At 36.8% G+C, this 72,089-nt stretch overlaps 1 long non-coding RNA gene and 1 pseudogene across 1 annotated transcript; one reads left to right on the top strand and one right to left on the bottom strand.

Annotated features, from left to right (window-relative positions):
- Window positions 1-10,780: 10,780 nt before the first annotated feature.
- On the top strand, window positions 10,781-12,229 carry LOC140512127 (histone H4 transcription factor pseudogene; annotated as a pseudogene).
- Window positions 12,230-21,672: 9,443 nt separating this feature from the next.
- On the bottom strand, window positions 21,673-47,607 carry LOC140511793 (uncharacterized). Its single transcript, XR_011969672.1, has 3 exons — window positions 47,358-47,607; window positions 30,596-30,624; window positions 21,673-23,111 (listed from the first exon to the last, which is right to left on the bottom strand). It is a non-coding gene; the product is annotated as an uncharacterized lncRNA (long non-coding RNA).
- Between the last annotated feature and the right edge of the window lie 24,482 nt (window positions 47,608-72,089).

Below are 72,089 nucleotides of genomic sequence, written 5' to 3'. Positions count from 1 at the left end.
AAAAAAAGGTACCCCAATGGCAACAAATCTACCAGATGGTGAGAAGGAACCTGTTGTACCTCATGAAGAATATGGAAATATCCCTGCTAATAGGTGTGAATCACAAAGGACATTTTTGACCTCTATATTCCAAGGTTCATTTTAGCTTTCTATATGCTTTTGAGTAAAATCTGCAGTTGCTGACTTTAGGACAAATCCTCACAGATGGTTTATATCATATTTGTATTGAAATATGTTATACTCCTTTACTTTCACACAGCAACACACTTAAACCCTGCTGAAAGGTGTGGGATAAAGGCATTAGAAAGCTGCTAGAAGCTTAATGCCATAATTATAGCCATTTTTAGGCTTCCATCACCTTTTTTTGGTGATACATTTTCAGCAAGTTTTCATTTTTTTTTATAGTGTTCTCCCCATATCCAGTTTGCTGTCTAACTTCTTTAAGACATTTCTTTTGAACTCCATGTACACTCAAAAGAGTTTCCTCTCTGCTCTGTAGGGCACAATTACTCTTTTTTTTTTTCTTTCATAATATGCTCCCTCCTCATTTGCAAAATATTGACACAGTTCTCATACCATGATATTTATAAGGAGGATCTTCCAAGCTTACATATATTACTTTACTAACTGACAGTACCCCTTAACTCATGCCATTTTCATTCCTATAGTATCCCACCCCTTTCATCTCCCATAGATGGTCAGGAAACTCCAAATTTTTTGTCCTATCAAATCGTGAAGGAAGTAAACAGAATTTCAAAATAATTGAAGGAATAGATAGAATTTTATAAACAGAGTTTTTTCCCAAAAATTTTATGTTACTTGAGAGGTTCAGTCAAGTCCCGATGAACTTAGAGGACTTAGAGGACCAGTAAGAAATGGACTTGAACAAACCATACTCTTAAAAAAATGCTACAAAACGAAACTAATATTGCCAAGACTAGAAGGAAAACAGAAAGATGTGAAACAATCTTTACAGCAAATGTCTCTGATAAAAGCTTTATTTCTCAAATATGTAGAGAACTGAGTCAAATTTACAAAGAATATAGACTATTTCCCAGGTGATAAATGGTCAAAGGATATGAACAGGAAGCTCTGAGATGAAATCAAAGCTACCCATAGGCATATGAAGAAGTGCTCTAAATCACTTTTGATTAGATAAATGCAAATGAAAACAACTCTGAGGTACCACCTTATACCCATCAGATTGGCTAATATGACAGAAAATAAAAATGATAAATGCTGGAGAAATTATGGGAAAATTGGGACACTAATGGATTGTTTGATGGAGTTGTGAAGTGATTCAACCTTTCCAGAGAGCAATTTGGAACTCTGCCCAAAGGGCAACCAAACTATGTATATACTTTGATCCAGTAATACCACTACTAGGTCTGTATCCCAAAGAGATCATAAAAAAGGGAAAAAGGTCCTACATGTTCAAAAATATTTAAAGTAGTCCTTTTTGGTGGTAAAATATTGGAAACTGAGGGAAAGTCTATCAATTGGGTAATGGCTGAAAAAGCCAAGTATATGAATATAATGGAATATTATTGTGCAGTAAGAAATGGTGAACAGGTGCCTTTCAGAAAAAGCCTGGAAAGACTTGTACAAACAGAAACAAATTGAATTGAGCAGAACCAGGAAAACATTGTGCACAGTATCAGCATCATTGTGTGATGATCACTTCTGAAAGATTTAGCTCTTCTCAGAAACACAATGATCCAAGATAAGTACAAAGGACTCACAAAGGAAAATGCTATTCATATCCAGATAAAGAACTGATGGACTCTGAATGCAGCTTGAAACTTTTTTTTAATTACTTTATTCTTTCCATCCCCCTTTTGATCTGTTTCTTCTTTCAAAACTGTATGTAATACAATTTTTTTTTTTTTACGTGAGAGCACACTATAAACTATGTCAAACTGCCTACTATGTTCAGAAGAGGGGAGGGAGAAAAATTTGGAACTCAAACTTTTGTAAAAATGAATGTTAAAGGTCTTCCTCTGAATGTAAGCATTGTTCTTCCTCATCCAAAAGGATAGAAGAAATTACTTGTTCACCAAAAAAAGTAGCCTTCTATAGTCTTATTTTTTTTTCATTTTTTGAGGCATTTCTCAACCAGTTACTTGACTTTTGAGTCCTTTGTCAAAAGGAAGGTATAATCTGGGGACCTGTAAGTTTTCAGTTCCTCCAAGGTGGTACATCAAGGGAAAGGAGCTTATTTCTCTCTTGGCCTGTACTCTGGTCTGGGAGCTACCTTAAGCTTTTCTGCCCAGGATCTTTGAAGCTGTCTTTGGAGTTTGTGGTTTGAGCAGTCTGGGAACCATAGCTGCTGCCAGGGATTCTGTCCCCGAGGACTACTCTGGTTCTGTTCTTGTCAGTGCTGCCTGGCCAAGGCCGAGCTGTACTCTGCATCTGAGACAGGTGCCATAGAGCTTTTCTGTCCAAAATCTGTGAGTCAGTTTCCCTCTCCATAACCGCCTCCAGTTCCACCACACCAGCATGTTCCTCCTCACCCCAGCACCACCACTCAGGGCTAAGATTCAGATCAACTGCTTGATTTCCCCAGGGGCATTAGGCAGAGGGCTCCTTAAATGGAAGCTGTGTTGCAGTGGCTGCTGCAGCCCTGGGGCCAGACCACATTCTCTTCTCACCCAGGTGAAAGTGCTTTCTCACTGACCTTTGAAGTTGTCTTTGGCCTTTGTGGGTTGTGAAATCTGGGAACTACAGCTGCTGTCTGGGATTTGTCCATGGGCCTGCTCCCACTCCATGGCCCAGGCTGTGCTCAGAGAGCCGCACTCTGCTCTGAGCCCAGTGCAATTCCTGTCTGCCTTCCAAGCTGTCTTAGGCTGGAAATCTCTTTCACTCTGTCCTTTTGTGGCTTCTGCTGCTCTACAATTTGTTTAAGGTCATTTTTACAGGTATTTTATGTGCTGTTGGGGAAGAGCTAGAGTGGGTGTGTTTTTCTACTCTGCCACCTTGGCTCTGCCTCCTCCTACCATTTTTTAACTAAAGCTAATTTTCCTAAGGTGGAAGAATGGAGCTGGGACTATGAATCTGGCCTTGGTACTTGATAACTATTTGGAGATGAAATCATCCTTACCTACCTCTGAACAAAGTATCTCAAGAAAGGATAAGATAAGAAGAATTGGGTCAGTCATATATGTCTCACCTCTGGTGAGAAATTCAGGACATTTGTGAAGCTTATTTCTGTGAAACAGAAACACAAAGGGAAAAACAAAAGCCAAGATATGAATCCATGGATATTATGTGTGAAAGATTTATTACTTTCCCTAATCAGGGAACTTTCAGTATGGAAATTTCTTTCTATGGTGCAGATTGTAAATGTATATAATTTGGTAAATTCCTAGGGTCTTGACTGAGGCTGTGACTCTAAGCCAGAACTCTATTCACTATGCTACACTGTCTACCGCACTTACTGCTGTTGCTCAGTCATTTCAGTTGTGTCTGATTCTTCATGATCCCATTTGAGGTTTTCTTGGAAAAGATAATGGAGTGATTTGCCATTTCATTCTCCAGCTCATTTTACAGAGAAGGAAAATGAAGCAAACAGGATTTGCACAGGGTGATATAAGTAAGGGTCTGAGGCCAGATTTGAACAAAGGAAGATGAGTCTTCCTCATTCTAGGTCCAACATTCTATTTATCACATCACCTAGCTGCCTCTTTAGATGCTGTTTTGTAGGGAATTAATAATACTAATGTACTTTTCCTAGTACATTAAGCACTTTATGTATTTTATATCACTTGGGTGTCACAAAAGCCTATCCTATTACCCTAATTTTTCAGATGAAGAAAGTGAGACATGAACCTATTAAATCAATTTCCCAGGGTTACATAGCTAATAAGTGACTGAACTAGAACTTGAATTCAGCTCTTACTGATTCTAAGTGCGGCACTTTGCTGCCTGGTTAACAGAGTGAGTGTATTGTTTGGGTCTTTCCGTATTTGATTGCAGATAACTGCCTTGTTGTTGTTGTTCAGTCATGTCCAACTCTCCTGGAGTTTTCTTGGCAAAGATATAAGAGCAGTTTGGTATTTCTGTCTCCATCTCATTTTACAAATGAGGAACTGAGGCAAATAGGGTGAAGTGACTTGATTTGCTGGGGTCAAACGGCTTGAGTATGAGTCTAGACTTGAATTCATGAAGATATCTTCATGATTTCAAGCCCAGTGCTCTATCCAGAGTTTCTTAAACTTTTTCCACTCAGGATCCCTTTTCACATTACACAGCATTCATTGGACTTGCATGGCCTGGAGGTATGTGCAGTACAAAGTGCATACACTTGGTGCTTTGTGTTCAGGATCCAGGCTACAGTGAAGGTGCAAGATACAACATGGGCAAGCCCTACCAGAAAGAAACACCTCGAATTCATAACACTACTGAATTTTAATTAATATTTTGTTGCTGCACTTTCAGAACCCTGTAGTTGTTGCCAAATCTTTTATGATCCCATATGAGGTTGTGATCCACAGTTTAAGAAGCACTATACTTTGTGCCACCTAGATGCCCATCACTGTGGTACCACATTTATTATCAAAATTATTTTTAAAAAAAATCTATCCTCCAGAAAACTGTGCAAACCCCTTGATTCAGCCATTGCTAGCTCTATATTCCAAAGATATCCTCAAAAGGGAAAAGGATCTATTTGTAAAAAAAAATATTTGTAGCAGCTCTTTTTGTGGTAGCTAAGAATTGGAAATTAAAGGAATGTCCACCAATTAGGGAACAGCTAAACAAGCCGTGGTATTTAATTGTAGTGGAATATTGTGTTATAAGAAACAACAAGCACGATGATTTCCAGAAAGACTTGGAAAAACAGAAACTGATGCATAGTGAAGCGAACAGAGCCAGAAGAATATTGTACACAGTAACAGCAATATTGTTCAATGATGAATTCTGAATGATTTAGCTTTTCTCCTATGATGCAATGATCCAAGACAACCCCAAAGGACTAATAATGAAGCATCCTATCTGCCTCCATAGAAAGAAACAATATTGACTGAATATAGACTGAAGCATGCTATTTAAAAAAAATCCATTCTGGATAATGCTGCTAGAGTAATCTGTCCTTAATAAATTTTCTATCTTGTCACTCTACTACTAATGAACATTTAATACATCACCAATATTTGGAAAATAATGTAAAAATTAAAACTTGTTGGACTGATATTCAATGTCTTTCTTAAGTTGGTGCCAAGCTCTATAGTCATATATTTACCCTACTATATACAAGAGAACGTACTCAGAATTCTATAAACATAAAAATAAATTTAAATTTATTTAACTGAATTTTATCATATAATGAAAATTTTCTAACCCTTTATCTATTTATTCAACGAGCATTTATTTAGTGTCTAAGGGGTACCAGGGATTTCAAAAAGTTCTGGGAATCTAAAGACAATAATAAAAACAATCTTTCTTTTCAAGGAGCATACGTTCCACTGAGAAGAAACAATATATAGAGAAACATCAATACAAAATATGTTCAAAGTGAACAGAAATTTGGGGGTCAAAAGTATGATAAAATAAGGAGATTAAGAAAGGCAGAATGTGGGACCTATCATTTGTGCTAAAATTTGGAGGGGGCTAGGGATTTTATCCCTATGGCATGGTGGAGAGGAGAGAGGACATTTCAGGAATGGGGGACAGTCTGTGTAAAGGCACAGAGAGGAGAGATGGGATTTTATGTATGGGGAAGATCAAATAGACTATTTTTCTTGGGTGTAGAGTGTGAGAAATTATGTAAAAAATTGGAAACAAAAAGCCATGTGTGCATTATTGAATAACAAATAATACTATTAAAATCACTGAATATATTCATATCTATTTCATAGACAAAAAATTTACTTGATGTGAAGTAATAGTCTGATAAAGATTATTCTGGTTGTAGTGTCTGATTCAGTTATCTACAGCTCATTATCAAGAATATAAGCTACTTGTTCCTCAATCTGATAGTATACACACTATCTTGTGTTTAATTAGGATGAGGCATATGTATAATATATGCATGCACACATGTGTGTATATGTGTTGCCAGTTATATTCTTTGGGTCCCTGAAAAAATCAAAACTTGGACTAATCTGGTGTAGTCCATATTCTACTGAGTTTAATCTTCACATCACTCAATTTCCTGCTTCAAGTCTGATATCATTTTAAAGTACTTCCATCTAAATCATCCTTCTTATCTGAGGACACTATTTCACCTTTTCAAGACCCTCCCAATGGCTTCCAATCATTCTCTAAATCAAACTCAATCTCTTTATACTTAACTCCATACTTATAAATTCTGTAGTCCTTGATTTTAGGAAGGCCATAAGGATTCTACCATTAATAATTTTATGCAATTAAAAGATCAAGGGAGGAGTAGTTAGGATAGTGTTGTTCAAAGGCCCAGGCTTATTGTATAATGGTGCTTTATACACTACTGTATAATGTTGCTTTTATTAATTTCTGCTGTCTTCCTCTATTTTTTCATTTGATTTCCTATGCTGGAGTCTATCTCCTATTTCTTCTTCACCTGTTTTTCTCTTTGTAAGGGAAAATATTCATTTATATTATCTGATAGGCTTATCCCAACTTGCTTAATGTATTTTCTATTTTACTTTACTTTTCAGTTTTTAAAACTCAGATTTTTTACAAAGTCACCCCTTAATGACAGAGAAAATATATATTTTATATTTTTACTTAATAAAGGGAAAAGAAATTCACACCTTAGTAGTAGATTATAAGCCCCTTGGGGGGTATTCCATTTTTAATGTACCTCTCATCTAATACAGTGCCTAGCACATAGTAGGTGCTTAATAGATGCTTATTAAATTGACTTCACTAGATAGATTCTCCACAAACATAAAGGACAAATTAAGCAAAAGAAAACAATATACTTAATGTTTATGCTGTGTTTATTTAGGTACTCTGAAGTACAAAGTTGAGAAAATGATCCACATACCTTTTCCCCCTCTTTTTTGGGCAGTTTGGGATGTGAATTATTCAGATAGTCCAAACAGACCAAGATTAACAGAGAATTGTTCAATCTATGTATTCATTCCACAGTGTAAGCTCAGTACATCACACTTGGCATTTGCTATGCAAACATTAGGGCAGGAATTTTGCCTACTGAGTAATTGATCAATGACTTTTATCTCAGTGAAACTAAGAAATGCAAAAGGAAAAGGGAGAAAATAATGGGTAACAATCTATTTTTTTTTAATGAAAATACTTATTCCTGGCTTTGTAACTCATAAATAGCACTGTTGTTTTCATTACTTTAGTATGAATCTATCATCTATCTATCTATCTATCTATCTATCTATCTATCTATCTATCTATCTATCTATCTATCTGTCTGTCTGTCTGTCTGTCTGTCTGTCTGTCTGTCTGTCTATCTGTCTGTCTGTCTGTCTCTTTATCTATCTATCTATTTTCAGTTTATCAAAATTTATGGATGTTTATTCTTTCTCTGTGACTGAATAGTTGCTATGGCTCATTAGTTAACTCTTTCACTGCTTCTGAAATAGAATTCTCATAGTATCAGATAGCTGAATATTGAGGAAAAAAAAACTAATGACATTTCAAGGTATCTATCCACGATATTTTATTAAATGAACTGCAAAGTGTCTTGCACTTTGTGACTCTCTGTTCTTCCGATATAGTCAATCCCCTCCAGACCACTGGTCATAAAAATCTAATTTCATATTTATTTATTTTAAATTGCTCTCTGTAATCTCATCAATTAAATGTCAAGGTGGTAACTAGTATTAACTGTAACAAAGATTTTCTTTTGAAAATGACAAAATTTAGTTTTTATCCACTTAAAACCTGTTTTGAACACATATGTTCCAAACGTTTAGCTTCAACTCTCTTATAACAAGGGTCATTTAAACTTTTCTTTGACCTGAGGATTAAAAAGTAGATCTGAAGACTCCTAAGACCCTATTGTTTAGTGGGTAAATCAGTAGTGCATATAAAGAGTATTCTCCTACTTATATCATTTTTAAAGGTGACCTACAATCTTGGGATCCATTTATTAGCTGATCAGCATAAATTTATTGATCAAGTACTCAAGATGTAACATAGCATAGTGTTGGACTTGTGGTCTGGGTTATCAAGTTTCAAATTACTCCCCTCTGACACTTCTTAGATGTGTGACCTTGGACATTGTTTACTTATAATTTTCTTAATAAAATTTCATCTGCAAGTGAAAGTGAAGCATTTTATGTAAGCATAAAATGAAACTCATTTGCCTTTTTACTGTATTACGTATCCTGCATCTCTCTAAGCTTCCCTTGCACTTTACTTTTAATAGATTTAAACATTCCTTCATAGAAACAGATGAACTCTCCTGCTTGTAAACCCTGTGGAGTTCTCATTTTTCATTTAGCAATTTCTGAAGTTCCTCCATCATTTTCACCAAACTAATCTTGATGTTTGCAAGTGTTTTGGTCAAAACTGTCTTTGGAAGATTCTGAAAATCGCTTGGCAAGCTATGATACCAGACACTCAGGTCCCTTCTTCAGCGGAACTGATAACTATTTGAATTCTAGTGAAGAGAATGCAGCTCTAACAGGCTGGCTACATTGTCTGAATGCCTAAAAGACTATTTTATCTGAAGAACTCTGGTACTGATTTTGAGACATGGGAGACACTGACATAGGAACATCCAGCATAGCATGCCCACATCAAAGTAGGTGCTATTCTCTATAAACAAATAGCAGTAGTTCAAAAGAAACATGAGATAGACAGATCTAGAGCCACTTCCATCCCAGATGTTTAATGGACTATTTGTGTCCAACCTAGATAGAACCTTCGAAGTTCATATTGGTCTGATCAGCCACAGTCAGATATACTGTACTTTGACTCTGACATTGTGATTTCTTTTCCTCTTTGGATATTAAGGACAGTAATAACAACAACAGAGGCAGCACACTGCAGATGCTAATAAACTTTCATTTATTAAGTCCAAAGGACATTTTGATATCATTGGAATAAGCTTCCATGAGATGTAGAAGCTCCTTATCGTGTTTTTCTCTATAGCTTTGTAGCTTACATCATTCAAGTATATTAAGTGTTTATTAAGATATTTTGTTTGGACTTTCCTTAATTTTGGAGTCATACTTAATAATGGATTCTGGGGTAGGTAGAACTCTAAAGAGCTTAAACTATCACCCCCACCAAAAAAATGTGACCTTTAATGTCAATCGTTCTTGATTTAAACAAAGGACCATTTTCAATGTGGATATCACACACTCTAGATTTTTTAAACTATATGTGGAGCCATTTATATAGTTTATATAAGATTGTTTACATAGATGAAAAATACTTTAAAATGGCCATCATGATGATCGGTATATCTGTCATTTGAGAATCAACTTAGTTACTAAAACAAGAGATGGAGAAATTAGTATCTTTTTAGTTACAAGGTGAATAGCTTTGTTTACCTCTCCAGCTACAGGAGATTTCAAATACTGCCAATTCAGTTGTTGCAGAAGGTTTACAATCTTTAATTTGTAAGGGAGCACCCACATGAATGAAATCACAAGCATTTGGTGTGTGCTCAAGCATGAAGACTGCATATAAAATCTCTAGGAGATAAATGCTTAACTCTGTTGTTGAGAATATCTTGTATCCGATTTGCTGACTTCCTATGTACTACTTACATCCTCATACTGCACAGTGGTTAGGATATGGTTTTGACACATGCCCAGAGCGGACACTATAATACTAATGTATTGCTAAGAAAGTAGTGTTTAAATTTATAAATGTGGTATAGTACCAACTTGGTAATTTCATACAATGGAAAGCTGAGATGATAATCTCTTATATTTGGAATGAACTAACATCTTTTATTTTTAGGCTATATGAAAGCAAAGAACATGTAAATATTGTAATTACTATGAGTAGGCATGACAGAAAAAAAGCCAGTTTTTCCTGGTCCATATCAGAGGGTTTCATTATTATTTAATCTTTACTAATTGCTTTCATTACTAATTCATCTTCCACTCTCCTTTCAGATGAGCCATAAAATGTTTTGAAGGTTTTGATAATGTGATGTGTTTATAGTGTACCTGCAGAGGAAGGAAAATGAGCTATGTAGAGTCCCTTTGGACCTTAAAAATATTCCCTCTATCCTGTACCATAAGAGAGAAAAATTAAAATGAAATAATTATTCCAGGTACAAGTCCATTTAAGATTACACCATGATTATATGAGTTTGATTTGTTCCAATATGGAAAAATTTTGTTACTATCTATTTCATCAGCTTTCTTTTTTTTTTATTATTTTTTAATGTTTAACATTCACTGCCATACAATTGAGATTTTATCCCCCCCACACCTACCCCCCACTACCCCCCTCTCTCCCCACGACTGCATACAATTCTGTATAGGTTCTACATATACTTTCCTATTGAGTATATTTTCACTATAGTCATGCTATGTAGTCAGACTAAAATAAATGAAAGAAATCATATAACAAATCAAAACATGATACACAAACACATACACATACACAAACATGATCTGCTACATTTTGTGAATGACTTCCATATTTCTTTCTCTGAGTGTGGAAGGCATTTTGCCTTGAGAACCACCTTTGGGATTTTTTTTTTTTTATAAGAAGTTTTTGCGTTATTACAAAATTCCAAGTCTACCAGAAAAAACTCTCGCACACTGTCATCAGCTTTCACAGTAAAAATATTCCAGCACCTCTCTACCTCCCCCTCCCTGGGAGGGAAACTTGGGAGCAGAGGGAATGTGTGGCAATCATGCCACCCCCTACAAAGGTCCCCTAAAGGGAGACCCTGGTACTGCCCTGTGGGTGGGGATCCTGTACCTTTTTGGTCTCAGCAGTGGAGTTCTGTGAACACATTACACAGTGTCTCCAGCAGCATATTCGAGGCCCTGAGGAAGAAGATGAGGATGAGGTAGACCTACTTGCTGAAGAGTCCTCCTGTGTGTGGCAAGAATGTGGCTTTTGTTCCCCAGACAGCGTGACACACCTGGTCCTTCACGTCTATTTCCACAATTACCACACCAAGCTTACACAGTGGGGGCTCCAGCCTCTGCAAGGCCAAGCTGGAGTCAGCCAATGCCTGTTGGACCTCCAAAGTTGAAACATGCTCCCCGACGTTCCTGACCACTTCTTGTGCTAGTGGGAGCACTGTGAGATCTCCTTTAACAATGGAGAGTTGTTTGACCAGCATGTGGAGGCCCATATCCTGTGTTGCAAATACAAGTCAGCCAGCAAGCAGAACCATGTGGTACCATGTGCCTGGAAAGATTGCAACTGTACCTTAAAAGATCTTGTCAACTGAGAGAGCATCTTCGAAGTCACACCCAGGAGAGGGTGGTGGCCTGCCCCACCTGGGGGGTGTTTGCCAAGAACACCAAGTTCTTTGACCATATCCAGGACCAGACTTCAGTAGACCAATGACGATTCCAGTGTTCCTATTTCTCCAAGAGGTTTGCCATAGAGCCACTATGGCAGAACTACCTGGGCAAACACATAAATCACAAGTGCCCTTTGTGCAACAAGACCTGCCCGCTGCCCTCCTCCCTTCGAACTCCATTCCCTTCCGACCCAGCGAAGACCAGCCCTTTAAATGGGATTACTGTAACAGCAGTTGTAAGAACCTGACTGACATCCCGAAGTATCTAGACACTCCTGGCAAGGAACCTGCCCATCGCTGTGAGTTTGAAAGCTGCTGCTTCAAAGTCCGAGCCAAGATACAAGTGTCACATCTGTGACTCGGGCCAACAGCCTGGCCGCCACCTTCGAAAGAAGCATCCCTTCGCGTGTCCCTCAAGGGCCATCCCTGCTTCTGATACAAAGAGCCCGAGGATGGCTACACGCGCTTGCAGATGGTTCACTGTGAGAGGGCAGACAGAGCAGCCAGAGAAGGGAGGGAAGGGGGCGGGACAGGTCCAGGATCACTGACTGAGCGTGGCCCGCAAGGCATCATCCTGGAACCTGGGTCTGAGGAGGGGAGGAGAAAGATGAGGAGGTAGAGCTGGAGGAAAGTGAGGGGGTAGCACCTTCAGCTTCCGTTGCCCAGGACTGTCCCAGCCCTGTCATTCACGTGCTGAACAGGACCAGACTCTTGTGTCCTGCACCCCGCTCCTGGAGTTCAGCTGATGAGCCCCGAGAGGGAGCCCCTGACATGATTCCTCGGATGGCTAAGACAGCTGGGGAGTCGGGAATCCTAATTGAGTGAAGGATTGAAAGTTCCAGGCCCTTCAGGGCCCAGCTGAAACGTTGTTTTCTCATTCTGGATTTGGGATTGGCTCTTGTGTTGTTTTGGTTTATTTTTGCTCTCCTGTCATACTGTCTGCCATGTCCTACTCTAGAAACATGTAGAGGGATCTTCTGAACTGCCCTGGGTAACAACTGAGGGGCAGCACAGTGTGTGTGTGTGTGTGTGTGTGTGTGTGTGTGTGTGTGTGTCTGTGTGTGTGTGTCTGTGTCTGTGTCTGTGTGTCTGTGTGTCTGTGTGTCTGTGTCTGTGTCTAAGTCTGTGTGTGAGTGTGGTGGCGAGAGAAGTCTCTTAGTCCAAGGGCCAAACCTGAGAAGAAGGGGTCTCCAGGGAGTCGGAGGAGAAGGCTATTCTTGGAATACTCTGGGACTTCAACGTTCGAGTTCCTCTAAGGACAGGCAACATCTCTTTCAACTATGACTGCAGAACAATCTGTGGTTTAAAGCAATCTCACCAGGAAGCCCGCCCATGAACAGTGTGGTAGCAGTTCTGGAAGTCTTTCTAGGATTTGGGTCCTTGTTGGGGTGGGGTGTTTGGGAATGGAGGGATATCACAGACTAAAACTCCAACAAGACTGTTGAACACAGTGTTCTTTAAGGGACACCAAATCATCCTCATTTTCTGGGACTGTCTAGAGACTGTACATCACTCCCGTTCTTGGGAGGCCACTTCCCGTTCTTGGTCTCCAAAGACCTTTACTGTTTCAATTAGCTCCCATCCCCAATCGGAGGCTTTTTCCGGTCTCTGGGTCCTTCCCCCATTCCCATGTGTGGCTTACCCACAGTGACAAGATTGGGAGAGGCATCGATGAGGAGTGCTGAATATCAGTATGATCATATGATGGCTTTTCTAATTGGCAATAAACACATTATGCACCCCCCTCCCCCAAATATTCCAAAACTAAAGCATTAGATTTATAGAGACTGGATTGTTTGGTGCTTTCTCAGTAATTGCATACAATTTAGTTTATGTCCTCATTGAGTTCCTGTACAAACTTCAGATTTTGGTTGTATTTTCCTCTCATCTCAATATGTCAGAGAGGCATTAGTGGGAAAGAAAGAAGATGGATAGCTTCAAGGATTTGAGTACAAATTCTTATAATTCATGTGATCTTGGGATGTCAAAAACTTATTCTGTGCACATTTGCTCATTCAGACATGTAGCACTGTGTGAGAGTTGAAGTCCTCTCAAGCAATTGGAATGTGGGGAGAAAGTTAGTCCTTTACTTTGGGAACTATGGGTCTCATGATTCAAAGTACTAGTGAAGGGTAAAATCTATTGTTGCTCCTCGGTGTTGTGATTTTGTGTTTTGCGTTATTTTCTTGGTCTCTTCCATTTTTGTTTTTACCATGATGCAGGAACTCCCCTACCACTCAATTTCTTCAAGTCCACCTGCCACCTTAGTGATTTGGAGGCTCTGCCTCTTTGCTGCTTTTACTGTTTTCCAATATATAGCTGCCATCTGTTTCCTGCTACTGCTACTGCTGCTACTGGACATCCTGTCATTACTGCTGTGGTTGATGTGGTTACTCTTTCATCAAGTAAGTGACACTGTTCTTCTACAATGAGACTGGTCAAGCCAATGTGTCTTGGAGCAAGTCAACCCATTTGGGGCTCTATTTTTTTCAGCCTTATATCCTCATCAGCAAACATAAATAAGACTATTCAAATAGCTATAAAGACCTCCTAATATGCCCTTCTTAAGCCTTTCCTATAATCCTTACACCCAGATACATTAGGGTAGCCTATATTTAACTGTATAAAGTTGGCAATATTTCTTCCGTTGAGTTCAGTGCCCACTGCCTTATTGCTGTTTACCAACTTCTAAACGCAATCTCTAGATTACCCTAACCATTTTCTTTCTCTGTTCCTGCTCCCACATTATAAAATGTTTCTGGAAGAAGTCACAGAACAACTGTGTCCTGACTGGATTCACTTTATATTTCTTATCTAATTTAACTGGGCCCTCACTGGTACACAGCAAGGTTTTATTCACCCCTGAAAGGCTCTATCTTCAACTCCCCATGTTTTCTGTTCAAAATATATTCTTTAATCCTCAAGACACCTAGTCTATTACCTCTCTTTCAAGATATTTTATCTCACAATTCACTGTTTTTTCCTTTTTGTTATAAATATGTCTGGTGAAACAAAAAAAAATTCCCATACTGTCCATGTACGTACCACGCATATACACACTACACATTATGATATGTGAATGTAATGGAATGTTATTGTGCTGTAAGAAATGACAAAAAGAATGATTTCAGAGAAACTTGGGAAGACATACAAACTGATGCAGAATAAAGAGAAGAATTTAAATAACATTGTAAAGACATACAACTTTGAAAGGCTGAAGGACTCTGATGAACGCAATCATCAGCTATGATTCCAGAGGACCAGTGATAAAACAAGATACCTGCTTGGTCATGATAGACTAATATTTCTGTCTTTTTCTCTTCCTCCCCCCCCCCCCATCTACCTACCTATCCAATATATGCCAATCCACAGTCCTGCAGTCCTGTCACTGAACCTATTTTCCTGCAGCCTTTCAAAACTTGTAATTTTTCTTTTTCTAAAATTTGCTAATCTATGAGTACAAATTGGAAGCTTAGACTTGCTTTAATTTACACTTATCTAATTATTGATGCTTTAGAATACATGTTATTTTAAAGATATTATATATCATATGTCATGTATATAAACATATATAGTTGTTGATACTTTAGATTTCTTCCTTAGAAAACTGCCTATTCATATGTTATGATTATTTATCAATTGTGAAATCAAGCATACATTTTGATCAGTTTCTTAAATACCTGGGAAATGAGATATTTATCAAAGAAACTTGTTGCTTAGATTTTTTTCCCCTAGTTACCTGCTTTCCTTTTATTTTTTGCTTTATTAGTTTTATTTGTGCACTTTAAAATTTCCATGTATGCCTAAAGTGTCTATTTTACGTTCTAGTTCACTGATCATAGTTTAAGAATATTACTTGAAAACTCCCTCTTAATTTTGATTCTACAATTTAAATAGCCTCACTATCATATCTCTCATCCTTTGTTCTCACATCCCTTGTTCCAGTCTCAGAAGAATACTCTTTTCCTTTCTTTCAACCCTCTTTTTATGTTCTTGATGCCATGTCAATTGCCCATTCTATGAAGTTGATCCGTCTTTCATATCACCCTTTTCTTGTTTTTAAAAAATATTTCCTTAATTAATAGGCTAAATTCTATCACTGACAAATATGCCTAGATCTCCTCCACCCTTAAGAAAAATCTTCATCTGATGCTTGCAGTCCAATGTCTCTTCTTCCTTTTACAGTTATCCTCCTGGAAAAAGTTGTTTTTACTCATTGTCTCTGTTTTCTTATTTTCTAGTAACTTCATAACCAATTTTAATCTTGGTCCTGTTCCCATATCTTGACTTACCTTGCTCTTTTCTATATTACTACCCTCTCTAAATGTATTTGAATTTACATACATACATACACACACATTGTATTTTCTTATTTTTAAGAATATGCTATATCTGTCCCTCCTCACCCTAGACACATAGAGTGTAAGCTCCTTGAGGTCTATAACATTTTTTTTGTTTGTTTTTGTATCCCCAGTACATAATAAAGTACCTGACACATAGAAGGGGCTTGATTAATGCTTATTGAACCAAATAAATCTAAACTGAACACCTGCCACTCCCCACTGTATCTGATTTGGTCATATACATATTCAGTTTTCTTTTGACAACTTCATTTTTCAGTTTAAAGTCATCTTAATCAGACTTTTATTTGTCTCCAGAAAATATGTAATTTACTAGCTCTGCATAAGCAGTTTCAATGCATTTTAACTTATGAAAGATTGTAATATAAGCTAAAACAAATAAAATATTATTTATAATCATCTTCAGCATAAACAAGAAATGCAGTAAAAAAGCGTCCTGATAAGCTTTAAATAAGCTGTCCTTGATTTATCTTTGTATCTCAGCATTTACAAGTCAATTCAACAACATTATTAAGTGCCTGTTATGTATAAGGAACTATTTTAGGGTCATAAAGACTTTTGCATTTGGAATAATCCCTGCTCTCAAGGCGTTTGCATTCTACTGGGGAGTATGGGGGTTCCAACAGTGACAGAGGATCATAGGGTCACAAATTTCAAGCTAAAATTGACCTTCTCTGAGTATGCTTCAGTGGGTCAATGTCCTTTGAAAGGTGCAAAGCTTATAAATGGATGAAATAACCTAATGAGATCTGTCCAGATAGGACTATCACTTCTATCATTCTGAATATTTGTTTACAGAATGTGTAAATTTCTTAGCCTGCCATTGAAAGCCCTTCACAATCTGGTAGTAACTGATCTCTCCACTCCTGTTTAATATTCCTCTTCTTTATATACTTTATAATCATCAGGCCCGATTATCGCTGTTTCTTAAATTCCACATGCCATATCTTGGCTCTGTACATTTGAAGAAAGCATCCCCCATGTCTTGAATATGCTTCCACTTTTTCCTCTACCTTCCCAGGGTCTTTTGTTGTTTCAAGGCTCAATTCAACTGTTACCTCCTGCATGAAACTTTCCCTGATTCACTCAGTTATTAGTTGAGGGAAACTTTTACTTCTATAGTCTTAGAGCTTTGTTCTGTTTCTACTTAGCACTTCATTTACTCCTTTTTCTCTATTGAACCTATCTTTCTTAATTTTGTATTGAATATAATAGCACTTAATACATTTTTTGAATTAATTTGAATTGGAGGAGGGTCTTCCATATCAAATTAAGGCATTTATATTTTATTCTGTAGATAATAGAGAGCCACTAAAGGTTAAGTAAGGGAGTTAAATAATCACATATGAATATGCAATGGATACATTCGTGTAACCATTAATGGAAAGATAAAACAAAGAGGGAGACAAGTTAATACGTTATCATTGTAATTGGACAAGTCACAACGAACTATGGTGGGGGCTGAGTTGAAGAGAGGATGAATCCGAGAGATATTGTGGAATAAGAATTGATTCTATTTAGCAAGCAAATAGCTGTGGCAAATGTGTGCTAGATTTAAAAATGAAGATTGTCAATTGTCATTTCCTAAACAAGTTCAAAGATTTTTTAAAAATATATGCAAAAAGAAACTTAAAATACCAATATTTTCAATGAATATTGTATACAATAGTGGAAAGAACAGCTGGTTTTGAATTCTGTCTTAGCCACCTGTTGATTTATGACCTTCAGCCAGTCACTTAAGCTCTCTAGACTTCAATTTCATTATCTGTCAAGTGAAAGGGTTGGACTGGATAATCTCTGATGTTCTTTCCAACTCTAAGCGCTATGACTTAGGATCTACACTAAGAAAATCTTTCTAACAGTTAATATAGTCCAAAGGGAAATGAATCCTTTAAGGAATTAATAAGTTCTTTTTCACTGATGTTCTTCAAGTAGAAGATACATATTGATGTTACAGAGGTGGTTCTTGATAAAAAAAAAAAGTGGGTTAAAGAAGATTAACCTTCAGTTGTATCCCAATTATGCATCTATGAATTGTCATCTAATATGATCAGAAGGAAGCAACCATGCAGTGGATGACAGCAATCAGTCCCCCCTTTCTAGTATTTCTCTTGCCTTAATATTAGACCAAGACTCATGTACATGGAATCTTTTGTCGTTGTAAAGACTTAGAACCCAACAATACATATCTTGCAAACTCTCTTTCAAGGAGTTTCATTCTACTATTTGAAAATTTTAATTTAATTAAAGAAAAACTTAATAAATACTTATTTTCTCTCCCCCAACCTTCCTACGTCTTGTCCTAAGGGGAAAAAAAAGAAAATGAAAACCTTTGTAACAAATCTGCATAGTCAGGCAAAACAAGATCACATACTGGCCATGTTCAAATGCAGAGTGAAGTGAGGAGAACCAGTATTATAATTTATACTGTAACGTTATCTTGATGAATAACTTTGAAATACAATAATTCTGAGCAACACAATGAGCATTCTGCTTTTGAGAGAACAGAGAGTTTCTGTTTTCCCTTAAATACATTTAAAATCAATAAAATAAAAATAAATCATTGAATTGGGATGCTTTAGTATAGCTACTACCACATCTGTTGTACTTACACTTGAGGGTATACAGATGAGGTAGAGGCAGCTCCCTTTACTTTTTGCTCAGGCAAAATATGTAGTTAGATGCACAGACTAGAGATCTTGACCACCAGTTTTCATAAACTGGATACATATTGCTGATTGATAACGAACTGGGCTCAGAAATGAATAGAAGGGGCACCTCTCTCCACCTATGTCATTGTCTTTTACCCTAATCTCAAGGGTCAGAAATATCATCACTTTACTGAGTCATCTTAAACTGTTTCCAAGGGTGTCACAAAATTATCAAAAAAGAATTAGTTGTCCTCCACTTATTTATCTAAAAATAAATATATCCCATATTATTCTTTGTGGAAAAGTTGTTACAAAAGCAAACAGTTAGAAAACACTAAAATTCCTACTATGATGGGAAGGATTACTGAAGAAACTCGAGCTCAAAAAAATACATATATATATATATATATATATATGTGTGTGTGTGTGTGTGTATGTATACACATATATGTATATACATATAGGTCACATAAATATATAGCTTAAATAAATAATAAAAATAAAATATTAAATATCTGCTACCATCCGATTCTATGTATATACCTATTAGAGAAAGCTGTAGAGAAAAAAGTCTTTTGCAGCTTGTCTCCGTTGTTAAAGGAATAGTTAAAACCAGCACCTTCAGTTCAAGTTTTCTCTTCCACTTTGCTCTTTTTCACACATTTGATTTGTGTTTTCATCTAATAAATTTAAAAGTATCAAAAGGAAATGACATCTTCCGTGATTAATAATACATTTAATACACGAATCTCTCTCGGATATGTAATATAAATTAGTTCTCCCCTCCCTCCCAATCTTTCTTTGAGACTATGACTTTGATACTTAAATGAATCTGATCTCACTAACATAGATACGTTTTCCAAAGCTACAGATGATAAAACAGGCCCAACTACTGTTTCTTTGTTTCTCTTGTTCTTAAATACCTATAAATCATCCAGAGAGGACTCAATCATTGTTCTTTGGGGGCTCTTTAGTCAGATCACTTTGGTATCTATGGAGTATACAGGCCATCGTAATCCTTTACTCTTGTTATCTGACCAGAGCACCTTTTCTTCTAGTCATACATCTCATTAATAATATTTTTGACATTGTTTTGCCTGTGAATCACATAATAAAGTGCAACCTACCCATTCCCACTGCATACTTTTTAATTATATTTTGAGTGACCTGTTCCCTTAATTATGTAAAAACCATGTTCCTTCATGATTTACAGTCATAAAACATCACTGGAAACCTCTCTCTCCCTCTCCATATATATGTATATGTGTGTATATATATATATACATATATATGTATATATACATACACATATACACATAGATGCACACATATATATGTATTTATGTACTTACATGTGTACATATGTGTGTATATTTGATGAAGGAAAGATTAAATAATTTCCCCAAGATTACAGTGTTAATATATATTATAAAAGGGATTTGAATCTGGGTCTTTCACACTTCAGGACTCTGTTCACTACCTTAAAGTTTTTCTAAATGGCCCAAATATTCTTGTCTTATAGACATTTTATTAAGCCATATTTCACTGTTAAAAAAATCTAAAAAAAAATTAAAGACCAAAGCTTCAAATGAAATAATATATAAAAAAGATACCATATAGACAATGAATTATTATTAAAAACAGTGGTAACAACTTCCTAATCCCAAAATTCTAACTTTAGGGTGTCTATCAAAAGCTGGAAGGATAGCCTTTCTCTGTGAATCATGTATTTGTAATTTTTTTCCCTGCACTGTGAGTGCATTTCTATCCCATTTCTTCATACTCTCTTGATATGTCCCTGTTCCTTTTCCTGAGTGCTTGTATGTTAGTTTCTTACTGTGTGGGCAAATGATTTGACAGAACACCAGTACCAAAGATGCAGAACCAGGAAGACATTCAGACCTGTGTCTCAGGACTTCATAGGTGGGTATTTCATCTTCTGTCACCACTCAGTGACAATGGATTCACTGCTCGGGGTATGAACTGTACTTTTCTTTATCAATGCTAGATGGTGGAAAGCTTGGTTTCAATGATTTTCTGTCACCCCATGAGAGTGATAGGGTCTGTGATCAAAAGCGTAATAACAGAATCAGGGTTTCCTCAATAATGCTTTGAGTGGATAGGAAGGGACCACATTGTTCTCTATCCACAGCTTGAAAGATTAGCCTTCAGGGTGAGCACGAGTTTGAAATAACGAGCCTCTGCTGATGGAGGGGTCATTTCTTTCACATAATGTTTGGCCACCACCAAGTTAGAGTTTGCCTATCACCTGCCCATTGGTCTTAACTGATTAAGGAGAGATCTAGTTGAGTGATCCTGAACAAGAAAAATATAAAATATCTCTTGTCCTGACCCTATCACCTGAAGAATTTTTATTGCATGTGTTTTTTTTTTTTTAAATGGAAAAGGGTTCAGGAATAGAGATGCCCATGAGAGTGACAGCTGGGGCAAGACCCTAATGGAGTTCAGCATGAAACTAAAATGACTTTATTATACGGTGTTATAGCTGGAATAAGCAGTAGTGAACATCAACACTGGAATGGCTTACTAATATTCTTATTGTACACAGTTTCATGCAGGAAGAACTTAACTGCATTTTTAAAGTCAAACCTGGTCTTCAGTCAACCCTGTTATTTTCAGACCCTATACTTTTCCAAAAAGGGCTAAGAATGACTAGGTTAAATGATGTCTAGGGAAGGGTTTTTTTCTCATTTTCTTGATGATCTCTTTGTAATGGAGAATATAAACTCAGTAACGATCAAAAACCTCAAAATTGTGTCAGAATTAACACAGCATTGGGTCATTGTATTATATCGGAACACATCAATTTAAATGACTTCTTTTTTTTTGTCGTTTTCTAGATTTCCTAGGTCTCTATTTGAGTGAGGCGTACACACCATTCACATGTCTTAGCACATCTGAAAGCATGCTGAGGGGATTCACTCATATTTAAAGAACTATAACATTTAACAATTGTTCACATTAGTGGGGACCTTGACAGGGCTCTGAAGTGAAATTATTTGTGGAATGAATCTCACAGGATTTTCACAACAACCTGTCCCTGTTCATTTCAGCTATGTTCACCCATTCTTAGGAGGATTTTGTTCATCTGCTGAATGTAAGATCCATACATCATAGGTTAGATTGTTGAGGTTGAAGTTCAGTGTTCGGGGTCAGAGCCCGAACCCCTGGATCCCCCTGACCCACAGGCTTCTACTCTGTGGGCCCTGAAGGAAGGAGACTGGAGACAAGATGATCCAGGCAACAACAACCCTTTATTCAGCTGAGGGTTAGGGTTTATAAAGGCTGATCCACCAATCACATACATGCTGAGCTCATCCCATTACTTCACCATCTCATGACTGTTCCACATCCTTACACCCGCAGTAAGGAAGAAAGCTTATCTTGTTCCTGCAGCTAGTTCCTGGGTTCCCAGGCTCACTTGTAACTTTACTGTACAGGACATTGGTATCTGCAGGAACATCAGGTTCCAGGGTCACACAGAGCTTCTGCCAGGGTGCGCATCAGCACCGTTCCCACGGGAACAGGCTTTGCCTCTGACTTGCACCCCCTGGGACCCTCTGGGCCCCTTACAACTCCCCCTTTTTGTTTTTGCAGCTCTGAGGTACCATACAAGCAATTCCAGGGGAGCCACAGTTGTGATCCAAGTCCGTAGTTCTATACAGGTGAAGTCTGGTATCTGTCCCATCACAATCACTACTATATACTGCTCTGCACCTCTGCCCACATTCTCGCTAACCCTCCTACATATAGTACATATAGCTAATTAGCAGGCCTAAGGCCATAGCAGATGTAAAGAAACAAGCAATCACAACACAGCTAATACATAGTTTTTGTCACATCTAACAGCCAGATGTTGCACCATCTCTTTCTACAGAGAATGTATACTCTTGAGTTTGATACCAAGTATGATTTACCTTAGCAGGGAACATAGCATATGTGGGTTGCTGTATAATCATAGCAAAGGGGTCTGATTGAGAATTGATACATCGAGATAAAGTACAATACATATCATCCTTAATACCTCATGGTGGTGTGTCTGGTCTTGAAGGAGTGGTGGCCTAATAAGTGAGGATCCTGTTCCAATCACAATAGCAATATATACATCTGAGTAACAATATACATACGTCTGACATCTGAGTGACAATATAAATACAACTGAGTCTAGGTTACACGTGACTGGTCAGTGAACAGTAATACGTAACTGGCACATGAATCCTATAGGTTCAGCTGACTACTACAGGAGGAAGGGAGATAACGGCTGCTGCTGGGGCAGACTGTGTCCTTGAGGGAGAAACTGCCTGAGATGGTATTTAGGGGCTAGAGAGAAACATATTTGGGAAAAGTGATTTCAGTATTAGGGTCCGAGGACATACGTTCAACTGTATACAATGCGAATTCAGTCTTAGGGCCCAAGTACATCTGGCCAAACTGAGGGCCCACTACGGCCAAACTGAGGGCCCACGTCACTCCCCCTTTTTGTTTTTTGACGAAGAGAAGAACCCAGATCTACGGCGTAAGGGACGAAGGTCTCAGCGTCTGCAGCTGGCATCCTGATGAGAGGGGACGGAGAGCCGTCCCAGGCACACAAGGTCCAGACAGTGGAGAGGTCACAGCAGTCCAGAGGGTGACGAGCCACGGACGGTAGGTCACATAGAGCCAGAACAGTCATCTCTAAAGTAGAAGACATGAAACCTGGAGGAGACAAAGCTGGCAAGGAGGTGAAGCAAGCAAAGGCCAAAATCGACCAGAAGGGGTTAAAAATGGTAGTTACATCATTCCTCTGAACAGACATCCCCACACTTTCCCGACATGCTTAAACCCCCTGATACTGGCACAAAAGTACCCGAAGCAATGATCAGGGTATATGAAGGGCCTTGATGACCCCACACACCCCACCTTCCCGTCTGCTTTCCCTAGTGTCAATCAAACCTGTTATGCGTCCGAAGCTGTTGGACCCACCATCCAGACTGCTTTACCTTCCATAACCTTCCTACCACAGACAGGTAGCACACAAGGCATAGCGTCACTACCAGAGCTGTAGGGCCATACACAAAAGAGACCCCTAACTCGAACTGCACAACTGAAGAGACGTCCAGCAATGTTGCACAGGCTTGTTTATGTCCATGCTGGAAGAAAACTCGTAGAAATGAAGTGGAGAATACATTCACACATGGATTTCAACCTTTGCGTGTCAAAATAGCAAGATCTTTTCTGCTGCAGCACATCTTCCAGAAATCTGTCCGGTGCCTTTACAACAGTGTCACTTGAAGACAAAACCGTTTACAATGATAGTGAAAGCGAAAGTAACATTCCTCAAATGAACCAAAGCCGTAATCATCACAGAATGCCCAGGGAAAATGCGCAGGGGAATTTCGTGTTGGTAACAGTATAAGACTGATTACAGAAAAATGGTACTTCTTTTAAAATGCTTCTACACAATGAGGACATCTTAGGGTGAAAGGAATGTACATAAATGTTTGATCATACCAAGTTCAGGTAAAATAATATCAGTGTTCCGATAAAACTAATATTGGTGTTCCCAGTACAAAAGGGCTCACATATGTTGCTGGTCACTTGCTATATTCAGAGAAATTTGCTATAGAAGGAAAAGCAGGGACATGTGGCATACCAAATAAGACAGGGTAAAACATCCCTGACTCTGTTTGAATTGGGTAACAGTGCAATACTCCAAACCATGCAGTATCTATTCCATAGCCAGACTCAGGAATAGTCAGGTGAGAAACATTCCTTTTTCCAGGACACAAGGGAAAAACTGACCAGGAGGATCCCATCCTAGAGTGAGTCTAGAATTGTCCCCTCGGTGTTTCCTATCCAGATACAAACTTCACCTGTTAACAGTGCAGGATCACAGTCCTTCTGAGTAACTTGTGGCAATTCTCTCAGATACTGATTTAATGCAAGCAACGATACCCAAATTCAAACTCAAACTTAAAATGAAACTAGCTATAGTCCCAAATGCCTTTACCTTAAACAGCAAGTTTCACTGCTCACAGCTCAGAACCAGACACAGTTCTTTCTATACTCATGGAGTTGCAATAAGCAATGAAGATTAACAGGACTCACATACATATGAGATTTCATTTAAAAGCCTTCCTTCTCAAATTTAAAACTTGTCCTGATATAAAGGTCAATTATTAAAAATCTTTTCTGTCTATTACAACTATTGAGCAAGTCACATTCATTGTTTATGAATTATATAAGCTAAACAAATTTCTTTCTTGGGACTGATGACCTTGTCCACATGAAAGAGGCCTTGGCAGTTTTACAAAATAAAAGGAATTGGCATGGATCCCATGCTTGCCAAACCCCAAACATACAGGAGGACTGTTCTGAATGGGCAGAACCAGTCTAAATAAAATTTTTACTCCATTCTTTTCTTTCTATACGCAGTAATCAATTAACAATTTTAGGTTTAGCATTACAACAGCAACTTCAAAACGTAGGTAACACTCTTACAACTTTCAAAAATGATACACAAATTATTTTAGCTGTAACTTCTGTAACAGTCAAGGGGGAAAATACCTGGTTTCTCTAAAGGGCAATCACAGCACTATAAGACAAGGGTACAGGACAGGTAAAGTTTACAATAACATAACTTGAAAATTCAGAGTTAAATTGCCTTTTGTAACACAATTTCTGGAATACCATGATCACTAACTGTACAATACAAGACAGTGTTATTACAATTGAGAAACACAATAGTAACCCAAACAGTGAACTGTAGGTACCGTTATTTACATTTCCAATATACACTCATAAGTGACTAGCAAGCACTGCCTTCTCCTCAGGCTTGATCAGTGGGACACTATACCCCTGACCCATGGTTCCCGTTTAACTGCGAGGCGCTGCTACCCAGCGACTTCTTCCCGCTTCCTGCGAGGCTCTCTCTGCGCTGTTAATCAGCGACTTCTTCCCACTACGCGCGTGGGGATCTCTGCGCCGGCTGACGGCGACTTCTTCCCGCTGCGCGCGCGGGGCTCACTGCGCTGTCTAACAGCGTCTTCTTCCCGCTCCCAGCGGGGCTCCCCCGTCTCCCCACTGCCCGCAGTGAGGGACTCGCGCTGGCTGTCCAGCGACTTCTTCCCGCGGTTAGCGGGGATCTCTGCGCTGCCTGGCAGCGACTTCTTCCCGCGGTCAGCGGGGATCTCTGCGCTGATGAACAGCGACTTCTTCCCGCTCCCAGCGGGGCTCACCTTACTCGCTTACGGGCGTTTGGTCCTTCCCCCCAACTATGGGGGGCCTGTGGTCCCTGTGCTTACCCCAGTCCCCAAAACTTTGTGAATCTGCCCTGTCTGAATTATCCAATGAGAAGCGACATCATACACTTAAAACAATTACAGCAAAGAAACTTTTTCTCTTTTTGGTGAGACATGAGATGAGTAAAACACTAGTTAGGTTGCCTCCATAGGGTGAGGGGAAAAAGTTCCCCAATTTCTGGTCTGTCTCCCCACCTTCACAACCTGGCCAGGGTTAAAAGGTAGAAAGAGAGAGAGAATTTTACCAACAACTTTTCAAGGTACTACCCAAGTTATTCTAGTGGGCTTAGATAGCAGCCCCTACTAAAACTGTACATACATTGTTTCTTGGTACATGTTTCTGACCTGACCCGAACTGACTTTAGCAGTCACATAAACTACACAAGAGGAGTTCCTCTCTTTCTCTCTCCCATTCTCTTCCCTGATGCTGCAGCCATCAGAGAGAGAGAAACAGAGGGGGAGGAAAAGAGATAACTGCATTCCAACCAGCACAAGGGCATCGGCGGTATTAACACACAAACACATGCACACAAATTACAGAAAGACAGAACACAGACACAGACACTATGTACAACCTAGGTATGTGGCTTTCTTTCTTTCACTGTGGCCACTCGGTACCATTGTCTGAGGCGTTGAGTCTCCTTGTTGGGCTTGGCTCTCCATGCTGTCAGGTTTGTCCCTCCTTCAGGTCCTGGGCTAGAGTATTGTTGTGGCAGGGCTCCTCGGCATTCTGAGGGCCAATGACCCTTTCTTCTACGCTTTGGGCATGGTGTTTTAGGCCTCACTCCTGGCCTGCTCCTACAGTCTTGTTTAAAATGACCTGTTTTTCCACAGCTATAACATTTCTGTCCTTGATACTGTCTCTTTACCTGTTCCTTCACATGAGCTGCGAATGTTACCGAACCTACATCTTCACACCTTTGCATCATCTCTTCCACTCCTGCAGTTCTGGGCAATCCTGTCATAGCCATTCTGCCATCTGTATAAGTTCCTGTTCGTTTTTTCTGTAGCTTTGGATATAACCTCTCTGGACTAAGCTCTCTACCTGTTTTATCTATAAGCAGGGTTACTCACAGTCTGTAACTTTCTTCTTCTTGTCCCAGTCAGCCGAGTGCACGTCTCTCCCAAGCTCCACAGAACCACCGGGGCACTGACTGGAGCATGCAGGTGGCATCACTCTCGTGCGATTCCGAGCCCACGCCTTGCAGGGGGACCTCGGTTTCCCTTCCAGTCCCTGTTCGGGCGCCAATTGTTCGGGGTCAGAGCCCGAACCCCTGGATCCCCCTGACCCACAGGCTTCTACTCTGTGGGCCCTGAAGGAAGGAGACTGGAGACAAGATGATCCAGGCAACAACAACCCTTTATTCAGCTGAGGGTTAGGGTTTATAAAGGCTGATCCACCAATCACATACATGCTGAGCTCATCCCATTACTTCACCATCTCATGACTGTTCCACATCCTTACACCCGCAGTAAGGAAGAAAGCTTATCTTGTTCCTGCAGCTAGTTCCTGGGTTCCCAGGCTCACTTGTAACTTTACTGTACAGGACATTGGTATCTGCAGGAACATCAGGTTCCAGGGTCACACAGAGCTTCTGCCAGGGTGCGCATCAGCACCGTTCCCACGGGAACAGGCTTTGCCTCTGACTTGCACCCCCTGGGACCCTCTGGGCCCCTTACAGTTCAGCTCAATTCAATTCAATAATCGTTTTTAATTACTGTGCAAGGTGCATGCTAGGTGCTAAAAGAATGAATGAGAAACCATATATTAAGCATTTACTACATGCCAAATACTGTGCTATGTAGTTTGAATACAAAGACAAAAATTCACAGACAGTCTTCATCCTCAAGGAGCTCACATTCTAATGAGAGAAACAAAATAAAAAGGGCAATGGTGGCCAAATAGGGGCACTTTGATCTTAAAGAAAATAAGGATTGTCAATAGGGTCCAATGGGAGTAAAGTCTAAATGCTAATTTTTCATTAGCAGTACCTTGGTATCATAATTTTGAAGATAAATAAGTCCATTTATTTTCCTTTTTAAAGTACTTTAAAAATATATCCATGTTAGTTGCCATATATCAGTCTGGACTCTTTCTTTTTATTTTAAAAATGAATGCATTTAGTATCTTATTTTTTCATTAAATTTGCTAATTTTCTTTCTTTGGGTATGGAAATCTGTCAATTGATTGATGTATGTACCAAATCACTGCAGTATTTTGAAAAGAATGCTGTAAAAGAAGTGAAAACTAGGAGTTTCACTTCTGCCTTAGATAGTATCTGTATGAGTATGGTAAGGCCAAGTAGTCTTTGAGAACCAGAGTTAGATCTGTTTATGATATGAAACCTCCATCTTGATAGAAGAAGTTTTAATTCATGGACTGCCTGCTTTACAGGGGCAATAAGAGTGCAGAAGGATCTCAAAATGATGCTATATGAGAAGTGGTCAAAGGAATTACATGAAGAGGAGAATGGAGGAGGGGAAAGACGGTGATGATGTTCTTGTAAGCCCTTGAAAGGTTGTAATGGGGAAGACTAAATAGGTATGTTTCCTTGACCTGATAACAGAAATATGAAAAATATGTGGAAGTTGATAAAAAAGAGATTAAGTTGTGATATGAAGCCAATATTTAAAAAAAAATAGAAATATCCCAAAGTGCAATGGACTGTCTTGGGAGGAAAGGAAAAAATTCCAAAGTTCTCTAGAATGATCTTGACTTGAATATCCTCTACGAAAATCAGTGGAAGGGTATGTCAGAACAAGGCTATTTACATTGGTGAATTGCAAGTTCTAATTTTGCTACAAAAATGTCTTTTTTTATATTAAGCACTGTAACCTCAAGTTTTGAATTAGTAAGATATGAATATTAAGGTACATTGGAAAAATTAATAATGCTAAAATGAAAAGTCGTCTTTTTCTACACACCAAATGTGATTCACACATTTTCACCACCCCAAAAATGAACTACTCAAATGGAAAGACTATTTTTACACATTTCTGATCCAGAAGACATGCTGTTTTATTAATTAGTGTACAAGGAATTGTTAGGTTAGATGATTATGTTCAATTATGTATAATGAATGTAATTAATATAGTTGCTGTTTTAGGTTCTGGAGTTAATAGTGCCATTAAAGGCTGTTGTTTTTGTCGTGGTACTTGTTATTGTTATAATAGAATGGTGAACCTCAAAATAACAGTGAAGATAAAAGTTGGATGCTCTTTCTTTTTTATTTTGACCCATTTTTAATAGTAGTTCCTGGACTCAAACATATTCTGTCATGGTAACTAGCACATCATAATATGTCAGATTAACTTAACCTCCTGAAAACTTAGCTTATTTATCCAGTTACAGAAAGTGCAATCTTCCAGTAGCATTATTAAAAACAAAAACAATAATTTTAAATGTGGGGACACATACATTTTTGCTGATTTGAATAAAAAGAACTTATCCCTATACTTCCCACTTATCAAGTGTTCTTTAAAACTATTGGGTGTCATTTTGTGAATGTGATTTTCACAGAATTAGCTATCAACATTTATGAATCACAAGATATTGTATTTAGCTGACTTTTATTTAGAGCTTTAAGCTTTGCAAAGCATTTTATATTTACCTTACTTGAGTCTCAACACACAACTGTGAGAAATGTATTGTTTGTTTTTATTGTTGTTGTGGCCATTGTTTCACTTTTACAGATGAAGAACTGGGCACTCACTAAGGTTAAGTGACTTGACCAGGGTCACAGAACAAGTGTCTATGACAGTGTTCTAGCTTAGGTCTTCCTGATACTCAGTCCAGTGGTATCCACCATGCAAGGTTTGGAGTAATTTGGTAATATTTCAGGATTGCTTCAGTTGATACAAGATCTCTTCATTAGAGTTATTTCTTCAAGGGGACAGATCATAATTTGACTATGCCTTCTCATCTTATAAGACTTTTGCTCAAATCCTCCCACAAATTCTCATAAAATGTTTACACAAAATGTCTGGGGACAAATTATAGATTTCCTAATATTGCATGGTGCCAATCATTGATTATCCCTTCCTCTTACGATTAATCCACTTTCTTTTTTCATCGCACATCTCACTGATGAATTTGGTGATGGAGATATGATGATCATATCTTATATTTGAATCTTTTCTATGATTTTTTTTAGGTTTACTTATTTTAAAGGTAAATGCATAAGTGAAGTAAAATGCTTTCTTTTCATCTTTATACAAATTTGAATAGTAATAATAATTACAGCAAGAAGACACCATATTTACATGATGCATCACATGTATCACAATGCTTCCCTCAGGACAACCCTATGAAATCTGCAGTATATGCAACTACTATCTCCAGTTTCTGGATGAGAATACAGCACAAGTAAAATCTTCTAAAAACACCATTTCTGGAATTATTTATATCAGATTAAATGGAATTTTAAGAATTTATTTAAAAAATCTGGAGACAGAGAGCTTTCCAAAGATACACTTAACATATTTGAAATGAACATGATTTGAAGGAATCTTTCCATTTAATATTTTTTAAAATATGGAAATGAAGTCATTTTTAGCAACATGGAATTTCCATTGCCCTTTGGTTTCTTTTATTTAGCCACTCAAGAAAAAAGTGGTTCTTATTCTCTCTCACAAGTTTTACTAAATAACTATGTGCCATATTCTAATCTAAGATTGGCTAATTAGATAATCTAAGCATAGACAACCTAAGCATTCAAGTTATCTCTCCCAGGTTGAATAAGGCAGCAAAACTGAGAAGATTCTAAGTTTGGAAGAATATCACTCATCTTGATAAATGAATCACTTTGTTTTATATAATGTTAATAGCTTTGTACTTGAAATTTCAGCAACTATATGAGTATTTGTAGGGGTACTTACAATAAGCAACATGGCTCACAGCTTCTCTCCTGAAATGTATAATAGATTTTAATGTTCTAGTGTTCCAAGGCAGGCATAAATATACAATTAATAAATTAAACATAGTATGAAATAATGTTGGCTAGCCCTCTCAGCTACACATACACACATACACACACACACGTCTACAAAAATAGCAAAATGCCTCCATTTTCCATCCCCACATAATTTCCACAGATCAAAGGTACTTCTTTACACCTGCAAAAACCCTTCCTTATCTTTAAGTGTCACTCAATACTATTGAGATAGTGTTATGTTAGGGATAGCTCAGTGGACTGGGAGATGGGAATACTTGGATTTATATCTCACTTCAAATAGTTTCTCATCATGTGACCTTGAGCAAGTTGCTTAACTTCTCTTGAACCTCAGTTTCCTCTTCTGCAAAACTGGAATAATGATTGCACCTACCTTGGAGGGTTATTTGGAATACCTAATGAGGAAGTTTATTGTAAAGTTTTTTGCAAACTTTAAAATAATATTTAAGTATTAGCTCTTAGCAGAATCAATTGCAGCCCAGTGGGTGGCCTTTAAGATAGGAAGGCCCCAGTTCAAGTAGCACCTCTCTTGCACAATGGCTGTGTGATTCAGGGCTAGTCACTTTGTTCTCCCATAATCAAGGCAACTCAGAATTATTCATTCAAGGAAGGTGCAAACCTGCATTGGCAAAGGGAATTTCCTTATATGTATTTCCTATAGCAGTAAAATAATAGGTCTATTCCAAATGTTATTTCATATATCATATACCTTGTTTTCTTCTATTTTTCCTTTTTTTCTGTTTCTTTCTCCTCCTCTTCCTCCTCTTCTTCCTCCTCCTTCTTGTTATTTTTCTGTTTTTTGTTCTTCTTCCTTTGCCACTTGGCTCTTCTTGTTCCTGTTTCCTGCATTGCTTCAGGTCTGTCTTTTGCCCTTGCACATAGTCGTTGGCCCCTGTTCAGTTTCTACAAACTGGAAGATTCCACTTTATTTCTTAACTAGACACTGTCTGCAGCATCCTTAGGCCTCTGTTTGTCTCCATTTGCTGAGCTGAGCTGCAAAATAGATGCACTGATTTATCTTTGCATTTTTCCAATCTGGATTATGTTCAGTACTCTTTTTACGTCTTTGTTGGAGTAGTTATGGAAAAGAGTGAAATTTCAATGTGTCCGACTGTGACTGATCAGACCAATATGAGCTCGGAATGCTCTACCACAGGTTGGGCACTGTTGATCAGTCCCAACAGTCCCTGTTGATCTTTGGGGTGGATATCCCAAATTTGCATATCCTTCATTTACTTTATGCTATCTCAATTCTGCTTTACTTAAAGAGCACAGTACCCTTTCTAATGTGGGCACATCATGCTGAGCAGTCCTGTGCCAGTGTCTCCCATGTTGCATAGTCAAATCCAAGGTTGTTGAGAGAGACCTTGAGAGTGTCCTTCTTCTGGCCACCATGTGATTGCCTGCACCATGCGAATTCTCCATAAAATAGTCTTTTTGGCAAACATACATTTTCCATTCAAACAATGTGGCTAGTCCACCTGAGTTACTCTGTCTGAAGCATAGTTTGAATACCTGGCAGTTCACCTCGAGCAAGGAGTTCAGTGTCTGGTTCCTTATCCTGCCAGGTGACTTTCAGAATATTTCTAAGACAGTTCCAATGGAAACGATTCGGTTTCCTGGCATGGCACTAGTAGACTGTACATGTTTCACGGGCATACAACAATGAGGTCAGCACAACGGCTTTGTAGAACTTCAGTTTGGTATTCAGTCTAACACCTCTTCTCTCCCAAATTTCTCTTCAGAGCCTCCCAAACACTGAGCTAGCTCTGGCAACAAGTGCATCAACCTCATTGTCAATGAGTACATCCCTGGAAAGTACACTACCAAAGTAGTTGAACTTATTCACAGCATTCAAAACTTCTCCATTTGTTGTATTACATGGTTCCACATATGGATGGTGTGGTGGTGGCTGATGGAGCACCTGTGTTTTCTTGGTGTTGATTATTAGTCCAAAATTAGCATAGGCAGCAGAGAGTTGATCCATACTTCATTGAATCTTAACTTCAGAGGCTGCATCTAGTGTACAATCATCTACAAACAGAAAATCATACACCAATATTCCCTCCACTTTGGTCTTGGCTCGTAACCTTTTTAAATTGAAGAACTTACCATCAGTATAGTAGTTGACCTTGATGCCGTGCTCATCCTTATTGAAAGCATTTGTCAACATGTCTGAAAACATCATGTTAAAAAGCATAGGAGCAAACACACAGCCCTGTTTCACTCCATTGGTGACTGGGGAGGCACAAGAGTATTGTCCATTATCTAGAACCCGAGCAAACATGCCATCATGAAATTGATGTACAATACTGATGAACTTCTCTGGGCAGCCAAATTTTGACATAATTTTCCATAAGCCCTCACAACTAACAGTGTCAAAGGCCTTGGTCACATCTACAAATGTGTGCAGACTTTTGTTCTGCTCCTGGCATTTCTCCTGGAGTTGTTGGGCAGTAAACACCATATTGACAGTTCTTTGGCCCTTTCTGAAGCCACATTATCTCTCAGGTATTGGACCATCTTCTAGGGGAAGCATCATCATATTAAACAGGACTCTAGCAAGAATTTTGCCAGCAATAACTAAGAGAGAGATGCCCCTGTGATTATCACAGGACAATGTATTCCCTTTGCCTTTATAGAGATTGACAATGGAGGCATTCTTAAACTCCTGGAGGGTAATCTCCTCTTGCTATATAACCTGGAAAATTTTAGTCAGCTTTTGTATGAGCAATGGGCCCCCTACCTTGAAAATCTCAGCTGGAATAAAATCTGCACCAGGTGCTTTGCCACGTAAAAGTAGCCCAATGGCCCTCAAAACCTCTTCTTCAGTTGCAAGTTCAGCTAAGGAGGGATTGACTTCAACCTGAGGTAAATGGTTAGTGGCCTCAATATTGACTGATAATGGTCTGTTGAGAATACTATGGATATGTTCAGCCCATCTCTCTAGGATCATGTCCCCATCACTCATCAATGTGGCTCCATCAGCACTGAGTAGTTGTGATGCACCATAGGTTTTTGGTCCATAAATAGCTTTTAGGAAATCATAAAAGCACTTTGGATTGTTACTATCAGCATAAAACTGAATTTCATCTACCTTCTTACTGAGCCAGGAATCCTGCATCTCTCTAACCTTTGCTTGTACTTTGCTTTTGATGGAACTAAATGCTGCCTTCTTAGAGGTGGATGAACCATCCTGTTGGTAAATCCTGTGGAGTTCTTGTTTTTCATTTAGCAGCTTTTGAATTTCCCCATCATTTTCATCAAACCAGTCTTGGTGTTTGCGAGTGTTCTGACCCAGATGAGCAAATGCAGTGCTGTACGCCAAATCTCTGAGAGCTGCCCACTCCTTTTCTGCTGCTCTGTTGCCAACTGTGTGGTGGCTCAACTTTCCCTCCAAGTCAGAAACAAACTGTTTAAGCTCAGAGAAGAGCTCTAATTTGTTGACATTAATTCTTCTGGTAGTCATTTTGCCTTGGGGGCACTATATTTGATGAATGATAAAGATAAAAATAAGACCAATCTGCAATTCTAGTCAAAGAAAAGTCTAACTTCATTTCTTCTTGAAAGCCTAACTTTAATTATTCTTGAAGGAGTGAATTAAATAAAGAAAACTTCTTGTTCAAATGAAGAAAAGGTTGCAATTAGACTAAAGTCACAGAAATGACAGTATTTCTTAGCTTTCAGCATCATGCTGTCTGTTTCTTTGCTAAAGCTCAATCAGCTGGCACTGATAACATGGCAAGTCAAACACTGAAACTGTTCAGTGTAACCATTTACTGGTCCTGAAGTTGGAAGTGTAATTTTCCCCCAGGACAAAATGTTTATTATCTCAAGAGTTGCTTTGCCGTCTGTATTAAAAAATTCTTAACAGTTTTTTTGGATTGTGATTTCTAGGTTTTGTTTTTGTTTTTGTTTTTTGTTCATCTTCTTCTACATTTATGATCTTTGTGTTACCTCTGAAATGCCCGTCTGAGGGGTCAGGTGCTTTGGCTTGTGTTGAATTGGATTATTTGAACATTAATGCCTTTTGTTTTTCTTCTGTCATTCCTCTCCCTTCCCTTACTTATTTTTGTATTTCATGGTCCAAATCTATTGTTCTTTCTCTCTCTCTCCCTCTCTCTCTTTCTCTCTTTCCCTCTCTCTCTTTCTCTCTCTCTCTTCCCCCCCTCTCTTTCTCCCTCTCTTTCTTTCTCTCTCTCTCTCTCTCTCCCCTCTCCCCCCCTCCACAGCTTCTAAATCTTTGGAGAAAATCTCTATTATTTATTCATATTTTTCTACTCTAGTAATTTCATTTAAAAATTATGTGTTCAACACTCTCATTTTTGAACTACATTAATTCCTAATTTCTTGATTATGAATTTTAATAATAATGATAGCTTGCATTTGCAAAGGGTTTAAAGGTTTGCAAAGCACTCTTTCTTTGTTTCTCTCTCTCTCTTTGTATATATATATATATGTGTGTGTGTGTGTGTGTGTGTGTGTGTGTGTGTGTGTGTGTGTGATCTCATTTTAATATTTGTATTGATCATTCTGGAGATCTTTATTATTATTCCATGATCTCGGAGGAGTCCACAAAATTCTATCTTTCCTCGGGGTCCATTGCTTTCCTTTTCTTCATGCAGTTCCTTGTTTTGTTTTTTTGTACTTGAGGCTTTACTTATCCGAACTTTTATTGGTTAGACCTCTTTTGGCTCATCTGCCTATGAATTTAGCTTTCAGTGAAATCCTTTTTATTAGATGTTTCTGTCTTTTTCTCATATTCCCTATCACTGTCACTCACTCTTTGAGTCTTCCCTAGCTGGTAGCGGTTTACAGTGAGCGGAGGGGTTACTGGTGGCCACAACCTCTTTCCCAGTAGGAGATTTGGGGTTCACCTAGACTTGGTTTCTCCACTGTGTATTTTCCTGGAGGAGAATAAGGGCCTGAAGTGGTTTCCCTGGCCTCTTTCTATCTGCCCAAATGCCCTATTCTTTCCCATTTTTTGTCCTGAGCATAGCTATGAGAACTAGCCCATTTAAGTTCTCATTCTACTTTCAACATCTGGGTTATATTTTTATAAGAACATTTTACAGATAATGAAACTGAACCTCAGAGAGAAGTGATTTTGCTACAACTAGAATTCAAACCTACGTCATCTACCTCTAAATGGAGTGTTCTTTTTATTATACACTGTTACTTTCTCTTCAGAGTTCAAAAATCAATCAGTCAATTAACAAGTATTTATTAGTAATTTACTATGTCCCAGACATTGTGCTGAGCACTTGGAATAAAGTGCAAAAAATGAAATAACCTATGGAGTTGTAAAGAGCTATTTTTCAAGCAAGAATAAAACTTCTCGGCAACAAATTCCTAAGAAAGGTGCGTGTGTGTGTGTGTGTGTGTGTGTGTGTGTGTGTGTGTGTGTGTGTGTATGTGTGTATGTGCATGTGTAGATAAATTATAGAATGTGTCAGTTTCAAATAAATAAAACTGTAGCTTTATAATAACTCAATTATATGTTCTCCTAATTTAATGCCGTTTGTGGTAAATTCCATATCACTTCAGTGTAACTCTACCCCCACCCAGAGAATGTCCTTGGGCTTTGAAGTGTCATGTACTACTAGAGGCTAGCCTTAATCACTGAATAGGTGTAGCCTCAGACCTAATTAAGACCTCAGTTTAGAAAGGCTAAGGTCTCCCCTTGCATACGGAGCTATCTCTACTCATTCTGATCTACCTCTTGCCACTGGATCCAGATGTCTTGGGAGGAGAAAATGAAGCCAAGGACTTTGCACAGCTGTGTCTCACTTGCAATTCAATTGTAAGACAAGGCATCATCTCCTGATGTCCTTGGTTCTCCTTGAGAAGGACAGAGAACAACAACATTGTTGGTTGAACATTGAGTCAGAGGAACAACGATTGGGAAGAAAGGATTACCTGTTTTAGGTGTGGGCTATCTATATTCTATTGATATAGATAGAAAATTAGCTAGCTTTTATCGAGTGCTCACAACTCTCAAGGGAAAATGCTATTATTTTACAGATTATGCGATCATTTTACAGATTAGAAAATGGAGGAGAGATGTCAAGCACCATGGTGATGATGCACAGAAGTATATTGGAGCCAGCTAAAGAGAGGTGAATGTTAAACTTATAGCTTGTGCATTTATATCTTGGTCAACACTACTAATCAGGGCTTAATTTATTATTTTATTGATTGTCTAGTTTTAAGAAAGTGATGGAGAAAATATTATAATGCAGATTAAATTTAAAAGTGTCTTGAATTTTCATAGAGTCAGTTTTTAAACATAAACCAGCACATTTCTGTAATATAGGGTTTTGGGAAATAAGCTAGAGAGAGGTCTCTGAGAGAGATGCTGGCCTTAGTGGCAAGGACATACAGCTCAAAAACCAGAATTAAGACTAAAGGCAAAGGCTAGATTGGCTTGAATTAAAATCTGTGTTCCAAAGAGTTTAGCTTGGGAGGAAGAATTTATTTCTCTGAAAGAAAACCATTTTTTTTTGTTTATTTGTCCAGACCCTGAGAAACTTACAGACTATTTCTTGTAGGGAGAAACAAATTAGGAAAGCTTTTTTTTTTTTTTTTTTCACACAGACTTTTGCTTCTCTCAAGGTCCTTATCTGATGACTGGGCATATTTATAAAAGAGCTATCTCAGGGAAAGTCTCAAAGCTTTTAACTAAAAGAGTAGTAATAGAATTTATTCCTGCTGTGAAGAAGAGACAGGACCCTAGCTGTGGAATCTACCTGGGATTAGAAGCCATAAACAGACAGAGGAGCTCCTTAACTACATAAACTAGTTACACTTGGCAATTACTATTACTGACCATAGGAACAGTGAAATGATCCTGAATAGCAGTCATGCCAGAGCAGCAGGAATATGTCAGACTCTGACTCTCAGACTACACAGCTGACAAAGAATGCACACTACGTGACACTAGTAAGGGAGTAGGCCTAGAATTGTGAGCATGATGATCTCACCAGAATACCTTGGGTAGCCTACTGTGTTGATATTGTGAATTTTCCCTTTATACTTATGGACTACTCACATGTATATCTTATATTTCTTTTCCACATATGTTCTCCAGTCACTTATGTTTACTATGTGGATGTACTTCTAAACACACACTGTGGCCACAAGTATTTTCTATGCATTTGCTTACTTTACACATTTCCTGTTTATAGCCTTTCTTTCTAGTAGTGGTGTTTATATTTATGACAGAGTGTGCCCAAGGTTTATGAGGGAAGTAATTTGCTTTTTTTCTCAATAATGCTTTGTTAAATATCTTTGTTTTGGATTTTGTCTCTTGACTGTCTTTAAAAAAGAGATTAACACATTGAGGGGGCTTATGAACTAAAGTTTGAAATGGATATGATCTGATGGCCTATCTTCTTCCTAGGATCACCATATCTGGGCACTGTGTGAATTGGAGGTGCTCCCAGATTCCAATCCTCAACAAACTGAAAAAGTCAATTGTTCAAACATTTGTGAAGACCTAAATGTGTGTACTCAGACTATAGGAGGTAGGTACACATTTTAGATTAGATCATCTCTGTCTATTAGGGGCCTAAAGACTAGCAATTTGATATATACATAGAACTATGATTCAATATAATATACCTGAGAGAAGAAAAAAGCAAGTGCTGAGAGTGGAAAATAATTATCAACTAAGTGAATAAAGGAAACTTTCTTGAAGTTGCTAGTGTTTGATATGTACTTCAGAAAATAAGAATTCAGTATGAGAGAAGGCTTTATAGATACGGAGAAGAGAAAAAGCAAAGGTCCAGATTGAACACACAAAAGTATTAGTTAATTGAAAGATGTGACTAGCCAAAACTGAATTTTGACCAGGGTCAACTGAGATGAAAGATTGGGCACACAAGCCAAGGTCAGTTTCTTTAAGAACATGGTCACTCAGAAAACAGTGGCTCATTCTTTCCTGACAAAAAGGCTTGAGGAAAAAGTTTCTACAGAACAGAGGTATGAATGTAGCAGGACCCTCAAGTGGTAGCAGATAAGGAAAATTTACTAAAATGTGGGACACAGGGATAAGGTAACAAAGGGAAAGGGATGGCTTAATTAGATGGTTGCTTCATGTTTTCCTGGTGCAAGTTATGGCTGTGATTCAGTGTAAGCCTTAAGGATATAAAGCCAAAATACTTCCCCCCCAAAAAAAGAATTCCTTTCACTCAAAAATTTCCACTGAGGATATACATATGCAAAGATAATAAATTCACCATAATTTGAGGAAATAGAAAACTCTACTACCTAGGAAAATATGATAGGAAAGTGTAGGTCCATGGGTACAAGAACCAGCGAAAAGTACATCTTGGTTGGATCATAGATTACAAAACAGGCAACTAGACAGGAGAGGGAACCAAACACAGAATCAGAACCACCAAGTTTAGATTCTGCCTCAGACCTTTATTGCCTGTTAAACTGGGGGTGGGGCAACTCACAACTTCTTTTGACCTCAGTTGCCTCATATGTAAAATGAGGCAGATAGAATCAATAGCTTCAAAAGAAGTCCCTTTCAATTCTAATTCTCTGAGCCTATAATCCAGTGTTGGAGTGCTACAAGTCTGAAAGTGAAACTCACTTGTAGAAGGCTATGAGCACAGGGGCAAAGGAGCCTGAACTTTTCTTTTTAGACCATAGAGACCTACTGATCAGATCTATACATAAACAAGATAAAACTGGCAAGGATGTGAAGGATTGATAGGAACCAGGAAAGAATGAAAGCAAGGTGACTTTTTAGGAGTCTAGATAACAGTCTATATAGGTGATGATGAGGGCTTGCACTAAAGTGGGTGGCAACTGTGAAAACAGAGGGGAATGTACATGACAGAATAAACAAACACGGAATATATAGAACTTGTACTTCACGGAATAGAAAAGGTAAAAGGACAGTTAAAGATACCGTCAAAGATTCAAACACTGGAGACTAAATTTACCACTGAAAAAATGTTAGATCAGTAGAAGGGACAGATTAAAAGACAAATATAAATACACTTAATTTTGAACATGTTCTGTTTGAAGTTCTAGTGGAGTATCCAAATAGGAATGTCATATTAGTAGTTCAAGATACGGGTCTGGAACCTAGAGAGAGAGTGGTCAGGGTTGGATATGTGGATTTGGGAGGCAACTGAAAGGAGGTGACGTTTTGCTTAAAATGATTGGGAGAAACTATATTGCCAATGAAACAATATAAAGCAGTTGTTCTTAATATTGGTTTTTGTGTCATGAATCTCTTTGGCAAACTGGTGAAGCCGATAGACTTTGCAGAATAATTGTTCTAAGTGCATAATATATAATACATTAATTACAAGGAAATCAATTATATTTAAATTAAAAACATAATTTTTCTAAGTCTTACAAACCCCCTATCTATCTATGGTCTGGAGATTAAGAACTCCTAGTATAGTGGGAGAGAAAAAAAAGGGGTCAAAGTTAGAACTTTAGCAAAAAGCTGGGAATTTTATAGACCTTTATGTGCTATAGAAATGAGAACTTTGAATATATCACTTTTGCAGAAATGGAATGTGAATAATAAAACTACTAAGCAGAATTAGAACCAAAGCTAAATAGTTAGAAAAATAAAATAATCTCCTTTATCTGTGTTATTCATTTTCTAAAGGTCTGGTAGTATAATCTCAGATGTTTAATGAATTCCTATGCTTTTTGGATAGGGTGATGGGAACATCTTCCTCTCTCCCAAACCATCAAAGCATCTTCTTCTCTCACTGTATGTCATATTAATTCCACTATCCTCTGTACCTTCAGTTGCTATGAGACCTAATAGTTGGTGAATCAATGATCTCTAATCCTAAGACTACAGTTAATTTTCATGATGGTGAACATGCGTAAAATAGAAATTCTTTCTAATGCTCTTTTTAATAAACATCCTCAGAAAATATAACTATTTGATGACGTTATCAGTGTATGCAGTTGTTGGATAGAGATGATTTAACCTATTGTTTAGCTTACTTTATGAAAAAAACTCCCACATCACAATGGTGTTCTACTGTGTTTCTCTTAGAGAAACAATGCTCTAAAAAGAATATTAATTTTAAATTAAATCAAATAATAGTCTACTCTGTGTGGGAAATTGAGTTAACATTATTAGGTAATAAACTAAAAAAAAGATTTTTATAAGAAAATATTAGTTACTCCAAGTTGAAAAAGCTCAGTAAGAGATTGCACAGGAGAAATAGTTTGAAATATTTTAAAATTTATGTTTTTAGCCTGTGGTAAATGACAGAAAATCCAGACCAGAATATGTTGGATTTCTTCCACTAGAAAAAAGAATAAAGTAAACTATGAGGGAATTCATGGACAGAAAGTGAAAACCTGTTTTCTCTTGATGATAACATATTATCCAGTCTTACTTTGGTTAATTTTACTTTCCAGACATTAGTTTCTAATTTTACTTTCTTGTTGCTTTTTAGTTAAATTTACTTTCTAGTTAAGCAAGCAATGAAAAAATATGCTCCTAAGAGTCTTCTATTGTTTGAAATCATCAAATAAATATGAAGGGCATTGCTTTTGGGTGGACGTAAAATTTTCGGCTTCCTAAATTTTATTGTAAATAAGCAGAGTTATAACTGGTTTGCGGCAACAGGGCTTGGTCCTAAGATACCAAACTTTAGAGGGTGCAAAAATTTAATGCATTCATTCCTTCAGTTCCAAAATTTGTATTGTTTCTTCTTTTATTTCCACATCAGGGATTAAAAGTTGATTCAGGGGACCTTTTGTATTGCCTGCCCTCATTGCCAAAACTGATAGTTGTGATTCTTTAATTGAACTAGAAATATGATTTTTTTGGATCTAGGCATTATTCACTGACCGTGAAGATCATGATAATATTTGGAACAATCATATCATGTTCTCTGCTCAGAGGAAAATGTAATACAGGATAGAGTTAAGGCATATAGGCTCATATGATTTTAGAGATACAGAGATCTTACAGAACATCTAATCCAGCACTCTTGTTTTAGGTGATGCTCGAGTAAGATCAGACAGGAGGCAAGTGGCCAACCCGGTATCTGACGCCTGTTTGAATCCAGTCCTTGTGATTCAAATCTTGAGTTCTTTCTACCTTAGCATATAGACAAAAAATCAGAACAACCTACTTTGTGGTGTATTTGGTGCCTAGATTTCTGACACTTCAAATACAGCAAAGCAATTCTCAGTCAATGCAACCTATTCCTTCCTATGATAACTTCTCTCATTCACTAGAAGAAGGAAGTTATTTTCTTTTAACCTTCATGAGATGAGAAAGGTCAGATAACATAAAATTACAACACTTCAATATCCTGTATTCCATGTTCACATATCACAAACAAATATCTAGTTGCTAAGATGGTGACTGAAGATGATACCTCATCGGAGGCTCACCCAACACAGTTCTTTCTGCTTTTGTGCATTTGTGTTTTTTCTTCCAAAAACAATCTATGGTTAAGTTACTTCCAGCATTTTTACTGTGTAGAACCAAAAAACTGATGTGTTTGACTTTTCCCCTGTGATATTCTCTGATGGTATCTGATGTTGAGATTGTATTGAAACCTCTGCTTATTATGTGTAGGCCAAAAGGGTTAAGGGAGGAACAAGAAAAGTTAAATGGTAGGAAAGAATTTCTTGATGACACTGAAGTACAAAAGGGTCAGTCCTATTTATAAATGAGAATTAGTATTAGCTCACTGCACATTTACAATTCAAACGACAAGAAGAGACTTTTAAGAGGTGATTTACTATTCTCAGGCCAGCACTCATGCCAAGAGAGCTAAAGAAACTCCACTAGCTGAGCTAGTAAAAGTATTTAATATACTCATCTAAGATCTCCACAAGAGTGGCTTTTTGGCTGCAACAATAAGGCCTGCAGCTATCTGCTTTCTCTACTGTCACCAGCAGATATCACTGAAGTCAATTAGAATTACTACAGAGGATTTCAGGCAATGACATATGCATCTTTTTTGTTCTTGCATAGGCAGCTACCCAAAGGTCACTAATCCATGACCAGAGGGAGGAAGATTTGGCAGTGATGTGACTTGTACATTGACTGAACAGCTATAATAATCTGTTCAAATGCCTTTCTGGGTAACATCACACTGATTCCTCAGCAAAATAAAGTGGGATACTTTTCACTCTCTTTATTGGTACATATCACCACTATGGAAAACAATCATATCAATTAAGCAGTGCTAAATTGCTTTAAAAACAAAATTGCATGGAGGTGAGGATGTGGGAATAGAAGGGGGAGGCTGATCTAAATAAAGATATGTACATTACAAACTTTGTACAAAATGAAAACCTAATGGTAAAATTCCTGACTTTTTTCTTTTAAAAAATGTCATACAAGATATCATATAGATATTTAATGTAAATAGTAACTATGACATTTTTAAAACCTCTGCATGGGATAAAACTTTTTTCGATGGAAATTGGTCAAACTCCTTTTATTTTTCTTTCCAAAGTTTTACAAATTAAAACAATAAAGATTCCATCAAATTATACATTTCTATACCTTTCACTCAGTTGTGTGTCCATAAGGATAAGATTATATAGAAAACTGTTCACAGAAAATTTCCCCTTTCTACTAATATCTTCATAAAGCATACTCTTTGATGTGTATAGATGTAATTTCAAATAAAACTTTTGTAGATAGAATGGTGGGAAAAGGCATGAAGGACTATAAATGGTATTCTTTTTTTACATCACTACCCCTTTTTTTTCTGAAAAAAAAATATTGTTATGAATCATCCATCCTTTCCATTTGCCCAACCAATAAACATTTGGAAAACTAATTTTTGAGGAAAATTGTATCACCTCAAACATGTTCTGCTATCCTATTAGTCATTACTCTTCAAGATTTTCTTCACAAATGTAATTGTTATTTTCCTCATGTAAAACACAAGGTACAACTGGTAAAATCTGACTATTATTAAAAAACTAAACAGTTCCATTTTATATCTTTCTTATATTTAATTTTATTTCTTTTATGTCTTTTGAATTAGAAAAAAATAATTTGATGTGAAAAAAATAGAATGATGAACAGGTCAAATGAACTTCCTTAGAAGGTAGCAGGTTCCCCTTACTCAGACAATTTTATCCATATATTGGATGACCATTTGTTGGGCAAGATACTGAGTGAATTTCTTTTCAGGTACAAATTTCATTCAATGATATTTTGACCCTTTTAAATTTGAAATTATTTGATTCAATAATTTATAAAAGAAGTATTATTTCACTTAGTTGTGTCTCTTTTCAAGATCTCTTCAGGCTAGTTTTTAACCTCAATTTATTTATTTAATTGTTTTCAGGAGTTCATACTCATTATAATCTTCATTCATCATCCATAGTAAAGTTTTGTAAAGAACTCATGGGCTCAGTTTCATTCTTGTTGCCATAACAGATGTCAAATATATGTTGGTCAAATATAATTGAATTGAGTTTGGGAGCATGTTGTAGCCTATGTGCATTCGCATAAATTTGTATTTTCATTACACCTCAGATAATTTGTAACTGTGCTTTTCCTGAGATTGGATTTTTTTGCTTTTGTCTTTGTATCCTTAATATCTGGTTCAGTGCCTGACACAGAGCATCAGTCAAGTAATAAATCAACAAGAATTTATTAAACATTTACTATGTTCCTGTGATAGGTACTGTGATAAGCATTGGGTGTATACAAAAGAGAAACTGAAATTCGCAATACCTTCAAGGGGTTTACATTCTCACATAATTGAGAAAGTATCTATATAACAGACCATTCAAGACAAATACAGAGTAAATAGAAGGTTACCTTAGAGCAGAGTACACTAGCAGGTTGGGGCTGGCATGGAAAACATTCTGCAGGAGGTAGCAATCAAACTGTATCTTAAAAGATGTAAGGGATTCTTAATATTAGCAGTAAGGAAGGAGAATGTTGTTGGCCTAGGAAATACTCATGTGAGTGCAAAATGATTTTTAAAAATTATATCTAATTGAAGGATTAAAGGAGGCGTAATTCAAATCAATTATATTAAAAAATATATTTATCAAGTGACTACCAAGTGTAACATATTTCACTAATCGGTAGGAATAAAAATAAAATACGATCTCTGCCCTAAAGCACTTATAACTAATAGGAAGAGGGAGTGATATACTGTATATACAAATAATTGTTATATAAAGTAGAATATGATGGAGGCAAGTAAGGAGGAAGAAAAAAGTTTCTGATAGTGAAATTTGAGAAAATTTCCTGGACACCCAAAATGAAGATAAATTTGTCATATATTAGCCAGTAAACTTTTACTAAGTTCTTACTGTGTGATAAATACTATTCTAATGATTGGAAATACCATAAAAAGCAAAAACAATCTCTACCTTTAAAGAACTTACTACATTACTTGCATCCTTCCAGTGATGCATTTTCATTTTTATAAGAGATGTCAGCGTGTTATAGGAACCACTCCCAAGATGTCTAAAATGAAAAGGGAGAAATCTCCTGGGTATTGGGCAGACTTTCAAAAAAATAATTTCAAAAGTATATTGGAAAAAAAACTGCAGGGGGAAGAAATATAAAAATGTGATTTTTTTCACAGGTAGAAAGAAATACTGATGATATCACATATCTAACAAAATATCAAATAATATTAGTAGAAATATATGCATATAAACTATGTAGTATATGAACATATTGATGCTTTCACTTATTTACTCATTGGACAAGTATTCATTAAACACTTCCTATGTGCTACTCCTGGGCATATGAAGACAAAACGGGAATTAGTTCATTCCTTCAAGAAGCTTTTATTCCATTAGGGGAAAATATACAGATTAGTAGATACAAAACACATACAGAGTAAACTGAATGCAGTTTCTGCAGTTGGGGACACCAACACTTGACAGGAACCAGGATAGTTCTTGTTTGCATAGGTGGTAATACTTAAGATGAGTCTTGAATGAAACAAAGGATTCTTCTGGGGAAGAGTTAGGACTGGGGCAGTTAAATGGTATAGTGGATAAAGTGCTAGGCCCTGGAGGCAGGAAGACTTTTCCTGAGTTCAAATTTGACCTCAGACATTTGTTAACTGTGATCCTAGATAAGACATTTAAACCTGTTTGTTTTAGTTCTTCATCTGTAAAATGAGCTGGAGAAGAAAATGCCAAACACTCTAGTATCTTTGCCAATAAACCTCAGATGGGGTCATAGAGAATCAAACGTGACTGAAATGACTCCACAGCAAGAAAAACAAGATGGACTGATTACATGGAATACCAATAATATTATGTTTTGTTGGTCATACTTCATTCAAATCTTTAAATTTTAATTTATATGTATAGTTATTTCATATCGTAAACAGAACACCCACTCTAATACTTGATTATAATACCCAGGCAAACAGGGTTGCTTGGAGACTAAATCATCAGAGAATGGTGCTGCCATTTTTGAAAGGATTTCGGGGGGCCTTGGTGACAGACAGAATCTCCCTAACTAGTTGGGAAGAGCCTTAATTCCAGCACTTTGGTCACTTGATGATGAGTTCTTTAGATATGAAATAATGAAATCCATGAAACAAAGAAAAATTGTCAAGTAGATCTCAGTCCTTTGTGGTCTTCAGTGGGAGGGATGGAGGGGCAGGAAAGGGGGTAGCATATTTTAAGAATCACACTTTTTAGATCATCTCAGAACATTAACTTGGCTATTCATATTTGTAATATGAACTCTTTGTTCGGTGACTATAGGGTGAGGGATTTAAGATTATCATTATTGAAATTCTTGAAATAAAGGAAATTTAAAAATATAAGTAAGTCATAGGTAGATTGAAAGATAGCTGGTGGTTCTGCCTTAGAGGGATGAATGAAGGAGTTAGTTTTGTTTTTGTTTCAGTCACTAGCAATATCATTTTCATAGGGCTTTTGGTTGTATTGTATATTGTATTACAATGATCATAAGATATATTTGTAAAATGTCCATCTTGAAAGTAATAATAGCTACCATTTATATTATGCTTTTAGGTTTTATAAAATGTTTCAAAAATATTCTCTTACTTTATCCTCACAACACCTTGAGAGGTAGGTGCTATTATTATCTCACTCTTACAGATGGGGAAATGTAATGCAGACAAAAATTAAGTATCTTGACCAGGGTCACACAGCTAGTGATTGTTTATTTTCTGAGTTAAAGCTGCCTGGCATTCTATCTACTGGACCACCTAGCTGGAACAACATATTTTGCTAAATAAATAGCACCTCCCTCAGAGGAGGTACAAAGAACAAAGGAGATAGTATATGTGAGGCAGTTTATGAGTCTTAGAGCATAATATAGATTCTAGGTATCATTACTATTCTATTTGATATCAGGTTAAATCATTGGCTCACTAGAAATATAGAAGAGAGGTTGAACTTAATAGCTGTTACAGTTCTAATACTATTCTGACAAGTGGGTTCTAGCCTCTGCATCAGCATCCAAAGTAATAGGGAAAACCACAGCTTCCTACATCAGTTCATTTCATGTTTTGGAAAGCTCTAACTGCTAGTGTGTCACTTCTTCATATTAAATTGGAAACTGACTCCCATAATTTCTACTCAGTGACCTCTGGAGTCAAGCAGAATATAAGTGAGCCTCAAGTTACCTTAATCAGACATCATCACCAAACCCAATCATCAAATACTAAACTCTCTTATAAGGAAGTTAGGATCTTTACCTGAGTGTCTCCAGTTCAAGCTGCCTGCTCCTTGCTTCTCATCATCGTCACCTGGTCTTAATCTCCAGGCAGCATGAATGGGCCCAGATGATCTGATTCCTCTCTCTGTCTCTCTCTGTCTCTCCTCTGTTCCTTTGACATTAACTCCAACATTCTTTTGCATAATATTCTATATTCATGGAAATATTGTTGTAGTAATGAAAAGGCACATTCACCTCTGAGTCAAGGAGGTCAAATTTCAAGTCCTCACTCTGCCACTAACAATCTAGATCACTGTGGAGAAGTCGTTCAACCTGTCTGGGATGCCATTCTCTTACCTGTCAAATGAAGTTGGAATAAATGGTCTCAGGTATCTAAACAATGATGGTAAGTGGAGGATGCTTGATTCTCTGGCTACAGAAATATATATTATGCCTCCCCAAGTCAAAGCATTAAGACTTCAGAAGGGGGAGGTGGAGTGAGGATAGAGTATCATGCATCCAGCCTTCCTCCTTTTTTCCTCCTTAAGGTTGGGAAAAACTGAATTGGAGCTGATATTTAGAGCCATGTCAAATCCATGCTATTTCCTTTCTATTTTGAGTTGTGCCATTTGACACACTGAAATAGAAAACTGTGATAGCACTAAAAAAAGGACTTGTCTGAAAAAAAATTGGAAATATATCCCAAAGCTTAAAGAAAGAAAAAAAGAGGCCACATTAATGGAAAGATTTGCATTGAAGTCTTCTCCCACACTAAGAATCTTGCACGGATAAGACTCTAATAAATGGAATGTTTTGAAGTAGAGAAAGTAATTTTCTAGGAAGAAATAGTTCTATTCCATTTTTCATAAATAAAAATGCATTTATTTGGTGGGGAGAGAGACTTTTGATAACTGTGACTCATTAAATACAGCATATCAAGTTTTCTATTGACCCTTATTTTGAATATCTTCATTGACATTTTTCTCAAAATCTGTTTTCATTTATTTAAAAATATTTTTCTTGTGGAATTTTGTTTATCCTTAACCCTACCTCTATTAAACTTTCCTTTTTAACCAACCAAAAAAAATCAACAAACAAATACACAAACATTTGAGAACAAACAACTATCAAACAAATCTTTTTGAAAATGTCAATAAATGGAAAAAGGGAAACCAAATTAAGATGAGTAGGTAGTGGCAGCAGCCCAACTGAACTCTACCAACATTCACCTCCAAACATCTTTAAAGTAATATGTCAAATTGAATTCTGGAGCAACATAACAAACAAAATGTTGAGGTAAGACATGTTTCTAGTCTAAGACAACTTAGGAGGTCAGCAGGAAAGGTCTATGACACCAGGGTTGGGACCAGACCAGAGTGCATGCAGCAGCAACACTAGTAGTGGCCTTGCATGTGGCTATCACAGCAACAGCAGCAGCCTGGGGAGCTCTTAACCCAGAGATAGTAGGGAGCTGGACAACTGAAGAAAAAGAGGTTACAGAGGACCCTGAGCTGGCACCAGGCATAGGAACAGGAGGTTTTAGACAACTCTGTTGCCCTCATACATTTCTGGGTCATATTCCAGGGCAGAGAGGAGTTCTGTGTTCATTGACAAAGGAGCAAGGGTTCTGATCTCAAATACAGGGCACAGAGGAACAGTAGTAAGTACAACTGCAAGGGATTAGGGACTCTTTCTGGGTGACAATGTGCATACCAGCATAACAGTTTTCATTCTTCTCTATGGATGACACCACCTTGGAAACACCAAAAACTTGCAGAACACTAGAACTAGTTCTGAAAACAGAAGCATAAAAAAACTTGGACAGTTTTTACTTATTTACTTACTTACTTACTAACTACACAGTGCTTACTTACCCCCAGGTAAACAGACCAAATTTAACATAAAATTCAAAGTCAAGAAAAACCTTAAAAAAGTGAGGAAATGAAAACAACAACCACCTGACATTATAAAGTTATCATGGCAGCAGGGAACATCAAGACATAAACTCAGAAGAAGACAACAATGTTAAAATGTATATAAGAAAAACTCAAAGAAAAACATTCAAATCGAACTCAAGCCCAACAAGAATTCCTGAAAGAGTTAAAGAAAGAGATGAATGTTAGAGGAAAAATGGGAAAAAGAAATGAGAGTGATATGAGAAAATTATGCAAAGAGAATTAAAAGCTTAGAAAAAAGAGGCAAAAATACTGAAGAAAATAATACTTTTAAAGACAGAATAGGCCAAATATTAAAAGAGTCACAAAAATCTGCTGTAGAGAAAAATTCCTTAAAAAGCAGAATTGGCCAAATTAAAAAAAGAGTTACAAGAGCTCACTGAACCAAATAAGTTCTTAAAAATTATAATTGGGTGAGTGAAAGCTAGCAACTCCATGAAACATCAAGAAACAATGAAAAAAAGTGAAATATCTAATCAGAAAAATAATTGAAATGCAAAACAGATTGAGGAGAGATAATTTTAAGTATTGTGCTCCCAAAATCATCATCAAAAAAGAACTTAGAAAAGATATTTTAAGAAGTTATAAAGGAAAACTGTCCTAATATTTTAGAACTAGAGAGTGAAATAGAAATTGAAAGAATTCACATATCAACTCCTGAAAGAGATCTCAAAGTGAAAACTCCCAGTAATATTAATTGCCAAATTCAAGAGCTTCCATATCAAAAAGAAAATATTTCAAGAAGCCAGAAGGAAACCATTCAAATATTGTGGAACTACAATCAAGATCACATAAGATTAAGTTACTCTTATATTAAAAGAATGTAGGGCTTGAAATAAGATATTCCAGAAAGCAAAGGACCTACCCAGTGAAACTGAGTATAATTGTTTTGGGAGAAAGTGGGTATCTAGAGAAGCAGAGGATTTTTAAACATTTCTTATGAAAAGACCAAAGCTGAAAAGAACATTTGACATTAAAACTTAAGTCTCAAGAGAAGCAAAATCAGTTAAACATGAAAGAGAAATTATGAGAGACCTAATGGAGATGAGCTGTTTATAATCCTGCATGGGAAGACGGTGCATGTAACTCTTGAGAACTTTATCATTATTAGGGCTGTTAAAAGGAGTTTACATAGGGAGAGGGCATGGGTGAAGGTTGATTATGTTGGAATGATCTCTAAAAGAAATTAAAGGATGAGAAAGAAGGATGCGCTGAGAGAAGGGTGAAGGGAGGTGATTGAAAGGGAAAAATTATCTCTCATTAAGAGTTGTCTAAAGAGGAGCTTTCACAATGGAGGAAAAATTGGGGAGCAACACGTGAACCTCATTCTCATTGGATTTAGTTGAAAGAGGGAAGAATATACATCTACACTCAGTTGATGTAGAAATTTATCATGCCCAGCAAGGAGGAAGGAGAATGGCATAAAAGAAAAGAGAGAGGTGATAAAAGAATGAATGGAAGAGAAGCCTTAGTCAGAAGCAAAAATACTTTTTCAAAAGGACAGGTTAAAAAGAAAAAGAGAAGCAACAGGAGAAAATGGAATGAAGGGAAATACACTGCTATTAGTCATAACTGGGAAGGTGAATAGGATGAATTCACTCATAAAACATAAGCAAACAGCAAAATGGATTAGAAACTAGAATCCCACAGTATGTTGTTTACAAGAAAACTGCTTGGGCATAAAGACACAAACAGAGTTAAAATAAGGGACCTGGAGCAGAATCTACTATGCATCAGCTGAGTTAAAAAAAGGGCAGGGGTACCAACAATAATGAATGAAAGCAAGAATGAAAGCAGAGCTACATTTAACTAAAAGAGATAATCAGTGAAAGTATATTTTGCTGGAAAGTACCAAAGACTGAGAAATAATAAAAAAAAATTTATAACAAGTTTATGTTTCAGAAGCCTTATTTCTCAAATATACAGGGAACTAAGTCAGATTTATAAAAATAAGCACCATTTCCCACTTGATAACTGGTCAGAGGATATGAACAGGCAGTTTTCAGAAGAAATAAATCAAAGTTGTCTATTGGCTGTTGTCCTTTGTTCTCAAAGAGGACCAAAATGACATCCCTATGATACAGTCAAGTTTCAGTGTGTCCGACTGTGGCTTTCAGACCAATATGAACTCAGAATGGTCTACCATAGATTGGGCAGAGATAGTCCGAGAGAATATTTGGTGTGGGTACTCTAAATTTGCACATGCTAAGTTTCCTTTGAGCTGTTTCAATTCTACTTTGCTCGTAGAGCACAGCACCTTTTCTGGTGTAGGTATGCCGTGCTGAGCAGTCCTGTGGCAGTCTCCCATGTCACACAATGAATTTCACAGTTCTTGAGAGAAACATTGAGAGTGTCCTTGTATTGATCACATTCCCTGTGTGAGTTCTCCATAAAATAGTCTTTTTGGCAAGTAAGTTTTGCATTCGAACAACTTGGCCAGCCCATTGGAGTTGCACTCTCTGAAACATTGTTTGAATACTTGGCAGTTTAGTTTGAATAAGGACCTCAATGTCTCGTACCTTATCCTGCCAGGTGATCTTCAGAATCTTCCTAAGACAGTTCAAATAGAGGCTATTCAGTTTCCTGGCATGGCACTGGTAGACTATCTGTATTTCAGAGGCATATAACAATGAGGTCAGCACAGTGGGGAAAACAGTTTTAAATCTAGAGAAAGGCACATTAAAATAACTTTGAGGTACTATCTCATACTTATCAACTTGGCTGATATGATAGAAAAGGAAAATGATAAATGTTGGAGGGAATGTGAAAAAATAAGGATACTTTATTCACTGTTGGAGGTTCCAATTAATTTGGAGCATTCCAACTATTGTGGAGAACAATTTGGAATTATACTTGAAAGACTACGATACCGTGAATAATCTTTGACCCACTAATAGGTCTGAATCTCAACTATATCAAAGAAAAAGGAAAAGCACTGATATGTTCAAAAATATTTATAGCAATTGTTTTTGTGGTAGCAAAGAACTAAAAATAGAGGGGATGCCCATCAATGGGAGAATTACTGAACAAGTTGTAGCAAAGGATTGTGATGGAATACTATTGTGCTAAATACTAAAAATGACAAAAAGAAATGGTTTCAGAGTAATCTGAGAGGAGTTATATGAACTGATGTAGAGAGAAAGGAGTGGAAGCAGATCATTGTACAGAGCAAGAGGATTTGTGTAATTATATATAACTGTGAAGAATTAGCTACTCAGCAATAAAATGATCCAAGACAATTTTGAAAGACTTATGATGAAAAATGCTGCCTACCTCTGAGATTAAAAAAAAAAACACATTGAAAATAAAAATAAATAATAAATTTAAATATAAGATACTACAAAAATATAAACAGCATTAATTATTTTCATTTAATTAGGAAAGATTTGTCTTCTCTCTCATTTCTTTAGACTAAAGTTGCTCCTTCAGGACTAAGTTTGCTTATCATTTACATCATTGTTGTAAAGTATCGTTCCCTTGATACTTCTCTCTCTCTCACTTCATACAAGTGATGAGATTTTCTGTAAATTCTTCAGTCCCTAGTTGATAGGGATATGTTGTGTGTGTATTTGCATATGTATATGGGCATATCTATATTTATATGGTAACATATATTTAGATGATGATGATGATGATGATGATGATGATGATGATGATGATGAGCCTGTTTCCAGGGCATCATACCTTGCAGTATATGTGATGTAAATAAATAAGTATGATTAAAGAAAGAATGCTATGGGACAAAAGAAGATTCTTAGGACCACAGATTTAGAGCTGGCAAAAGCTTTATAGATTATTTAGCCCAATCTTATAATAAAGATCAAATAACTGGGGAGTAGGAAAGTTAAGAAATTTGCTGAAGGTCTCACAAATATTCAGTATTGGAGTGAGAATTGAAATTCAGGTCCTTGGATTACAAATCTAGTGTTTATTCTACTACCATGAAGAGAGATACAAATAAAAATATATACACATGCATATACTGCTATATAGATATTATTGTTTGTCTTTTGTTTTTAGAGGGCCAATAGCATCACAAGGTGACATCTTGACTTATGTGTTTGGATTTAGTTGCACAAAATCATCAGCCTCACTTCCTCTTCCAAAGTCAATGAAGTCCAGTAGCAAGAGAAAAGCCAAGATGGGTGGTGATGGCCAGGAGGTAGTGGATGACCTTGGCATCTTCAATGTCTGACCATGCTATAAGCACCCCATAGCACCTAGACACCTTCATGGCAATAGGAACAAATTATTTTCATCCACCCATTACCCTGGAGAAAGATTTCACATACTTGGAAAAGACATCCTTCTAACTCATCGAAGGGTTTGAGGTCTCTTGGTTACCCTTAACCTGGTTTAGCCTGCCTGTTGAGATTGTTTTACCAGCCCATGGCCACTGTTCCTGCTACAGCTGCTTGTAGTCACAAATAACAGTTTGGTGACAGGTGGACACTAAAGGTAGATGAGCATCCCTGAAAAAGGGCTCAGCATACCCTCACACCAGAGGTGTTGGCCCTCCATGAATTCTGCATGTAATCATAAGTATGTATGTATATATGTATCTATCTATCTATCTATCTATCTATCTATCTATCTATCTATCTATCTATCTAAATATATGTGTATATAAACATTTATTAAGTGTCCATTATGTGCCAGGCACTGTACTAAATGCTGGAGACAGTATGTATATATGTGTGTAAACACACACACACACATGTACTATCCATATAGTGTAACTGCAATTATTTTCTTATATATAGGGCATTTCTGTATTTAATCTCTTTAGGGTGTATATTCAATACAGGTGTCACTGGGTCAAAGAGTGTGGCCAGTATCATGGCTTTGCTTAGGCAATACCACAAATTAAGAAGTCATGTTTTTAATGTCAAGCATTTTTCTGATCAAAAATGTGACAGTTCAATATCACTTTAAAGTTTGACTGCTTTCAGGAAGACTATAGTCATTTGATTACTGATACATTCACTGAGTAAGGTGCTTGAAGAAGAGCCCAGCATAGCATCTTGTGAAAATAGGTACCATGTTATGTGCATATTGAGATGATGGTGACGATGATGATAGATGATAACTAATCTACTGTCCTTTTCTACTTGGAAAATATTGAGTATCTTAAATCATTTAAAATGCTTCATGCATTCTTACAGGTGAGATAATGCCCCATAATTCAGAACTGTTTAAAAGTACTATTTAAATATCATGAAAGCTCAAGTTTATAAATCAAGTTAAGATGAGAGATAAATCTGACTGACTAACAAAGATTCTCTTTAACTGGTCTTCTGGCCTCTATATTCTACCATTTCTAATCCATCAATCATCAAGCTGCCAGAAATAATCTTTCTAATGCACAGGTCTGACCATGTCTCATTCTTGCTAAGAAACCTTTCATGGCTCCATGCTGTCTATAGGATGCCACAAACTCTTTAACTTTTTATTTTAGGGACTTCAAAATTTGATTCCAATTTTCATTCCTAACTTATTTCATACTGCTCCATTTCATTCATTCATTGGTCTAGCCAAACTGGATAGCTAGCAGTTCTACATTCTTCATACTAATCTCTACTTCTTTCAAGTAATTGTAAAAGTCATTCCCTAAGTCTAGAACACAATCTCTATGCATTTGCATCTAGTGAAATTAATCTTTTTGTTAAAGCCCAATTGCTATATCTTCTCCTAAATGAAATTCATATTCCTACTCTGATTTTTCTACGACATTTTATATTTTTTTGGTTTGCTGGACAAAGCAATGAATTTAGAAGAGACTTGTTTGAATTCTGGTTCTTCTATTAAGTACTTATATGACCTTGAGCAATTTTTTTAACCTCTCTAGTCCTCAGTCCTCAAATCTGCAAAAAATATCAGTAATTGCTCAGGTTTCTACTAGCTCTTGTCTGTGGTCCTATGAATCTCTTTTGCCCCATCATATCTTTTCTTTTATCACACTTAAGGGTGTATGTGCTATATTCCACCTGCTAGAGGGTTCCTGAGAATAGGAACAGCTATTTTTAACCTTTGTGTTCTCAGAATTTAGGACGATGCCTTATAACAGTGGATTACTAATAAATCCTCGTTAAAATAGATTGATTGTTGTGTACCTACAAGTCCATCCTGGTAATTTTTCAATAATAATATCTTGTGATATCAAGAAAACCTTAAAGGGAAAAACTAACATTAACTACATCAAATAATTTGATTTCATGTAATTCCTCTTTTCCTTCAAGAAACAGCTAAAGCATCATCTTCTATGTCAAGCTTTTTCTAATCTTCCAGCTTGTTCCCCTTTTTCCCCCATAGACGGGCAACTGACTGGTGGAGATGCGTTAGCAAATAGACTTGGGTCTGAAAATATCCATTGATCCACTGGTATGAGAGGAGAAACATTCTACAATCCTTATTACATCGCTGTATGGATATAAGCTATTATAATTCTTTGATTTCTTTAATTTTCACAGATATTCTCTGAATTTTTTAAAGTAGAACATTTTAAAGTTTCAACTTAATCTTATGATCACTAATGCCTGTCCATAATACTAACAATAACTGATATTTTTACAGTGCCTTATGATTGGCAAAATGCTTTGCATTTATTTTATCAAAAGTTATCTTTTTACTAAATACTCATTTTTTAAATGTATGTTTTATTTATATTTACTTAAAAATTGGAACTTAGTGTTGAGTTCAAGACTAAGAGAGAGAAAGAAGGAAAAAAAAACCCTATTGTCTACTATCTACTTTAGTAGCTTTTCCAAGAAATCCTCAAGTGGGCTCACAAAGAATTGAATTAGATAAAACTGCAAAACAACTGAACAAAAAAAGATACCAGATATTATGTTAAGCACTTTATAAACATTATTTCATTTGGTCCCAATGGCAACCAGGGAAGATAGGTACTATTATTATTCCCATTTTACAATTTTGGAAACTAAGGCAGACAGGTGGCAGATCTTATCCAGTGTTATACTGCGTCTGAGTCTGAGGCTAGACTTAGGTTTTTCTGATTCTAAGCCCATTGCTCTATCCACTACGCCACCCAACTCCCTCGAGCAACCTGTTCTTGATGCACATATGTAGTTGAATTGGGATCAGTACTAGAGCGTCTTGGCCTCTAATGAGAGATAATAGTCTATTTCTTTTCTAGTGCTTAGGATCTTTATATTATTCACTCCAGAGCTCCTAAAGAAAGTTATTTAAAGCATAATTTTGTTTCTTGTCTAGTCTCCCCCCAAAAGGTATAGAAATGTACTTAATGAACAACATGAATCAGATATGGGATAGCTATTTATTTATTATGTATAAAAGAATTTTGGAACACAAAGCAATCAAAGGAGTGTTCTGATTGAAAAATAAGACAGAATTCAATATGTAATTATTATTGTAATGAACCAAGTGCTTTATTCCTTGTACATTCCCTAGAGAATTAAACTTAAACCTTAAGAAAACAAAAAGTAGTTTGCATGACTCCTGAGAAAGCATTGTTGCATTTTTTCCCTTCCCTGTCTTCCTCCTTCTCTTATTCTTTTGTCCCTTCTTTCTTTCCTTCTTTCATTTCTCCATATCTTGTTCAAGTCTAAAGTACAAAAACCACTCACAGACCTCTTCTCAATATGATTGACATGGCAGTTTTAACCTGCTCTGCATTTTTGTCTTGAGTTCCTCCTTATGCTGTTTGGTAGCCCTACTCCCTCATCCTATTTCAAGAGTTCACCATTTTAGTTTTATGTTTAGTTCATATGCCCAATTGGTTTGAGCACTAATGCAGCTTAGAAGTTCTGAACTCAAGTCGTCCACCAGCCTCAACTTCCTCAGCAAGAGGAGCTACAGGAGTGTACTATCTCATCTGACAATGTAATATAGTGGTATTTTCTCCTTATATGACCCAGTTCCCAGTAAGGATAGGAAATAGATCATTTTTTTAGGTATTAATTTTTAAGAAACCCTCAAGTCATTTTTAACCAAATGATTAGAACATAGACAAAAGTCTATCTATAGCAACAAACTCAGAATTTTCAGTCATTTAGACAAACAAATTCAAAATTGTCCATTAGAAAGAAGGTCTTTTTAGCTTCAATGTAATCTGTCACTTCTTTATTATCCTATTAAGTGTTGTAAAAGCTCCAATTTCCTATAACTTGATCAATTATTTATTCATTTATTCAAAAACTATAATGAACCATTGTTATACCAATGTTATAACCATTGGTATAACAATGGTTATAACAATTTCCATGTTTATTATAGCACATTATCCAATGGAAAAGGCACAAACATTGGAGTAAGAGGATGTGGGTTTGAGTCTTAGCTCCATTTCTTACTTCCTGTGTAATATTGGGTACCCAGTTGATTTCTCTGGTTTCTTTCTATAAAATGAATGGCTTGAACTAAATTAGACAATCTGGAAGTTTCCTTCCAAGTCAAAGTCTCTAAACTTTTGAAAAAAAATCAATGATTCTCGAAAGCTGAGATTGTATCATTAAGACAAACGATAGGTTCTTTCCCGGAATCCATTTTACGATAGTTGTTTTAGGGCAATAAATTGTAAAATGTATATACATTTTTATCTATGTATTTTTAGTACTAAATGTCTGATGCATTTGTTATCAATCACCCACTGAGATACAAATGTAAAAGGCTGAATGTTAGGAATGATAAATACCATGTACATTACATCAACTTATGGGAGAAAAGAATATTTTTAATGGATAACTTGCTGGCATTTTTGACAAAGGGGACTGACAAGATATTTCATTCATTAGAATAAAACATATGACAACTCATAACTTTTATTTCTTGAGGTCATTTGTACCCAGTGTATAATGAGGAATCGATGTTAAAGTTATCATCAAAGGCATACAAGTCTAGAAAGGGAAGTGGGCTGGTTATGCAAGGAGAGGGAGGGGTAGGCTAGTAGATGGCCAGGTTAACTGCTGGACTAGTGCAAAGAAGTGAACAAGGACAAAGGAAGAGAAAGTAAGGAAGGCTTATGGCATGAAGCAGTGGAGGGATCCTGGGAAAAGAGTTTTAAAGATGAAGACACTTTCAGACTTATCTAATTCAACTACCTCATTTTGTTACTGAGCAACATGAGGTATAGAAAAGTAAAATGACTTCTGCAAGAAAATGAATATGAACCCAGGTCCTTTATTCCAGAATCAGTACTTTTTTCATGTCAGCATACTGCCTCTCATGTGTAAGTGAATTTTTTAGTTATAAGGATTAGGAGGGACAACAAAGAGTCCCTAAAATATAGCTTTTAATTACTTATAAAAATAAATAAATAAAAATTCTGCTGGAAAACTGGTAGTACCATAATGACAACTAGGGTGGAACAATTGATACTTTGTGCCAGGGTGCTGAAATTTATAGGGCATGTGTAACATCTAGACTCCTCCAATAAGTAGAAGCAACTGTACTCAGAATTTAATTAAGAACAATAATTAGCTAAAATAAGAAACTACCATATGGTCTTACTTCCTATCCCCAGCTGCCTTCCTTAATGTTAGTTCTTTTTCTGCCACCAAAAAGTGGCCTTCTTGTATCTTCGAATCTGAATCCTATCCCCCAAATATATGTGTCCTTAAAAAGTATATTTTCATCAGTCAATCTATGACAGGAATTTACTAAGTGTTCATTATATGTAATGCACTGTGCTAAGAACTGGGGATACATAAAGAGACAGAATACAGATTACAAATACAGAATAAATGGAAAATAATTAACAAGGGAGCTACTATCATTCAGAAGGATCGGGAAAAGTTTCTGTAAAAGATGGAAACTTAGCTGGGACTTAAAGAAAGTCAGAAAGGTCAGTAATCAGATCAGAGGAGGGAGAGAATTTTAGTCATAGTGGATAGTCAGAGAAAATACTCAAGAGCCAAGAAATAAAGTATCTTGTTTGTGGAAGAGCCAGGAGGGCAGTGTCATTGAATCGAAGCGTACCTACTATAAAGTATGGTGCAAGAAAACTGGAAAGATGGGAGGAGGCTAGGATATGAAGGGTAGCAAATACCAAATAGAACTTTTTTTAAAAATTGATCCTGGAGGCATTAGGGCCATTTATTTAGTGTGGGGATGGGAGAGAAAAGGAGGAGGGATGGTTTGACCTTCTATTTAGGAAAATCAATTTAGTGGCTAAATAGAGACGATGTTGGAGTGGAGAAAGACTTGAGGCAGGTAGATAAACCAGCAAGCTGTTGTAGCAGTCTAGGCATGAAGTAATGATGGTCTGCACTAGGGTGGTAATAGTGTCAGAAGAGAGAAAGGGATGTTTGGGAGAGATGCTGCAAAAGTAAAATCAGTAATCTTGGTAACAAATAGAATATCTGAGGTGAAGACAGTGAGAAGTTCAGGATGACTCCCATGAGGCCAGTCTGAGAGACTGATAGAATAGTTATGTCCCCTACAGTAATAGGGAAAATAGATGTGGGGTAGAATTTGGGAGAAGAATAATATGACGTTTTGGACCTGTTTAATGAAAGGTGTTTACCGGACATTTAGTTTGAGATGCCTGTTATATATACGTATATGTATGTATGTATATGTGTATATGTACATATATACATATGAATATAAGTGTATATATGTATATATATAAAATATATAGTGTAGGTGGAAAGTAATCTTAAAATGGAAGTCAAAGGTGGGAGAGAGATAAAAGATTCCTGCAGAAGGTGGCATTTGAGTTTGATACTTGAAGGTGGCTAAGGATTCTACAGTGATTTGTGAAGAGGTAGCATTTCAAGAACAACAGACAGTATAAAGGCACAAAAAGGGAAGCTAGATTGTCAAGTATGCAGAATTGTCAAGTAAGCCGGTCTTGGTGGATTGTCGAACGTGTGGAGAAGAAGAATAAAATGTAAGAATATTGTAAACATAATAAAGGGAGAGACAGTGAAGAGCTTTCAATGTCAAACAATTGAATTTATATTTGATCCTAGAAGATATACAGACATTGGAATCTATTGAGTAGGGCTGGGAAGTAACATCACCCATTCTGTACTTTAGGAAAATTATTTTGAAAACTTTGTGCAAGATGCATTGGAGTAAAGAGAGACAAGGCAAGGGGACCAATTACCAATTAAGAGGCCATAATCCTCCTGGAAAGTCTGAGTTAGATATGATGAGAGAGCTTGAAATCTGCTGCTATCTGTTGTGTGAGTCTTTAGAAAGAGACAGATATTATGAGGATGAAGCAACATTTGAGAAGGTTTTTCATGTTGCTTGTGTGGTTACAACACACACACACACACACACACACACACACACATGCACACACACACACACTCATTACTCAGGGTCAAACTATGGCAATAACTCCTGTCACTGAACTTCCAATCCATCGCCCTCCTGAAAAGGTTAGTTTCTGTTCTTTTCTGTTACCATCAACCTTTGCTAGAACCCTCAGGGAAGTAGAATTGTCCCCTCATTCATTTGCTAGACATGTCAGCAATTATTCCTTCTGTAATTCACCCAGGATGAAACATAATAAATTGAAACATTGTCAATGAATGTAGGGGGAAAGAAAACTAAAGCAAAAAATATTATTGGTTGTTTCGCAAAGGCACAAAGCTCTTCGGGCAACCCTGCCTGGCTTTGTCTGCGATAACTGAGTCTTACCCCTAGATGAATTTTAATGCCCAGACCAAGACCCAAACACACTGAAGTGTACACAGGCCTGGTTCTTCTTTGGGGGTGTAGCTTAGCCTCATCACCTGTGGCAAGTATTTGTCTTCAACTAGCTTAGATTCAATCCAAGTGGATCTGAATGACTTTTTCATTTTAAAGACCAGGAACTTGCCTTTTGTGCATGATTGTTTGCACAGTGCCAAGAACTGGCTGCCTTTCTTTATTGGTTTCAAAACTCATGACCTCTTCTAAGTTTCAGATTACAGCATAAGAATGCCCTAATATTCATTGCTAGTGGTTAGCCCTTTAACTGAGTTAAACTGACTGATATTATAGCCACCTAGCTTTGTCTACCTCTGTATTTTCTTGGGAAGTAGTTGACCATCCTCCTCCTCCACCCCAGTCAACTAATCAAAAAGCATTTATTAAGCACCTATGAGGTGCCGTACATTGTCCTAAACACTGTACAAAACTAAGGCAACAAAAGTTTCTGCTCTGATGGAGCTCACTGTCTAAGGCTGGGGTGAAGGATAACAGCATGAAAATAACTATGTATGAACAGGACATATACAAGGCAACGTAGAGATAATTTTAGAGAGAAGGCATTAAAATTAAGGAGGACTGGGACCATCTGAGGTTGGTCTTTTCCTGGAATGCTTCTTGTGGTCTTACGTTATTTTTGTCTTTCACATGTGCCCTGATACTAACATAGTTGATTTCCAACTGAAATAAGAGAAAGGTCAACTTATCACAAACTTCATGGGATTTAAATAATTAATAGGAGTGAATTACAAGGCTTCATTGTATTAGCATTAAGTTAGATGGATATTGTCCCTTCCCTACCCACTGAATAAGTCTATACATCAGGAAAATTTATCTGATTAAACATTCATTTAGTACACAATTACTAATCACCAACTATGTGCAAGGTACTAGGGACACAAAAGTGAAAAGTGACCTAGCATTCAAGAAACTTACAATCTACTTGGTGGGATAAGGGAACGTGAGGAGTGCTAAACATACAAATAAATTTGATAGAAAGCAGAGTATAATAGAGGTAAAGATAGGATCCAGGAAATTGACTTAAGGAATTTCAGGATGGAGATATAACTGCTGGAGCAAACAAGGAAAACCCTAAAGAAGAGATTTTTCTTTTATATTTCTTACAATGATGTTTTCTTGTTCATGGTTATTTGTATAAGATCCTGCCCATTTCTTATTTACCCAGCTTTGTTTTAAAAGGCATATTTAAATTAATTTTCTAAAATAGTTGAAAACATTAAAAAAGGCTTAAAGCACTGGGCAAATCATCTAGCAACTGGCAAAATTTGTATTTAGTTCCTTAACTAATATAACACAAAGGAGTTTTCTTCCCAGGGCACCAACATCCAAGGGAATGAACTGTCTCGCCCAGTTGACCTCTGGTACCACATTTCACATCATAGCTCTCACCTATACCATGCTAATATGCTGGAACTCTAGTCCATGGGTCCTTTTGCACTTTTGTCCTTTTTACACTCCACTTTCCTGGCCTGATTTTTCCCTCTCATCCTCCTACTATGAATCAGTCTTTCTTGAGAATGAGGTATTTTCTTGCCTGCAATTATTGTATCTGAGGCTAGAATGTATTCTCCGTTGTTGCCAAATTTCTAGTTTCACTTTAATTGTATCAGTTTTTCTTTTTTAAAAAAAAATGATCCTCCCAGATGTTCCCCACAGTAATATACTACCAGTACCCCCATTTTACAGATTTTGAAAATGAAGCACATTTTGGTCAACTGATGTGTGAAACAAAATGGAATGAACAATTAGAATTAATTTTTCCAGAATTAGCAACCAACTAAAAGCCTTGGTTCCTTTTTATAGCAATTAATGTTCTCAACTGAAATGAGATTTTTTTTAAATGAAAGCTTTTCTCACATAATAATGATAGGTAAAGAATAATTGAAACTATACAGTATAAATGGTAGGAATTGGAACTAACTTTTAGAATACTGAGTGCTTCCACTGGATTTTCAGAATAGTATTAAAATAATGCCCTTCCTTCACCCCATATGAAGGTAGCTGGACAGATCAATACAACTCATTGCAACAGTGTACCTGTTATGAAGCAAGCACTATGCTGCTCCCTACAGACAGAAACATAAAACTAAAATAGCCTTTCCCTTCCATATCTTTGAATTCTATTTAGGAAGGGAGTATTAGCAACACACGTGAACAAGTATGTATATATATATATATATACACACACACACATACATACATATAAACACACACACACACGTATATATATATAATACACACACGCACACTTATATATATATATATATCCCATATGTATATACATAGTAATTACAAGATAATTTGGGAAGAAATCATACAAGCCATATTGTAGTAAGTGGTGGTTTCTGAGTAGTTGTTTGAAGGAATCTAGAGATTAACAGAAGTTAACGAGGGAGAATAATTCACAGTTTGGGTGGGGAGAGGAATGTGCCAATGTAGATATTTGAAGATATAGAATGGCCATAGATGGAGACCAGTAGGTAGTTCAGTCTAGTTGAAATGTAGAGTGGTAGAGGAAAATTAATGTGTAATCAGTCTGAAAAGACAGTTCTGGGGTCAGATCGTGAAAGTGTGTAAGTACCAAATAGAGAAGTTTTTATTTTATCCTAGAGGCAAATGAAGCTAAGGAAATTTTCTGAGCAGGGGAGTAACATGGTCGGATCAGTTGAATATTAATTTATAATGCTGTGAAGTAGGTGGATTTTAACAGGGAGAAGATGGGTGTCAGCTCCATTGTAATAGTCCACAGGACAGGTGATGAGGGCCTGAACTAATTTTGTCACTGTCAGTAGAAGAAGGGGATAGGAAAGATGAAGCAGACATACAATTGACAGGATTTGGCAACTGATTGACTGTGAGACAGTTAGTAAAAAAGTGGCTTCACCTCTGTCTCAGACTAGTATGGTCACAATGACTCCCATTTCTCCCTTTCTAACATACATCCTTTATGCAGTTATAATCCAATGCAAAGCCAGGAACCTGCAAGGCTGATGGTATTCTTGACAAAAATAGGGGAGGATGGTGGTGTCCTTGACAGAAATAGGGAAATTTGCATGAGGATATTTTTTTAGAGGGGAGGAAGATAATGAATTCTTTTTATAACATGTTGAATTTAATGTCTGTGGGACTTCTAGAGACTATATCCCTCCATTGGCAGAATGCAAAATTGGAGCTCAGACAACTACTAGAAGCCTTCCAACAATAACTCACATAAGATTTTACTCTGTCTTAAGAAAGGGAAATTGTAGAATATGCTGCATTCTTTTTTTTCTCTACATGAGGTTCATTTTGTATTGCATATAAAAAAAGCGAAACATTTAGGAATTGTTTAGAATGGGACAGCCTATAACTCTTATTATGCAAAACAGGTCATAAAGCATTTTTCCATCTAAACTGAAATGTCTTTCATTTTAGGAGATTTACTGGTCGAAATGGTTTGCTGCTATCAAATGATCCAACAGACTGGTGCAACTACCTTGCAATTTCCTGGGTCTTGGAGTTAGTTATCCCTAAGTCAAAATATCAAAGTACATTCTGATGAAATTCTTATCTACAGATGATTCTGGGTGCATGGATTTTGTGAAGAACTGTCAGAACAGATTAAATATATGAATTGAGGCACATAATTTTAGAGATAGCGTTTGTTCATCAGCTAAGGTTCATTGACTTATCATATCTAAACAATTAGTAAATTGAATAGATTATGTTTATAATACCATAATAATAATATCTCACATTAACAAAATGATCTTAAGTATTTTGCATATCTTATTTTGCTTTATATCCTTACAACAGTCCTGTGGAGACAATGCAAGTATTATTAGTACTTTCTGACAGATGTGGAAAGGAAGCCAGAGAGAGTAAGTACCCAAGATCACAGAACAAGGAATATTGAAGAGGAGCTAAAAAATTTTCAGTAGACGGATAGCTGTTCTCAAGGTATTTATCTATTTGTATTCATTAGGGATATTGAGAAATTATGTGTCCAGTGTGTGTGTGTGTGTGTGTGTGTGTGTGTGTGTGTGTGTTTTAGAACAGAAATATGCTTTTGGAACAGAAGAGTTAAAATAAGTACGATATATAATTTTGCCGTGTTCACTAAATGGTATTATGCATTAATATGTCCTCATTTGATGGAAGAGGAACCTGAAGGTTGTGAACAGACAGTCAGTCAGTCAGTAAACATTTACTGAGCATTTCTTCTATTCCAACTACTGTGCTATGTCACTGGGAACAAAGAAAGGCAAAAAGGTGTAAGCTGCAAAAGGTAGAAATGTGCTTTGGAAACTAAGTTCCCAGACTCCAAATCCAACGTTCTTCCCAAGGTACCATCGTCTCCATAATAATCAAATCAAATTCAAATCATCCAAGGGAAAACACTTCCTCTCTCAAATGACCCCTGGTACTGTACCTCACTTCTTAGACCTCCCCTAGCCAATGTCACTAAATAGGACACTTGCCTACCTACCTAGCTCTCCTGCTGTGGGACACTTCTCCCTTGGCCCAGTTTTACTCTCACATGCTGTGCTGGTGCGAGTTAGATCTTCTGGGGGATGAGTCACTCACTCTACTGGCAAGACAGTGCCTCAATTTGGATTGCTCTCAGGTTGCTCCTGATCACACTGTTAAATTGTCCTCCATACATGTCAACTTACTTTGCCCGCACTCCTCCTCCCTTTCCAAAAGAAGGTAAATTTTTATGACTAGAAGCTGTCCAGTTAACTTGGGGTATACAGGTTAGATTCCATCCTTCCTGTCTCTTCCTTTCTTTCTTCTTTACTCTCTCTTTCTCTCTTTCTCTCTCTCTTTCTTTCTTTCTTTCTTTCTTTCTTTCTTTCTTTCTTTCTCTTTCTTTCTTTCTTTCCCTTCCTTCCTTCCTTCCTTCCTTCCTTCCTTCCTTCCTTCCTTCCTTCCTTCCTTCCTTCCTTCCTTCCTTCCTTCCTTCCTTCCTTTCTTCCTTCCTTCCTTCCTTCCTTCCTCCCTTCCTTGCTTTCTGTTTTCTCAAAGGCCAAACCTTAAAGCCCATTTCACTTGTAACTCACAGATTTGACCACTTAATGACTATATTTTGGGCCCTTTCAGGCTCAGAGTGAATGTTCATAGTAGCTCTTTCTCTTCTGACCAGCAACCCCGAGGGTCTTCCCCTCCTAGTTTGTTACTTTTATATTAAAGGGACCTTCCCTTGACTCACTTCTTAAAGAGGTCTATTCACTGAATGGAGTACTACCTCACTCAAAGTGAGAACCTGAAAAGGCCTTAGCATGAAAAGAACCAGGGTTTCCCATTGCATCCTGAGCCATCTCCAGTTATCCTGATGAATATCTAGACCAGCACTCAGACGGCTGAGGAGGAGAAGGTGAGGCTGTTGACCTTACATAGTCCTCCCTCTGTCAAATCAAAGTCAACTGCAAGTCATGTCACCATTTCCCTGATGTCATGGTCCTCTTTGAAAACAAAGGACAAACAACAATTTCTAGTTACAGATACTATATATGTGTACACGCATACATACATATACATATATATATATACACATGTATATTTAAATACATTTATTAACAATATATACATTATTTTACAAATATATATATATATATATATAAATGTATTTAGATTATATATCATTTGCTTGTTTCAGTTGCTCCCCTCAAGAACAAATGACCATTATTACTACTTTACACATTTTGAAACTGAAACACATTTTGGTCTACTAATCCAGTGCTTTGTCAAATTGCAGGTAAAATATAAAAATGAATTTAGTTTCAATTGTTCTGTCAATAATGATGATGTGCCAAATAATGAAATGAAACTGAATACAGTTGCTTCTCAATCTAAAACCTGATTTTATCAGAAACTTAATGAACTAAGGTAGTTCCATCTACTCAGTTATAGCAATTACTTCTTATTAATTAAAATTGAATGAATGAATAAATGACTCACTTTCTGGGGAAGGATTATCTTTCTAACTTACTCCACAAGCAAGTCGTCTCTGAGTCAGTTGAATCATTTAGATCATTAATAATTGCAATGAGACTGATAAGAAAAAGAAGAGGGAGAGAAAGAGGAGAGAGTGAGAGAGAGAGGAAGGAAGGCAAGAAGGAAGGAAAGAAAAATAAAGGAAGGGGGGAAAGAAGAAAAGAAGAAAGAAAGATAGAGAGAAAGAAAGAAAGAAAGAAAGAAAGAAAGAAAGAAAGAAAGAAAAGAAGGAAGAAAGAAAGAAAGAAAAGAAGGAAGAAAGAAAAAGAAACTGAAGGAGGGAGGGAGGCAGAAAAGTTGCTTTGTATAGTGGGTAGAAAAATGGTCATGGAATCATTACGAATTTTATTCCTGTTCTACATACAGCCAGGTGTGAAATGGAGACAGCAACAGACCTGGAGTCAGGAAGTCCTGAGGTAGAATTCAGATTTGACCTCAACACACTTACTAGCTGTGTGATCCTATGCAAATCACTTAATCTCTGTCTCAGTTTCCTCTGTAAAACGGAGAAACAAAGAGCACCTACCTCCCAGGGTCATTATGAGTATCAAATGGGATACCTGTAAAGTGATTAGCACTGTGCCTGGAACATAGTAAGTGCCACATAAACATTAGTTATTATTATCATTACTTCTGATGCATAACTGTGTACCCATGTAGAAATCATTTACTCTGTTAGTGCATTGGTCAATTCTTTAAGAGTTTGTATTGCAAGGCAAGAGAGTTGCTTCACTCTCTTATTGAATTTCCCACAAAACTGGTAGGTCTCTGTGTTGATAAGAAAGATTGGCCAGGACAAAAATAAAACAAAACAAATAACTTGCATTTATCCCAAAGAGTTCAGATGCATATATTAGCTTACTCAGACACTGAATGTATATATATATATATATATATATATATATATATATATATATATATATATATATATATATGTACATACATATGCACATACAAACATATATGTGTATACGCACATATTAGTGTGATATAAGAAAATACTTCATCACAATTAGCTCACTGAGACTGGAATGGGTTGCCTTAGGTGGTAGTGAGCCCTCTCTTCAAGCAAAGTCTTCAAGTAAAGATTGGATGGTCACTTGTTACATTTGTTGGTAGCGAACATTCTTTCATTTGTATGGCTTTGGAGACCCTTTCAGGTCCCTTCCGAGATTTTAATTATGAACTAAAATGAATTTTAAATGGCAAAAGTTTATTCTTTACTATGAAAGAAATTCTACAAAGTGCTACATAATTAGAACAAACCTGAATGAATAACAATTTTATTTATTCTTGGATTCCAACACTCAGATTTTATTGTACGTTATGAGCCAAAATTATATTAGAATTCTCTATTTGACTATCATCCAAGTTTCCTGCCAACTTCATCCATTTCTTTCCATGCACCAGGTCCCTGCTCAACACTCTTGTGTTAAAACTATGGGCTGCATAGTAATAATGAATGAATATTGCTATAAAAACATTAACATAAAATCTCCAGTAGTACTTTCCTTGATGAAGATATATATAAATAATGTTTGCTGCTGTTGCTGTTGAAGTCATACCCTCCCAATAAGTGATTAATAATTTCTTCTAAGGTTCTCTTCCTGCTCTAAATCTGGATTTACATAGATCCAAATCATATATATGTATGTATATATATACATCTATATATTTGTAGGTGAATTTATAGAATATGAAGATGTAAAGATCTTAACGAGTAATATAGAAAAGAGTTATAAATAGAAACGTTATTTTTTATGTACTTGCCACTTACGGCAGATAAATAAAAGGCATATTTTAGACATTAATATTTGGTTGTCAGAAAACTGACAGAAGGGGTTTTTGAAGTTATTGAGTAACTGAGTTCATGGACACATTCTCATTTTTAAGGAAGTTATATTTGTATTAACAAAAACATTTCCATGCACTTGCCATTCGATTTTAATTTAAAAAACAGGCCATAAGCAATAAAGTTATTTCATAGACCTCCTGAATCATTCCAAACACAGTGGCTCTTTGGCCCAATATTATTGTTTCAAATAAATTAAACTGCATCAATTATATATGAACAGATAGACCCACAGAACAGACAGTGTTATAATAGAAACAGAGACATTTACGTCTCATTCTACCTCACCTAAGCCTTTCCCTCTCTGAAGCAAAAAAACAAACAAAAAAATAAAGTAACTTCTCTCTCTTCTGTACAGACTTTTTCTATTCTCGCCTCTGCCAATCTCAGTTACTAATGTCTTCATCTTTAGGATTGCCTTGCATTTACTTTGTATGCATTTGGAATATACTTAGTTATTTACAAGTTAACTCCATTAAAATATATGTCCTTGAAAGCATGAACAGTTTTTGCTTTTCTTTGTATTCCTAGCACTTTACACATTGCCTGGAACACGGTAGGTATTTAATAAAGGGCTGCTGACTAAGTGACTGACTTTAGAAACCTGTTCTGTAGATAGTGACCTCGTTGACTCCAGAGTTGACTCCAGAGTTGACTCCAGTTGACTCCAGAGAGTCAACTTCTTATCCAAAGTATCCTGAATGCTGGCCTTTAGATTGGTGCAAGGTGTCCTTCTTAGGATCAGATCCTTCAGGGTTATTATAGCTCTTTGGTTTGTTATCTCTTTATGCCAACGTTGACTTCATGAAAATTTCCAAAAGAGTAAATAGGCCTACCTCATGGATAGGTTTCCCCACATATGGGTCATACTTTTCATAGAGACCCTCAAGACTACCTACGTATGAGAAGAGGACAGTATTTTCTTTTGTTTCTTTTTGTTTTCATCTCAAGTCATCATAGAAAATATATTGTACCCCAAGGAACTCATAAAGATATCCAGAAAACATTAAATTCTGAAGTAGCCCATAAACTCTTCTAAGATTAGTACTGAATTTGGAATTGCCATCAGGAAATCTCTTTTGGTATTCTAGTGATTCTTTCCCACAGAGGGCTACATAACCCCCAAACTAACTGTAAAGACTACTACTACTACTACGATGATGACGGTGAGGATGATGATGATGACTACTGCTGCTGCTGCTACTACTACTACTACCACTTAAGCTTTGACATAGAGCTTTGAGTTTTGAAAAATACTTTATACAAAAACTCTAGGGGGTAACTGATATTTCTTTTTTCCTTAATAATATTGTCTTTTCCCAATTCCATGTAAACATTCATTTTTGTAAGATTTTGAATGCCAATTTTTTCTCCCTCCCTCCTTTCTCTGTCCCATCCTCAAGACATCAAACAATTTGGTATAGGTTATACATTTATAATCATGTTACACATATTTGCACATTGGTCTTGCTATGAAAGAAGAATCAGGACAAAAGGGGAAAACCTGAGAAAGGAAAAAAAAGTGAAAATAGTCTCCTTCAATCTGAATTTAGATTCCATAGGTCTTTCTCTGGATATGGTTAGCATTTTTTCATCATGCATCTTTTGGAATTGTCTTGGATCATTATGTTGCTGAGAAGAGCTAAATCTATCATAGCTAATTATTCCATGATACTGCTGCCACTACGTACAGTGTTCTGGTTCACTTCATTCAGCATCAGTTTATGTAAGTCTTTCCAGGTTTTGCTGAAATCTGCCTGCTCATCATTTCTTATAGAGCAATAGTGTTCTATTACATTCGTATACAACAACTTATTCAGCTATATCTCACTTGGTGGTCATCCACTCGATGTCCAATTCTTTGCCACTACAAAACAGAGCTGTTGTAAATATTTTTGTACACATGACCCTTTTCCCTTTTTTATGATCTCTTTGGGATACAGACCTAGTAGTGTTATAGTGTAGAGTATGCATACTTTAATTCCCCTTTGGGCATAGTTGAAAGTTGCCCTCCAAAATGGTCGGATCAGTTCACAACTTTACCAACAGTGCATTAGTATCCTAGTTTTCCCATATTCACTCCAACATTTATCCTTTTCCTTTTTTAGTCCTATTAGCCAATCTGATAGGGACCTCACAGTTGTTTTAATTTGCATTTCTCTAATCAATAGTGATTTAAAGTGTTTTTTTTTATGACTATAGATAGCTTTACTTTCTTCATCTGAAAACTGCTTCTTCGTATCCCTTGACCATTTATCAATTGAAGAATGACTTGTATTCTTGTAAATTTGACTCATTTCTCTATATATTTAAGAAATGAAACAGTATGTTGTTTCCCACCTTTTTGCTTTCCTTCCAATCTTTTTGCATTGGTTTTGTTTAATTTAATATAAATCAGATTTATCCATTTTGAATTTCATAATGTTCTGTCTCTTGTTTGGTCATAAATTCTTCCCTTTTCCATAGATCTGATGGGTAAACTATTTCTTTTTTTTAAATTCAATTATTTATTTTCTTTCAAGGTTCAATAATCACTTCCATATGTCTTAGATTTCTTTCCACTCCGTCCCCCTTATTCCTCCCTCATTCCCCATTACTTCCCTGAGATGGCATCCACTCTTATATAGGTTCTATACCTACATTCCTATTAAATACATGCTGCACAGAAGAATTAAAATGAATGGGGGAAACTATAAAACAAAACAGAACATAACATAATACAAAAGAAAATGGTCTGTTTCTGTCCAATTCCACAGTTCTTTCTCTGGATGTGGAAGGTATTTTGCTTCAAAAGTCCATTGGAAATTTTTTAAGTCCAGGCTTTTCAATAAAGCACTAAGTCTACCAGAAAAATTCCTCGCACACTTATTGTTGCTGTGTACACAGTCCTCTTGGCTCTGCTCCTTTCTCTTAGCATAAGTTCATATAAATCTTTCCAGGTTTCTCTGAAGTCTTCCTGTTCATCTCATAGTATAACAGTATTCCATTACATTCATATACCACAACTTGTTCAGCCACTCCCCATTTGATGGGCATTCCCTTGCTTTCTAGTTTTTGGCCACCACTGAGAGAGCTGCTATAAATATTTTTGTATATGTGGGACCCTTTCCTATTTCTATGACCTCTTTGGGATAGATATTGCTGGGTCAAAGGGTACGCACATTTTTGTAACCCTTTGGGCATAGTTTCAAATTGCTCTCCAGAATGGCTGGATCAGCTCACAGCTCCACCAACAATGAATTAGTGCTCCAATTCTCCCACATCTTCTTCAACATTTATCATCTTC

This window comes from Notamacropus eugenii, chromosome 6 (assembly GCF_028372415.1).
Source record: "Notamacropus eugenii isolate mMacEug1 chromosome 6, mMacEug1.pri_v2, whole genome shotgun sequence".
In the NCBI taxonomy this organism is placed as follows: Eukaryota; Metazoa; Chordata; class Mammalia; order Diprotodontia; family Macropodidae; genus Notamacropus; species Notamacropus eugenii.
The sequence above is the reverse complement of the archived record's forward strand: the minus strand, read 5'-3'. Positions and strand labels throughout refer to the sequence as shown.